This window comes from Thalassophryne amazonica, unplaced genomic scaffold (assembly GCF_902500255.1).
Source record: "Thalassophryne amazonica unplaced genomic scaffold, fThaAma1.1, whole genome shotgun sequence".
Lineage (NCBI taxonomy): Eukaryota > Metazoa > Chordata > Actinopteri > Batrachoidiformes > Batrachoididae > Thalassophryne > Thalassophryne amazonica.
The window spans coordinates 562,425-634,513 of record NW_022986241.1 but is presented as its reverse complement, the minus strand read 5'-3'; the positions used below and the strand labels follow the sequence as shown (position 1 = coordinate 634,513).

Below are 72,089 nucleotides of genomic sequence, written 5' to 3'. Positions count from 1 at the left end.
TGTTGTGAATGTGATATGTTGATAATTGTTAATTTGCTGATCTACTTTATCCACCACAGAACTCTGGTCAGAGAGCAGACATGGACACACAGGAACAGTTCAGAGCCTTTATATGCAGATTTGTTGCCTAACAGATGAACTTGAATGGCTCAGTTTAACATGCAGGGAGCACAGGAGTTGGAATGAAACATCCATAAACCACTGAATGGTCTGAATTAATAGTTTGGATGAATTAATGGTTTCTGCAAGACAGAAACACAAATAAAAAAACAGTGTGATTTTCGTTCCAAATCGTAAACACATGGTGCTTATTAATACCGAGCAGCGCAAGGATGTTGACAGACGGGCGTGACGTCAGAGTCGTAGTCCATCCGACTCAGTTTCCGCCATGACCGCAAACAGGGAAGTTAAAACAGGAAGCACACAAGAAGCATGATGGGAGAAACCGAGGTGCACCATGGGAGAACACTGTTACCTGGTTACTGCTGTCACTGCGGCGGTCGTCCTGTCAGACACCAGTGAAAGGCTGGCGTCAGAATACACTGAGCGAGCCGCATTACGGCTTCCATCAACAAAGTAGTTCGGAAAAATTAATTAATATATTCCGTTTGTGTACTAATTAAAAGGCAGGAAACGCATACAAATGGCGTTAACTGGTTACCGCCTTTGCTGCATTTGTTTTGCGCTGGTCACGCCGGACCGCATTAAGTGAAGCGTAGCTCTCCACTCTGAGCTGAAAGGAAAAAAAACTGCCATCAGAATCTTTCATTATAATCCAGTTACTTCTGTATCGCGTAGATGCAGAAATGTACGGTTTGTGTATGGTAAAGGGTTCGTGTTTCCAAAATGCCGTTTGCTCGGCGAGAGCAGGGGGAGGGAGCTTCACTCATTTTCACAATGAAAAGTTAATAGTTTTCATTGGAACTTTTTCGAAACTACAAACTGTTTACAAGCCTCAGTGTAACAGGAAAGTGGGGAAAAGTTTTGTAATTGCAATTTAATGTTGTCAGTAGTGTTGGGCTGAAAAGATCAATTCCCAGTTTTTTTTTATTTTTTTTATCGATTTTAAATCCCACAGATCGATTCATACATCCAAAGATCCATTACATATATACACACACACACACACACTCAACAAAAATATAAACGCAACACTTTTGGTTTTGCTCCCATTTTGTATGAGATGAACTCAAAGATCTAAAACTTCTTCCACATACACAATATCACCATTTCCCTGAAATATTGTTCACAAACCAGTCTAAATCTGTGATAGTGAGCACTTCTCCTTTGCTGAGATAATCCATCCCACCTCACAGGTGCGCCATATCAAGATGCTGATTAGACACCATGATTAGTGCACAGGTGTGCCTTAGACTACCCACAATAAAAGGCCACTCTGAAAGGTGCAGTTTTGTTTTATTGGGGGGGATACCAGTCAGTATCTGGTGTGACCACCATTTGTCTCATGCAGTGCAACACATCTCCTTCGCATAGAGTTGATCAGGTTGTCAATTGTGGCCTGTGGAATGTTGGTCCACTCCTCTTCAATGGCTGTGCGAAGTTGCTGGATATTGGCAGGAACTGGTACACGCTGTCGTATACGCCGGTCCAGAGCATCCCAAACATGCTCAATGGGTGACATGTCCGGTGAGTATGCCGGGTTAGGGTTAGAGGGTTACATTTTCAGCTTCCAAGAATTGTGTACAGATCCTTGCAACATGGGGCCGTGCATTATCCTGCTGCAACATGAGGTGATGTTCTTGGATGTATGGCACAATAATGGGCCTCAGGATCTTGTCACGGTATCTCTGTGCATTCAAAATGCCATCAACAAAATGCACCTGTGTTCTTCGTCCATAACAGACGCCTGCCCATACCATAACTCCACCGCCACCATGGGCCACTCGATCCACAACACTGACATCAGAAAACCGCTCACCCACACGACGCCACACACGCTGTCTGCCATCTGCCCTGAACAGTGTGAACCAGGATTCATCCGTGAAGAGAACACCTCTCCAACGTGCCAAACGCCAGCGAATGTGAGCATTTGCCCACTCAAGTCGGTTACGACAACGAACTGGAGTCAGGTCGAGACCCCGATGAGGACGACAAGCATGCAGATGAGCTTCCCTGAGACGGTTTCTGACCATTTGTGCAGAAATTCTTTGGTTATGCAAACCAATTGTTTCAGCAGCTGTCCGAGTGGCTGGTCTCAGATGATCTTGGAGGTGAACATGCTGGATGTGGAGGTCCTGGGCTGGTGTGGTTACACGTGGTCTGCGGTTGTGAGGCTGGTTGGATGTACTGGCAGATTCTCTGAAACGCCTTTGGAGACGGCTTATGGTAGAGAAATGAACATTCAATACACGAGCAACAGCTCTGGTTGACATTCCTGCTGTCAGCATGTCAATTGCACGCTCCTTCAAATCTTGCGACATCTGTGGCATTGTGCTGTGTGATAAAACTGCACCTTTCAGAGTGGCCTTTTATTGTGGGCAGTCTAAGGCACACCTGTGCACTAATCATGGTGTCTAATCAGCATCTTGATATGGCACACCTGTGAGGTGGGATGGATTATCTCAGCAAAGGAGAAGTGCTCACTATCACAGATTTAGACTGGTTTGTGAACAATATTTGAGGGAAATGGTGATATTGTGTATGTGGAAAAAGTTTTAGATCTTTGAGTTCATCTCATACAAAATGGGAGCAAAACCAAAAGTGTTGCGTTTATATTTTTGTTGAGTGTATATATGCATTTCATACCAGCGTTGGAACAGCGTCGCTGAAAAATGACGCTGCAGTTGGTCCGTTGCGGTGTTTTCGTGGGTGTGAAAATGATCATTTCTCTACACTGATTGTGGACCAGGTGGTTCTGATTTCGAAGCAGGTCCACAATTTATTCATCAACCTCTGTCAAAGCTATTTAAAGGTGTCAATCATGATGACCTGGACTCTTGTCTGTTGCTGGCAAGAAAAAAGAAAAGTCTGCCATTTAATTCACACAATGGTGTTTTTTTTTTTTGCGTTCATTCCTCATAACCTGCCTTTTCTGTGGGAGAGAGTGCGAAGGTTCTGTGGTGTGGACTGACTTTCAGCCATGCAGCAAGTGCTGGTGGAAACGACTGACTGAACCGCCAGTCAGTCTGCGTGGCCGTGGGAGAAGTTCTCCTGCAGCGTACCGCACAACCAGCACTGTAGTGGAGACCGAGAAAATCTTAAAATTTATAACTCTGAAACACTGTTGCCTGCATTTTGAGGTCCACATTTTGTGAAGTAAAGCCATAGTTTGTTTGTTTTTTTTAATCTTTGTTACAGCCTTACTTTAAACCCAAAAGAAACAAGGCATCAGGCCAAAACATGGAAGCCTGTCGAAATGTACCTGTGTCAGGTACTTCTGGCTGCCATTCAGCCTGTTTGTAAAATAAAAATATTACTCCATCATTCTGGGCAGGGGATTGGTCCGTGCCATCAGTCTTATAGCCATCATTACTAACTACCAATGCTTCATTAATTTGCTGTCAAATGTCAATATACTAGTATTAATGTTGCATAACTAGATAATTAGATAACAGCTCCAAAACAATTTTAAAACACTAACCCAAATCGATATCAGATCAAATTGAAATAATCAATTCTGAGCCTTAAGAATCAAATCGATTTTTGAAATTTGAATTGATACCCAGCTATAGTTGTCAGTGCCGCAGAAGTCAGGAGAATAAATATCTTTTAGTGTGTAAACATCACTTTTTTAATGAAATTATTAACCCCTGAAGAAAATTATTAAAATAATATTGCCCAATTGAATCTTCAATTTTTTGCAATATGTCAAACAAACAACTTCAATATTTTTCCATAGAGAAAAATGCTGCTCGGTCAAAGGATTTGCCTCCATTATATTACAGTAACACCAGAGAAACACTAATAACTGTTGGCTGAACTTATTTAAAATAATATCAAAACAAACCACATAGCGGCTAGTTAGCTTAGCCCTTAGCCAATAATGCCAAATAACTTAAAACATCCCCACTCGGCAGGAATCAATATCAACACCACGCAACATCCATCCCCGATAAAACAGAAAACCCTCTGCAAATAAGTAACTCACCCTGTTCACGAAGGAATTCTACTTTAAAAGCAGCGTTGTTGGAGTCAAAAATAAAAACTGGTCCTAACGCGACCGAAGCTAACAGCGCATTGGGGCTGTCCAAATCGATGCCTGACCTAAATAACAACTAATACAACTAAAGGGAATTTACAACACAATGATCTAAAAAATGATCCAGGCGACTGGCAAAAAAAAAAAAAAAGAAGCTAAAATCCCCCCAAAAGCAGCGATTTTTCATCCCTGCATCTCTGTACATAAAGTTGTAAATAAACGCAGTGCTACTCAACTGAACAAACTTGTTATGCAATTTTTTTCTTCTGTCTTTCAGCTGTTCCCGTTAGGGGGCGCCACAGCAGATCAATCGTTGCCATCTCACCCTGTCCTCTGTATCTTCCTCTGTCACACCAACTACCTGCATGTCCTCCCTCAGCACATCCATAAACCTCCTCTTTGTCCTCCTTCTTCTCCTCCTGCCTGGTGGCTCCATCCTCAGCATCCTTCTCCCTATATACCCTGGGTCTCTCCTCTGCACATGTCCAAACCATCTCAATCTCGCCTCTGACTTTGTCTCCAAACGTCCCACCTGAGCTGTCCCTCTGATATGTTCATTCCTAATCTTGTCCATTCTTGTCACTCATAATTGTTTTAAATACAGTTGTTAGTATTGGTATGTATTTATGACTCAAACATCATCATCTTGCAGAATATCAGTGAAGAAGCATACTGTAGCCTCCGTTACAATTCCACCATGACGGCACCAACTGGACTAAATTTCCAACTATTCCATCACAAACCGACTTAGTAAGAGTTACCGAGAGGAATTCAGATACCAGAAACTAACATTTTATAAGCCATATACAGTGAGGAAAATATGTATTTGAGAACTGTTAAGTTTGCAAGTTTTCCCACTTACTGGGAAAACTTTTCTCCTCTTTTTGGTGGATCCACTGATGCTATGGAGGAGCCACTCTCTTTTGGGGGATTTCAGCTTTTTTTTGCCAAGTCACCTGGGTCATTTTTTAGATCAGTGCAAATCCATTGTGTTGTAAATTCCTTTTAGTTGTATTAGTTGTTATTTAGGTCAGGCATCGATTTGGACAGCCCCAATGCGCTGTTAGCTTCGATTGCGTTAGGACCAGTTATTTTTGGTTCCAACAACGGTGCTTTTAAAGTAGAATTCCTTCGTGAAGAGGGTGAGTTACTTATTTGCAGAGGGTTTTCTGTTTTATCGGGGATGGATGTTCCGTTGTGTTGTTAGTGATTCTTTCCTAGTGGGGATGTTTTAAATTATTTGGTATTATTGGCTAAGTGCTAAGCTAACTACCCACCATGTGGTCTGTTTAGACGATGTTTGGATATTATGTTAAATAAGTTCAGTCAACAGTTAATATAATGGAGGCAAAGCCTTTGTCCGAGCAGCGTTTTTCTCTGTGGTAAAATATTGAAGTTGTTTGTAATAAAGTGAACATTCGATTGGACAATATTATTTTAATAATTTTCTTCAGGGGTTGATGATTTCATTAAAAAAAAGTGATGTTTACACAACAAAAGATAGGCAGGTTATATTTTGCCAGATGGCAAACAGGCACCTAGCATTTGACCGGATCTCCCCGTTGATTGGCTCGTTCAAATGACATCATCGTAGAGTTTATTTCAACATGGCTGCGCCCTCTGCAAAGTTGAACTGGACGATATTGCCCCGTACACGGCACCGGCTGCCGGCCATCTAAATTTATTTGCGACGGAATGGAACAGCTGCGGTTGGACAGGAACTTAAAGGCGATCGGAGTTTAAGATCTCCTTATTTCACATTCATGAGAGTTGCTCGATATTGGTGATTTTCATTATTGAAAATTGGCATATTTTGCCATTCACTATTTTCAGGGGTGGAGTGATTGAAGGTTTTGCAGACATGACACTGACAGGGAAAAAACAGGATAAACACATGTGCCGATGTGGACTTCTGTATTTTCATTTTTATTCTGTCTTGAATTTGCAGGTTTTGTTTATCATCCCTGTCCTACACAGAAAATTACCAAGACTGCAAAAATTATTTCCACCGTGGGGCGAAAAGTGCCGTTGGAAATAATTTCGGGCACGGTGGAATTCGGGCAGGACTATGCCACGTTTTTGAACTGCTTTTAGTATCCGAGAATCCCTCTGGCAGTAGGTGATTTTCTGTTCCAATTCAAACGACTTCATGGAACCCAAAATGGCATAGAATCCCTCTCTATCAAGGCACACTAATTCCAACTCCTATGCTCCCTGCATGTTAAACAGCCATTCAAGTTTGTCTGTTAAGCAGCAAATCTGCATATAAAGGCTCTGAACTGTTCCTGTGTGTCCATGTCTGCTCTCTGACTGGAGTTCTGTGGTGGATAAAGTAGATCAGCAAATTATCAGTTCTATACATATTACATTCCCAACACCGCTGAAAAAAAATGAGGGGAGTATATGAGTTGCTGCAAACTTTACACCAAGGGCCCTCTGATGGCCATTTTTGGTCGATGAAAACATCGCCGAGCTCAATACAAAATATGTTCACTTTTCAAATGGGTTAAACTCGTCAATAAAGTCAATTTAATGTGCAGTGGTTCATTTCAGGTCAGCTTGGTGTATAAATCTCATCGTTTCATGCAGTGAGAGCTGTCAGCTGGCTGTTAGAGACAAAACCAAACCAGCTGATTTCAATAGATAATCAATGCAGCCTGAGCTTGTTTTCATCAAGCGGCCAGTCGCGGAGGTGCAAATTCTCATCTTCGGATTGGCCACTTTGCCGGAAGTGACCGTCTCTGCTGCAACCCATATGTATAATGTGTTGCCAATCTGACAACATCGTCTGGTGTTCATCCACGTTTCAAATATGTAAAGACAAGACCAGAGGAGGTCAAACCATTCGTATCTGTGGATGATAGATAGAAACATTTAGAAGTAGATGGAAGTATATTTATGTAGTACAGCTAAAAGTCAAGTGGTTGTGCATTACTTTACAGGTATGATTAGTTTTTGTTACTTCACGTTGAAAAGATATATTTGTAAGTTCTTGTGAGAAAACTACTAGATGAGTGACTGGGCTCGACAATAGCACTGGTCCGATGGCCCGGCGGCCTTTTTTACATGTTCCAGGCCACCACGGGCCAGTGAAGTTCATATTTCACTGGCCCGTATGGGCCAGTAAGAATTAAAATCGCTTTGGGCAGATTTATTAGTCTAATGCCGCGTTCACACCGGGCGCGATCAGATGCTACAAATTCGCGGGGGTCGCGTGGCAACGGACGCGCCTCCTTCACCCGGTGTGTCGCTCTGCTTTTGCTGCGAAAATTCGCCCCGGTGCGTCATCAAATAGGAGGAGCTTCCATTCAGCTCGCCGGCTCCGGTTGTCCGTCAAGTTAACATGACGGACCTTGAGCACACGGAGCGAGTTGTTGTGGAAAGCTGACAAACGTCATGAGACGTTCCCAATTCAGGCAGTATCATTATTTGCTGCAGGAGCTGCGTCTGGATGATGGCTGCTTTCAGCGGTCCTTCTGTCTCTGCAGGACCCAACTTGAGGACCAACTGTCCCGTTCACGCGCGCACATGTAAACAATTAAAAGAAAAAGAAACTCCGCTCCCGCTGCTGTGGGGCTGCTGCTCCTGCAAAAACTCTTGTCATAGTTGTGAAATAAAGGACAAAAGAGACATATGTCCTGCTCACAGGCTGCTACCAGAGACAGGACATGTTGCACCACTTCGCAATGTTGGGAACATTGCCGATGTGCAGACAAACTTCGTCTGCAGGCGCATCTTCTGATGTGGCGCAAATTTCGCTTCAACATCGACGCGTCATTTTCACTTAAGCAAGATCGAGCGCAGTGAATATTATGAATTTCTTGAAACCTCCTGCCCCTGGGCAGAAACCAGGAAAGCAAAGGAAAGAACAGCTATCACTCTCAAAACAAGCACAGAAGAGGAAGGCTGCTGATGCTGAATATGAGAAGAAAAGGGTGAGGAAAACTTGGCAAACTTCCTGGAAGAAAAGACGGCCATAGCTGGAGCGTGATGAGGAGAGTGAGGTTGTCTTCTGTGGAACTTGTAGGGCCATGCCAGAATATGCTAACAAGTAAGTATAAATATACCATGTCCTGGTAGACAATGTGGTATGATTTCATACGCCAGTTTAAAAGTCTAATCAGTATGCCCTTGTGGAAACCCCACAGTGACAACATTAGCAAGGGAACTTGGTTTATGAAATTTAACATATTAATTTTGTAAATGATCAAGAAATAAATTTATTTTTGTATTAATGTCTGAGTGTTGAAAAAATTCCTATCAGTTACCTACCGACATTTTTTTCAAAGTTTACTCACTTTAAGGTTTTTATCATGTAGTATAAGAATTTTGTGTTTGTTTTCAAGTGTTTTTACATTAAGGAAACCCAATTCTAATGTCTGAGTGTTGATTTAAAAAATTCTTATCAGTTACCCCCCGGTTCGGCACAGGCGTGAAAGTATGGGCCAGTGATATTTTCATCCGGGCCAGTAACTTTCAGATTCTACTGGCCCTGTGGGCCAGTGCATAAATTGCCTTACTGTCAAGCCCTGAGTGATTTTGAATGAGAGTGTCATTTGAGTTTTTTTTTTGTTTGTTTGTTTTTTCTTGCCAAAATGGGAGCTGCACTTACTGTAATTTAATTTATTATCTGGAATAGCACCAGATTGCATAGTCAGAGCTTCCAGAATTGAAACTTTTTCTGGGGGTTTGCCCCCTGGTAATTTTTGTTTTCAGCTTTTTTTTCATTTTTCACCACTTTCATCCCTAGAGATGGTGAATATAAAATCAAACTTTCTACATCTTATGCAACATTTGAATTTGGAAACATTTATAATGTCTCATTGTAAGTGAAACTGTCCCATTACTTTGCCACGAAATGGGGACAATGTCTCATTGTCTTCATTTCTCTTCCTGATGACTAAGTTCAGAACACTTAATTTTATTTTAACACCATCTTAGTTTGATTTAAACAAACATCTTATAGGCATTAATATCATCTCTCTCTGTTGCGAATCAGCTGATTGCAGCAGGTACGTAAGGAAAATCTGGATGTCAGGTGATCTCTGAGATCAGGGTTGGAGTGTCCTGCTTTAGGACTTCAGTGTTGTCTCACACTTGTGATTGTTCAGCCTGGGCACCAGAGCAGCAGCAGATGATTAAATCACCCTGTTTTTAGTATTTCCTCCACTTGGTTGTTGACTCTCTCTTTCTTTTGTGTGTTTTAAAGTCTTTCTACAAATATGCCTGGAGTCCAGCAGCTGAGGTACATGTTGAAACTACAGCGAACACCTGCTGATGAAGGAATGAACACAGACCAGAAAGAAGAAATGTGTCATTTAAAAGAAGAGAACAAAAGAGGTAAAGGGCTGGATGCTGTTTTTAATCCTCTAAATCTCTCCTACAGAACAGGTTTGTTCACTCAGCTTTGTTTGTGTTACTGATACTTTATAACATGTTATAACAGTCAAATATTTTTCTCATCAGGCATTCCTCCTTTTCCTTGGTAACTTGCCGGCTTTGCTGCCTGAATTGTGTAAATGTGGAAGTGTGCAGAATTGTGGGTTTGCCAAAGAAAGAGCGAGAGAGAAAAAGAGGCTGTGCTGGAAGTCTGGTCCAAGAAACAGTCTTTGCTAATAGAACTATCTTTGGTTTTGTGATAGCAGTCAGTTTAGCCTGCTAGCATGAGTGGCGTTAGCAAACATCTTCAGGTCAGGCCAGGAAACATCACCGGTTTAGAACTGATGCACTTAACTATAGTTACAGGCACATCATCAAGGCAGGACGTAGCACAGGTAAGCTAACGTCTGGTTTTTGTTTTTGTCTTGCAAATAACATTTTATAACACGGAACTGTACTTTCATCAAATGTTTAGACACGAGCCTTTTCGTAAAGTTGAGCAAACAACTGTACAAGATCTCTAATCTGGAAATTTCATTTTATTTTCCACTAAAAAAGAAAAAAGTTTGAGGGATTCTGCAACTGAACTAGTGTGAATGAAACGCTGTTTGGTGCATATAAGGTGTCTGTTATACAGGATGAGGGCAGTTGTGCATCTTAAAACGTGACTGATCTGCAGAGGTGATGCAAAAACACTTTACTGTGTAACAGTTTCAGTGGCCTCGTGGAGGTGGGGTGCCACAGATGACGTAGCATTTCCAGGGAGATCTGCTACTTTTTTGACATACGCCATGTGCTGACTTTGAGCCTCTCTCTATCTATCTATCTATATATATAAATAAATAATTTGTCACCAGCGACAATATATGTATGGTATTGATAAGATTTTATTGATGCCATTATCAATTCTGCTTATCAAGCCGATTCCTTATCGATTCCCTTATAAACATTTTGATAGAAGCTCTGAAATGCAATCTGGGACTATTCCAGACAATAAACTGCAGTGAGTGCAGCATCCATTTAGTGAGGAAAAAAACAACTTTCCTTCTTCAAATTCATTCCAGTGATATTCTGCACTTACTAGGATGCAGCAGTTTTCCAGCTTGGCAGATAGTTCTGGAGGAAATCACTGAAGAAATTAACAAATTGAAAATATGGTTTGACCGAAACAAATTGTCATTAAACTTAGATAAAAGAGGGATAAGTTGGAGGTTTACCCACAATCTCAATTCTCTTTTGTTCCCCTTCCTCTTGGCCCTACGCCTACCCCTTTAAAACAAGGGGTAAGGCGAAGGGGTACGCCTCTAGCCCTATGAATTGAGACACCCCTCCGCCTTAGGAGAAAAAAACTGCTCGTCTCAAACTGCCGTTTTCACTGTTTAACATGGCAACCGAAATACAACTTGTTGTAGTAGCCTGTTTGCTCTTTTTATTTTCTCGCCTTTCTGCGTAAATGCAAAGAAATAGAAGAAGTCGCAGATTTCTTCGACGCATCGCAATCATGTCATGTTAATTAATTTGTAATTTCTAATAATAATAATTAATAGTATTAATAATAAATGATTTTGTAATTTATTACTGTTAATAGTACTAGTAATTAATATTGTTTGATTAATCATTAATTGATTGATCAGTAATTAATTCATTAGTAATTAAAATAATTTATAATAATAATATATTAATTTATATAGCTCCAAATCACGACTAATCGCCTCAAGGCACTTCACAAACATTTAAAAGCAGAATAAAATGAAATAAGATTAAAACACAATAAAAAATAAAATAAAAAAACACTCATAAAATACTAATGATAAAACAGGAAAACTATTTAAAATAAACACAAAATATATCAGTCTGTGTGCAATGAATGTATACATTATACAAGTTTCACTTTTTGAATGGAATTACTGAAATAAATCAACTTTTTCATGATATTCTTATTACACTCAACAAAAATATAAACGCAACACTTTTGGTTTTGCTCCCATTTTGTATGAGATGAACTCAAAGATCTAAAACCTTTTCCACATACACAATATCACCATTTCCCTCAAATATTGTTCACAAACCAGTCTAAATCTGTGATAGTGAGCACTTCTCCTTTGGTGAGATAATCCATCCCACCTCACAGGTGTGCCATATCAAGATGCTGATTAGACACCATGATTAGTGCACAGGTGTGCCTTAGACTGCCCACAATAAAAGGCCACTCTGAAAGGTGCAGTTTTGTTTTATTGGGGGGGGATACCAGTCAGTATCTGGTGTGACCACCATTTGCCTCATGCAGTGCAACACATCTCCTTCACATGGAGTTGATCAGGTTGTCAATTGTGGCCTGTGGAATGTTGGTCCACTCCTCTTCAATGGATGTGCAAAGTTGCTGGATATTGGCAGGAACTGGTACACGCTGTCGTATACGCCGGTCCAGAGCATCCCAAACATGCTCAATGGGTGACATGTCCGGTGAGTATGCTGGCCATGCAAGAACTGGGACATTTTCAGCTTCCAACAATTGTGTACAGATCCTTGCAACATGGGGCCGTGCATTATCCTGCTGCAACATGAGGTGATGTTCTTGGATGTATGGCACAACAATGGGCCTCAGGATCTCATCACGGTATCTCTGTGCATTCAAAATGCCATCAATAAAATGCACCTGTGTTCTTCGTCCATAACAGACACCTGCCCATACCATAACCCCACCGCCACCATGGGCCACTCGATCCACAACATTGACATCAGAAAACCGCTCACCCACACGACACCACACACGCTGTCTGCCATCTGCCCTGAACAGTGTGAACCGGGATTCATCCGTGAAGAGAACACCTCTCCAACGTGCCAAATGCCAGCGAATGTGAGCATTTGCCCACTCAAGTTGGTTACGACGACGAACTGGAGTCAGGTCGAGACCCAGATGAGGATGACGAGCATGCAGATGAGCTTCCCTGAGACGGTTTCTGGCAGTTTGTGCAGAAATTCTTTGGTTATGCAAACCGATTGTTTCAGCAGCTGTCCGAGTGGCTGGTCTCAGATGATCTTGGAGGTGAACATGCTGGATGTGGAGGTCCTGGGCTGGTGTGGTTACACCTGGTCTGCGGTTGTGAGGCTGGTTGGATGTACTGCCAAATTCTCTGAAATGCCTTTGGAGACGGCTTATGGTAGAGAAATGAACATTCAATACACGAGCAACAGCTCTGGTTGACATTCCTGCTGTCAGCATGCCAATTGCCCGCTCCCTCAAATCTTGCGACATCTGTGGCATTGTGCTGTGTGATAAAACTGCACCTTTCAGAGTGGCCTTTTATTGTGGGCAGTCTAAGGCACACCTGTGCACTAATCAGCATCTTGATATGGCACACCTGTGAGGTGGGATGGATTATCTCAGCAAAGGAGAAGTGCTCACTATCACAGATTTAGACTGGTTTGTGAACAATATTTGAGGGAAATGGTGATATTGTGTATGTGGAAAAAGTTTTAGATCTTTGAGTTCATCTCATACAAAATGGGAGCAAAACCAAAAGTGTTTATATTTTTGTTGAGTGTATATGACCAGCACCTGTATGTATGTTGGGCTGCATCTCGTTCTGTTCAATCAATCAATTTTATTTATATAGCGCCAAATCACAACAAACAGTTACCCCAAGGCGCCTTATATTGTAAGGCAAGGCCATACAATAATTACGTAAAAACCCCAACGGTCAAAACGACACCCTGTGAGCAAGCACTTGGCGACAGTGGGAAGGAAAAACTCCCTTTTAACAGGACGAAACCTCCAGCAGAACCAGGCTCAGGGAGGGGCAGTCTTCTGCTGGGACTGGTTGGGGCTGAGGGAGAGAACCAGGAAAAAGACATGCTGTGGAGGGGAGCAGAGATCAATCACTAATTATTAAATGCAGAGTGGTGCATACAGAGCAAAAAGAGAAAGAAACACTCAGTGCATCATGGGAACCCCCCAGCAGTCTAAGTCTATAGCAGCATAACTAAGGGATGGTTCAGTGTCACCTGATCCAGCCCTAACTATAAGCTTTAGCAAAAAGGAAAGTTTTAAGCCTAATCTTAAAAGTAGAGAGGGTGTCTGTCTCCCTGATCTGAATTGGGAGCTGGTTCCACAGGAGAGGAGCCTGAAAGCTGAAGGCTCTGCCTCCCATTCTACTCTTACAAACCCTAGGAACTACAAGTAAGCCTGCAGTCTGAGAGCGAAGCGCTCTATTGGGGTGATATGGTACCATGAGGTCCCTAAGATAAGTTGGAACCTGATTATTCAAAACCTTATAAGTAAGAAGAAGAATTTTAAATTATATTCTAGAATTAACAGGAAGCCAGTGAAGAGAGGCCAATATGGGTGAGATATGCTCTCTCCTTCTAGTCCCTGTTAGTACTCTAGCTGCAGCATTTTGAATTAACTGAAGGCTTTTCAGGGAACTTTTAGGACAACCTGATAATAATGAATTACAATAGTCCAGCCTAGAGGAAACAAATGCATGAATTAGTTTTTCAGCATCACTCTGAGACAAGACCTTTCTAATTTTAGAGATATTGCGTAAATGCAAAAAAGCAGTCCTACATATTTGTTTAATATGCACTTTGAATGACATATCCTGATCAAAAATGACTCCAAGATTTCTCACAGTATTACTAGAGGTCAGGGTAATGCCATCCAGAGTAAGGATCTGGTTAGACACCATGTTTCTAAGATTTGTGGGGCCAAGTACAATAACTTCAGTTTTATCTGAGTTTAAAAGCAGGAAATTAGAGGTCATCCATGTCTTTGTGTTTGTAAGACAATCCTGCAGTTTAGCTAATTGGTGTGTGTCCTCTGGCTTCATGGATAGATAAAGCTGGGTATCATCTGCGTAACAATGAAAATTTAAGCAATGCCGTCTAATAATACTGCCTAAGGGAAGCATGTATAAAGTGAATAAAATTGGTCCTAGCACAGAACCTTGTGGAACTCCATAATTAACCTTAGTCTGTGAAGAAGATTCCCCATTTACATGAACAAATTGTAATCTATTAGATAAATATGAATCAAACCACTGCAGCACAGTGCCTTTAATACCTATGGCATGCTCTAATCTCTGTAATAAAATTTTATGGTCAACAGTATCAAAAGCAGCACTGAGGTCTAACAGAACAAGCACAGAGATGAGTCCACTGTCTGAGGCTATAAGAAGATCATTTGTAACCTTCACTAATGCTGTTTCTGTACTATGATGAATTCTAAAACCTGACTGAAACTCTTCAAATAGACCTAGATCTAACTGCGCTGATTAAACAGCTAACAGATACAGCAAAAACACCGCTGTGCTCCTTAACAGGAAGTGATACAATACCGCAGTGAGAGCCAACCACCAGTAGAGGCAAGCTATGAGGTCAGATCTGTTAATATTTCTTTTTCAAATTCTCCCACTTTTTGCATCCAGCCCCATTTCCTTTAGAAATTTCCTTGACAAATAATATCAGTCTATTAGGACGTCAGGTTATGTGTTACACATATACATGTGTGTGTATATATTTTCCAACTTATTCCCATTGATGAAACTTCTCATTTTCTGCCTGAAAGCTTATTAGGAGATGAGTGTGTTCAGGGCTCCGTTTATTTACAAAATACACACGCGTTACAGATCTGAACAGTAGATCTCAGAACAGCAGGGACTGATATTATCCAAAGATTTATGACCATACAAATTAACGTGCTGATCCTTTATCATGATTTTCTCCGTTGTGAGATATAAAAGTGTGTTATCGTAGCGTTCGTGTGTATGTGCATTATAACGCCTCAGCACACGAGCGACGTTACGATATTCCTCAGAACAACAATATATGCAACATGCATCCAGCAGCCTACACGTTGCTGTCATAGACAACTCCCTGTAAAGTTTTTTTTGGCAAGTTATAACTTTCTAAACAGCGTAATTTGTAATGAAAGCCGCTTCATTTGTGCGGCTCGTTCGGCGCCATGTTTATTTTTTCAGAGACAGCAGTAAGCTCCTCCTACCCCTCCAAACGGAGTGTGCATCCAAATTCACTCCAAACGGAGGGGTTTGTAGCCCTTCGCCTTCCCCTCCGCCTCGCTCCAAAAAGAGAATTGAGACACCCCTCCGTCTCTCGTGCCCGGTTAAAACGGAGGGGTAGGGGTAAGGGGAAGGGGTAAGGGGTAGAATTGAGACTTAGCCTTAGAGTCACTAGGTGTTCACAGGAAATGGTTATTTATTTCTATATGTATTTACTTATGTTCATTCTTAGTTGGTTTTATATTTTCTGTTGTGTTTTTAATCAGGTTCTTTTTGTCTCTTTCTCTAAAATTGTATTGTAGCAAGTAAGTTATTATTACTATTACTGTTGTTGCGATTAATAATAATATATAACAAAATAAATGAAAATTACAATTTTTAATCATTTGACTCTTTTACGACAACAAATGCTGAGACATTAATTATTATCCAGAAAACAAATGCACACAAGGGCAATTCTACGGTAATGGAATTACAATCTGAGCTAATCTGTCATGGTTAGATGCCATATGTCCAGATTTTGCTGCTGTTGTGATTCTGTTACCATAGAATTGCCCACAAACATGCTGAGATGCGAACAGCTTAATGCTAACTTTAGACTTCAGATAACTTTATTGATCCCAAAAAAGGGCAATTACGTTTACCCTCCAATTACCTTAGACAAGATACAGCAATTAATCCACAATTATTACTTGTTTACCGTAATAAAGGCACACGTCAAAATTAAAGACAGCACATATACATTTGACATTGTTTATGTGCACTGAACTTGAAGTAGTCCGTCTTCCAAATTGAGGCAAAGTGGGTGAAGGCTGCAGCAGTAAAAACCGTGCTGCCTTCGAGGTGGCAGGAAGAAGTCGGGGGGGTGTAATAGGGATGGAGGGAGGGAGATGTGTCCTGTGCAGATGAGTTAAATTTCTGTTCATTTCTGTCCGTGTGTGTGTAAAGCCTGACCGTTTCTGTTCATGTGTGTGTAAAGTCTGATGTTGCTAGGCAACAGCAGGCTGGGGGGGTTGGGGGGGTAGATGAGAAGAGGGTAGCCGAATTCCTTCACCAAGGCTGTAGATCCTTCTGGGGGAAGAGCAGGGAATTTGGCCTTCAGGAGCCGATAAGGCTGCCATGTTGATGCTTGGCGGAGAGATACAGAATTCTATTTACTGCACCCCCGACCATCGAGAGTCCAAATTTATGAAGAATATTCTCTGGTCTTCAGCAGTACATTCCTTTGCAATGCAGTGATTTGTTCCAAGATTGAATCCATTTTGCGTTTGAGTTCAAGAGTTCACGTAGTCTGAGATTATACAGCATTGCCCAACTCAATTATGACGGACTGATATGGGACAAAATTCTGGAAGCAGCCGTCTTGCTAATATTCCTGTGGGTCAGGGCAGCGCACAAACCAGTCAGCACCAAACCTCCCACCATAAAAGCGAATACGAATGAATCTTTAACGTCTTCCACAGAGAGTGGAGCCACATGTCACGCTCCATTCTCTCAGGTGTCGAGAGCAAAGCCCGCTGGGTAGGTTCCATCAGGGCACGCAGGGTCCCCAAACCCTGATCTCCTTCTCGAAAACAAATGGTGTCAGTGGTGTTGAGAGACTAGCTGATCAATTCCATACTAAATCCAAATCATAATTTGAAGAATTCACAGTCTGTTGAAGCTGGGACTTTGAAGGTCGGAGCAGAGATAGAGAGCAGGAGAGGAAAATACCATGGACATGCTAACGCGTTAGCATTGGTCCCGTTTTTAAGTTAGAAAATACATCTATCAACTGTTTCAGAAGACCATAACAGGTCAGTTTAACATATAAAAAAGGTACATATTACTCAGACATATGCTCTTTGTGGTTTTAGCGGGGAAAAATTATGATAAAGTGAAATAAAACAAAGAACCATGAAGCAGCGGGTCAGGTCAATGCTTCAAGCTTCAAAGAAGAGCCGTGCTGCAGAAACGGTTGATTAGAGACCCTCCAGGGGTTCTGTCATTGACGTAGCGACATGGTCATTTTCCCGAGAAATGCCCCAAAAACAACGGCTGCTCTGAAGGACCGATAAGGGAATCACTAAGCAAAAAGGCTATTGATGTCGGTGGATCGAATCATTTGTTAATGATACCCAAAAAAAACGGTTCTCGATACCCCGCCCTATGTTTTACTCTGTAATCATGATCATGACAGAGTTTTTAAAATGCCAATCGCAAACATTCTTATTTTTTACGAATCCTGCAAAATTTTTATGGACACTGTGGACACTGATCTGTATAACAGATACAGATCTGTTTCCTTGAATCCGTGGAAGCCCGAGGAATGGCTCACTCAAAGCGTGGCTGTTACAACAGTTGTCATAAAGCAGGACTGGTTGGTTGTTACGGTGACACTGTGTGCTTTCTGCTGCAAGACGCTGTTTTTAACATAATTGTAGCATGTGGACATCGCATACTTTGAGAGCTATCAATTTTTTGAAAGAATTTTGTGGTCTGTCTGAGTCACGGAGCGATGTCGGACAGAGAGAAGATGAAAAGAAAGACGGTGTGAAAAAGTTGGATAATGAATCAAAAGTCTGTGGAATTGGTGCTGTGGAGGAATAAGTGTGCCAAAATTAAATGAATAAATATGTCATTAAATAATTACTTAAATGTGCCATTAATTAAAACAGTACATCATTAAATAATTATTTAAATGTGCCATTAATTAAATGTAATTAATTAATTTAAATTGGAGGAGTAAAAGTGAGAAACTTAAATAAATATATCATTAAATAATTACTTACATGTGCCATTAATTAATTTAAATTGAAGTTAAATACATAAATAATTATTTCAGTATTTAATTATTGCATGGTCAAAAACATATAATTATTTCACGATTTAATGAATTATTTTATGGTCCTTGTGTTGCGGTGCAACATGAATTAATTTTATCTGACAAACTCGGCCATCAAAGTCAGTGGGCGGGTTTCTAACACCTGATTGGTTATCCTGTACATCAAGTCGCGGCAAATTGATTCCAAAAAATTGATTTAAAAATTGGTGCAAATTATTGGTTGAGTTAATGGGGTTTTATAAAGTAACACTTTGCATGTGTCATGCTTAGTTCATGTTACAGGGTAACCAGTGGTGGACACAGATACCCAAAAAATTAACTTCAATAATTTAATGTTGTCTGTGGAGCCTGAACAGAGTGTCTGAAATGCATTTGTCCTGTCGTGAACGTCTGAGATTACCCTATGCTACCCATAATGCATTGCTGCCTGGCACACCATGTGCTCGCAAAACCTTAAAAATTAGCACATTACTTTAAAACAAAAACATATATCTGATATTTTCACTTTATAAACTTCAGACATGACAGTAATTTTAAATAACTTGTCCAAAATCAGTAGGTTTAAAATTTGAACCATAAGTTAAACATGTATGTGTTATATGGCTGGGGGGGCCTGGCTGCCGGTTTGTTTGTCTTTTGGTTTCCTCCCAGGTGGCGTGCGTTTGGGACTGAGTGGCTGTGTTGCTGAGGCTGTCAGGACCTCACCCTGATCACCTGCGACTCGTCAGGACTCACAGCTGTGGTGCATCTGGATGGAGTGGAACATGTTGGCATTTAAGACTGGAGTGCACAGTGTGTGTTCGCCAGAGACTCTACCTTGTGACCAGACGGGTGAGATCGTCGTCTCGGGAGCCATCTCATCAGCAGCGGATGCTGAGAACGTCCAGGTTTGATGCACAGACTGTGAAAGAGGAGGGGGTGAGGTTTCACGCTCGTCAGCACACTTCCTGAGGTACGTTAGATTTTGTGACTAACAGTTATACAGTCAGTAAATGTGGTGTCCCTCACACCTTATTGTATTGAGCTGTTTGTTAGTCATGTATCAGCTTCCACTGTGGTGGAGTTTTGTGAACTGGATGTTCCATGCCTGCAGGTTGGGAAGCTGATCAGTAATCAAGCCAGGAAGTGTTTGCTGTTTGTACACCTTTAAGTGTTCTGTGTGTAGAGTGTGGACTCACATAATGGTTCCTTCTTTCACAGACTCGGTTGTTGCGGCCACCTGGGGGGTGTCGGCGGGGTCCTTGGGTCCGAAACAGCTTCTGGCTCTGGACCGTTAGCGCTGCTGGGAGCGCACCACGCCAGGCCGCACCTTTTGTTATTATCACTGTTATGTATTAAATTCAGTTAGCCTTTGAACCGTGCTCTGCTTATTTCATACTGGGTCCTTCAAACGCTGGTCGGTTCTCCGAGCTGCGTCCGACACATAACAGTAGTCTCTGGCCAAACATCACGGACCCAGCGGTAGCAGAGACGGTAACGCGCCGGGAAGGCGGCAGCAGACGTTCAGTGGTTATCCGGATCAGTTGCGGGGCTCTCCGCCCGGAAGGTGCGTGTTTGAGACCCATTACTGGATACTGATTTGTGCTCTCTTGCAGCCGTGTTCCTGTGTTGTGCCTTATCCGTGGGTCGTGGTGGAGTGTGACTGGCGACGGCTTCGCATCACACTCCGACCGGATAAGAGGTTTAAACGGGAGCTGCAAGAGTGCGTTTGTAATGGGTTCACGCGCACGGCGGAGCTCTGTTAGCACGGGTCGCTGGGCTTCCTGTGTTACAGTCGTAGCCCCGTTTCCCCGGACAAAGGTAACTACTGCGTCTGTTGTTTCAGCTCCGGCGTTATTTAGTTGAGCACATTTTGGTTGTGTGTTGCACTCAGCTGCGCACATAAGAGCAGCTCGTTTGTTTTTTCTGTCGCCAAAGGGGTTTTTTCATTTTTAGCACTCTGGTTCCCTCTTGTGGTGACTGAATCACGTTACCGTCAAGCTCTTGAGTAGGAACAGGTGTGTTCCATTTGGTTGAGCTTGACGGTATAACTCACTGATTTGTTTTGTGTTAGTTCATTTTGTGTGGGTGTTTTTTGAGTTGGTTTTTGTGTGGGCTTTTATTTTTTGTTGTCCACTATTTGTCTGGGGGTGTGACCCTGTAGCCTTTGCAAAAAAAAAAACAAAAAAAAAAAACAGGGACCCAAACAACTGTGTGTTGGTCTGTTTGTTTTTTCTTTTGTTTTTTTTTGTTTCACATCCCCAGGGTTGGATGGAACGGTCCCCTGGGGGGGTGATGGGGTTGGTACTTGGGTTGTTTTTTCTTTTTGTTTTTTGTTATGCCCTCTCTTCTCCTCTGACTCCAGCCGGGTGTGCCGTAGTGGCGGCATTGCTGGAGGGGTGCAGTTAGGTTGTGCTGGGCGTTTCCCAGGTGGCCTCTGCACCCGGGAGGGGAGGGGGGGGGGTTTGGGGTGTTTTTTTGTTTTCCCCCCCCCAGTTTCCGCCCTCAGGGTTTGACTGTGGTGTCCTCTGGGGGGGAAAGGGCGTTGGGTCCATCTAGCCGTGGACGGCCGGGGCTGGGTCCATTAGTCATGAGGGGAGGCGTCTCCTGGGGTTGACGAGTGGTCCTCTGGGGGGCGCTGGTAGTCCCCGTGGGTGACGTTGGATCCCAGAGGGACCTCGGCCGTGGTTATTACTCCTGGAGCTGGCGGGTGGCCCTCTGGGGGGTGTTGGTCCCTACGTGTCGTTTGGGGGGGAGGAGGGGGGGTATTTTGGCATTTTTGTTTGTGAGCTCAAATTTGGGTTGTTTTTCTTTCCCCCCTTCCCTAGGGTTTGATGGAACGGTCCTCTGGGGGGGGGGGGGGGGGGGGGTGTTTTAGTATTTTTGTTTGTAGGCTTGGGTTGGGTTGTTTTTCCTTTCTCCCCTTCCCTGGGGTTTGATGGGACGGTCCCCTGGGGAGGGGGGGGTGTTTTGGTTGTTTTGTTTTATGACTAATCACACATGTTTGGTTAAAGGCTGACCGCACAGGTGTAGGAACTCCTGGCCACACCTGTGCTAAGACTGTCAGAAACAAGGGCAAAGATGCAGCCAGTTCAACCAGTCTGTTGGAGGATGAACGCAGACGCAGTTTCCAGCCATGGTCCCTGGAGGGGGGTGTTTCTCCTGGGCCAGGTGTGTGTGGTCGCCGGGAGGCTTCCCGTGAGGGTGGGGTACTGTTATATGGCTGGGGGGGCCTGGCTGCCAGTTTGTTTGTCTTTTGGTTTCCTCCCAGGTGGCGTGCATTTGGGACTGAGTGGCTGTGTTGCTGAGGCTGTCAGGACCTCACCCTGATCACCTGCGACTCGTCAGGACTCACAGCTGTGGTGCATCTGGATGGAGTGGAACATGTTGGCATTTAAGACTGGAGTGCACAGTGTGTATTTGCCAGAGACTCGACCTTGTGACCAGACGGGTGAGATCGTCGTCTCGGGAGCCATCTCATCAGCAGCGGATGCTGAGAACGTCCAGGTTTGATGCACAGTCTGTGAAAGAGGAGGGGGTGAGGTCTCACGCTCGTCAGCACACTTCCTGAGGTACGTTAGATTTTGTGACTAACAGTTATACAGTCAGTAAATGTGGTGTCCCTCACACCTTATTGTATTGAGCTGTTTGTTAGTCATGTATCAGCTTCCACTGCGGTGGAGTTTTGTGAACTGGATGTTCCATGCCTGCAGGTTGGGAAGCTGATCAGTAATCAAGCCAGGAAGTGTTTGCTGTTTGTACACCTTTAAGTGTTCTGTGTGTAGAGTGTGGACTCACATAATGGTTCCTTCTTTCACAGACTCGGTTGTTGCGGCCACCTGGGGGGTGTCGGCGGGGTCCTTGGGTCCGAAACAGCTTCTGGCTCTGGACCGTTAGCGCTGCTGGGAGCGCACCACGCCAGGCCGCACCTTTTGTTATTATCACTGTTATGTATTAAATTCAGTTAGCCTTTGAACCGTGCTCTGCTTATTTCATACTGGGTCCTTCAAACGCTGGTCGGTTCTCCGAGCTGCGTCCGACACATAACAGTATGCCTCTGAATGACTTGGTGATATTGCAATTATATCAGTATGGTGTTAAAGGAAATGATTTTTTTTTTATTTTTTTTTGTCACCAGTTCTTTGCTTACAGAGGATAGTGGTTTCTTTTGAGAATAGCTTTCTTCTGTTTGCAGAGGGTAGAACAGCATACCTATTAGGAAACTTTTAACAGGTAGGTCTCAACTGCTTTAAAAATATTTTTCACTGTTAATCTTGGTTTACTACGTTATCGGTCTAAAAGTTATCGGACGACAATTCATCGGAAGATAATTAGTCCGATGATGGTTTATAAATTTATCTAAAAGTTAATCCGATAATGAAAACATTATCAGAAGTGTGCTCACCGCTGAGGGTAACATGTCACATGTTACAGAATCCAATGGACATTGGACTTGTTTGACCTTTATTTTGGAGACCAAGCATTCAACACTGTCAGAACTATTCCATTTATTAATCCTATTAGCTCAACCAATAATTTGCATCACTTTTAACTAAGGGTGTAATGGTACACGTATTTGTATTGAACCATTTCGGTACAGGACGTTCAGTTCGGTTCAAGGCTGTGCACAGGTGAGTTTACATTCAGTGTTGCCAACTTGGTGACTTTCGTGCTAAATCTGGTGACTTTCGAAACCATCTTAACTAGTGGTGCACCGATCAGGATTTTTTAGGCCGATCACTGAAATTTTGATCTGCCGATACCGATCAAGTACATATTTGGATCATGCCCAAAATAAGAATATAGGTCTAATGTATAAGACTATTTTTGCATGAAAACTTAATGATGAAAACAAAAAACATGCATTCAAATAAAGACACTAGAATAAACTGCCAACTTTTGTTTTATTACACTGACTTTGTTCTACCAGCAAGCGCTTTTTTTTTCATGTTTCATGTTGCTCAGGTTACAGCCTACAGAACGTTGAGAATGTAAAATATAGCCCTCATTCTATGGGGTTAAAATTATCTCAATATTTGTAAATGCACACAGGGTGATCTACAAATAATCATTGATTTGCAAATGTGTTCAGATATCCACAAATGCAAATTTCATATTTGTAACTTGTAAATTGGTCTTTGCAAATAATGTTGTATTTGCAAATATAAAACTTAATTTGTTAAAAAAAAAAAAAAAAAAAAAAGATTACATTTGGAAAACTGGAAATTGTATTTGTGAATTGAGTTTCAGCTCTACTGGTGGTTGGCTCTCACTGCGGTATTGTATCACTTCCTGTTCCGGAGCACAGCGGTGTTTTTCTGTATCTGTTAGCTGTTTAATCTGCGCAGTTAGATTGGTCTAGTTATCTAGATTACGATTTGTTTCCCAGTGTAATCTTTACGTGCCTTAACTAAAGCACTCCTTCTGCTGAATCACCTCTAAATTATTTACACATTATTCACTTTGCGTGTTTTTAGGAATCCGCTAGCTTAGCGTAGCTACTAGCTCTTAGCCGATTTAGCATGGCGGCTTCTTCTGTCTCTCCCGCACTTTTCTGCTCTGGGTGTGAAATGTTTAGTTATTCCTCGGCCTCCTTTAGCAGTAATGGTACTTGTAATAAGTGTAGCTTATTCGTAGCTTTGGAGGCCAGGCTGGGCGAATTGGAGACTCGGCACCGCACCGTGGAAAATTCTACAGCTAGCAAGGCCCCTGTAGTCGGTGCGGACCAAGGTAGCTTAGCCGCCGTTAGTTTCCCCCTGGCAGATCTGAGAAATGTGAAGTTAGCGACACCAGCAACCATAGTCAATTGTCTTCCGGGGGCCAGAGCAGGCGACATTGAAGGAAATTTGAAACTGCTGGCTAAGGCTAAGCGTAAATTTGGTAAGATTGTAATTCACGTCGGCAGTAATGACACCCGGTTACGCCAATCGGAGGTCACTAAAATTAACATTAAATCGGTGTGTAACTTTGCAAAAACAATGTCGGACTCTGTAGTTTTCTCTGGGCCCCTCCCCAATCGGACCGGGAGTGACATGTTTAGCCGCATGTTCTCCTTGAATTGCTGGCTGTCTGAGTGGTGTCCAAAAAATGAGGTGGGCTTCATAGATAATTGGCAAAGCTTCTGGGGAAAACCTGGTCTTGTTAGGAGAGACGGCATCCATCCCACTTTAGAGGGAGCAGCTCTCATTTCTAGAAATCTGGCCAATTTTCTTAAATCCTCCAAACCGTGACTATCCAGGGTTGGGACCAGGAAGCAGAGTTGTAGTCTTACACACCTCTCTGCAGCTTCTCTCCCCCTGCCATCCCCTCATTACCCCATCCCCGTAGAGACGGTGCCTGCTCCCAGACTACCAATAACCAGCAAAAATCTATTTAAGCATAAAAATTCAAAAAGAAAAAATAATATAGCACCTTCAACTGCACCACAGACTAAAACAGTTAAATGTGGTCTATTAAACATTAGGTCTCTCTCTTCTAAGTCCCTGTTCTTAAATGATATAATAATTGATCAACATATTGATTTATTCTGCCTAACAGAAACCTGGTTACAGCAGGATGAATATGTTAGTTTAAATGAGTCAACACCCCCGAGTCACACTAACTGTCAGAATGCTCGTAGCACGGGCCGGGGTGGAGGATTAGCAGCAATCTTCCATTCCAGCTTATTAATTAATCCAAAACCCAGACAGAGCTTTAATTCATTTGAAAGCTTGTCTCTTAGTCTTGTCCATCCAAATTGGAAGTCCCAAAAACCAGTTTTATTTGTTATTATCTATCGTCCACCTGGTCGTTACTGTGAGTTTCTCTGTGAATTTTCAGACCTGTTGTCTGACTTAGTGCTTAGCTCAGATAAGATAATTATAGTGGGCGATTTTAACATCCACACAGATGCTGAGAATGACAGCCTCAACACTGCATTTAATCTATTATTAGACTCTATTGGCTTTGCTCAAAAAGTAAATGAGTCCACCCACCACTTTAATCATATCTTAGATCTTGTTCTGACTTATGGTATGGAAATAGAAGACTTAACAGTATTCCCTGAAAACTCCCTTCTGTCTGATCATTTCTTAATAACATTTACATTTACTCTGATGGACTACCCAGCAGTGGGGAATAAGTTTCATTACACTAGAAGTCTTTCAGAAAGCGCTGTAACTAGGTTTAAGGATATGATTCCTTCTTTATGTTCTCTAATGCCATATACCAACACAGTGCAGAGTAGCTACCTAAACTCTGTAAGGGAGATAGAGTATCTCGTCAATAGTTTTACATCCTCATTGAAGACAACTTTGGATGCTGTAGCTCCTCTGAAAAAGAGAGCTTTAAATCAGAAGTGTCTGACTCCGTGGTATAACTCACAAACTCGTAGCTTAAAGCAGATAACCCGTAAGTTGGAGAGGAAATGGCGTCTCACTAATTTAGAAGATCTTCACTTAGCCTGGAAAAAGTCTGTTGCTCTATAAAAAAGCCCTCCGTAAAGCTAGGACATCTTTCTACTCATCACTAATTGAAGAAAATAAGAACAACCCCAGGTTTCTTTTCAGCACTGTAGCCAGGCTGACAAAGAGTCAGAGCTCTATTGAGCTGAGTATTCCATTAACTTTAACTAGTAATGACTTCATGACTTTCTTTGCTAACAAAATTTTAACTATTAGAGAAAAAATTACTCATAACCATCCCAAAGACGTATCGTTATCTTTGGCTGCTTTCAGTGATGCCGGTATTTGGTTAGACTCTTTCTCTCCGATTGTTCTGTCTGAGTTATTCTCATTAGTTACTTCATCCAAACCATCAACATGTTTATTAGACCCCATTCCTACCAGGCTGCTCAAGGAAGCCCTACCATTATTTAATGCTTCGATCTTAAATATGATCAATCTATCTTTGTTAGTTGGCTATGTACCACAGGCTTTTAAGGTGGCAGTAATTAAACCATTACTTAAAAAGCCATCACTTGACCCAGCTATCTTAGCTAATTATAGGCCAATCTCCAACCTTCCTTTTCTCTCAAAAATTCTTGAAAGGGTAGTTGTAAAACAGCTAACTGATCATCTGCAGAGGAATGGTCTATTTGAAGAGTTTCAGTCAGGTTTTAGAATTCATCATAGTACAGAAACAGCATTAGTGAAGGTTACAAATGATCTTCTTATGGCCTCGGACAGTGGACTCATCTCTGTGCTTGTTCTGTTAGACCTCAGTGCTGCTTTTGATACTGTTGACCATAAAATTTTATTACAGAGATTAGAGCATGCCATAGGTATTAAAGGCACTGCACTGCGGTGGTTTGAATCATATTTGTCTAATAGATTACAATTTGTTCATGTAAATGGGGAATCTTCTTCACAGACTAAAGTTAATTATGGAGTTCCACAAGGTTCTGTGCTAGGACCAATTTTATTCACTTTATACATGCTTCCCTTAGGCAGTATTATTAGACGGTATTGCTTAAATTTTCATTGTTACGCAGATGATACCCAGCTTTATCTATCCATGAAGCCAGAGGACACACACCAATTAGCTAAACTGCAGGATTGTCTTACAGACATAAAGACATGGATGACCTCTAATTTCCTGCTTTTAAACTCAGATAAAACTGAAGTTATTGTACTTGGCCCCACAAATCTTAGAAACATGGTGTCTAACCAGATCCTTACTCTGGATGGCATTACCCTGACCTCTAGTAATACTGTGAGAAATCTTGGAGTCATTTTTGAGCAGGATATGTCATTCAAAGCGCATATTAAACAAATATGTAGGACTGCTTTTTTGCATTTACGCAATATCTCTAAAATCAGAAAGGTCTTGTCTCAGAGTGATGCTGAAAAACTAATTCATGCATTTATTTCCTCTAGGCTGGACTATTGTAATTCATTATTATCAGGTTGTCCTAAAAGTTCCCTAAAAAGCCTTCAGTTAATTCAAAATGCTGCAGCTAGAGTACTGACGGGGACTAGAAGGAGAGAGCATATCTCACCCATATTGGCCTCTCTTCATTGGCTTCCTGTTAATTCTAGAATAGAATTTAAAATTCTTCTTCTTACTTATAAGGTTTTGAATAATCAGGTCCCATCTTATCTTAGGGACCTCGTAGTACCATATCACCCCAATAGAGCGCTTCGCTCTCAGACTGCAGGCTTACTTGTAGTTCCTAGGGTTTGTAAGAGTAGAATGGGAGGCAGAGCCTTCAGCTTTCAGGCTCCTCTCCTGTGGAACCAGCTCCCAATTCAGATCAGGGAGACAGATACCCTCTCTACTTTTAAGATTAGGCTTAAAACTTTCCTTTTTGCTAAAGCTTATAGTTAGGGCTGGATCAGGTGACCCTGAACCATCCCTTAGTTATGCTGCTATAGACGTAGACTGCTGGGGGGTTCCCATGATGCACTGTTTCTTTCTCTTTTTGCTCTGTATGCACCACTCTGCATTTAATCATTAGTGATCGATCTCTGCTCCCCTCCACAGCATGTCTTTTTCCTGGTTCTCTCCCTCAGCCCCAACCAGTCCCAGCAGAAGACTGCCCCTCCCTGAGCCTGGTTCTGCTGGAGGTTTCTTCCTGTTAAAAGGGAGTATTTCCTTCCCACTGTAGCCAAGTGCTTGCTCACAGGGGGTCGTTTTGACCGTTGGGGTTTTACATAATTATTGTATGGCCTTGCCTTACAATATAAAGCGCCTTGGGGCAACTGTTTGTTGTGATTTGGCGCTATATAAAAAAATAGATTGATTGATTGATTGATTTGTGGATCACCAATTACATGCATTCATCGCTTTCCTTTGTGATGTAACGCACACTGGATATCCACTAGATGACAGTGTGGTTCCATTCATTACACAGCAGTCTATTTAGATCTCTCAGAGCCATTTGACTCCTTTTGACTTCTGATATGAGCTGGACGGACACGGACTACATTAGATGATGACGACTGCTCTCCTTGTCCGTTCAGCTCATATCAGAAGTCAAAATGAGTTTACGTCAGAGGAAAGCGTGTCATGACAGGACCAAGCGCTCCCTGCGCTACTGCCTGCACTGTTGTGATCGGTCCTTTTGATCGGCACATTTTGCTGATCACCGATCAAACCAATCAAGGCGTGATCGGCCGATCAGCCTACTGACCTCATTTGCTGCGCTGGCCATGAGAAGTTATTTTATTTTAATAAATGATGGCCAGTTTTAATGGCAAAATAAATAAACAAACCAAGAATCAAGTTTATTTGTGGTTCTAAATATTTTTAAGGTGGTTTTACTCACTTTTTTTTGCCTCTCCCATAATGTTTTTGTTTTCAAAACTTAATTTAAAAAGATAAATTAACAAATATTAAACAAACAGTTAATAGAAAAAGACAGAAGTAAAATGTACAAAAGTAAAGGGATTCTTTAACATTAATTCTCTTTAAAAAATTCCTTATAGAGTGTGACAGTTGCATTGGAACCGTTGTGCTGCATTTTATTTGTGGAAAGGTTTTGTTAAAAGCTGTTTACTAGGAATTTATTTTTATAATATTTTATACACTTGTTTATTTGAGAACATTTTATTTAACTTATTTCCAGGAAGCACTTTGCAATTATTTTATTTTCCTGTTTGAAAAATGTTATAAATTGTTGGTTTAAACAAGCAAATTTCACATACTGTACCAAAAATAAACTGAACCGAGATACATACTGAACCGTGAATTTTGTGTATCGTTGCAGCCCTACTTCTCACCAAAATTGGAGCCACTTTAACTTTTGACAACTGTACAAACATGAAATTCATCGCCATTCTTGCTGTTTTTACCCCATAACTCCATAACATTCAGTCATAGATAGTCCAAACTATATCTTTTTGGAATCTCTATGATCAGACAAGTAATGTGTAGCTTTCAGTTTAATTGGCGTATTTATAAATTTTGACCCTGTGTAATTCTTCACTTGACCCCTACCTGGCCGCCTATTGAAAATTAAAGTGGCCAGTCTGTTTATTTTTAAAGTGTAGTGTCTAAGCTGTATTTGTGCTGAATTTGATGTTTGTATCACCATTTGAAGGAATGTTTATCTGCTGCACTAATAAGCCAACAGAGCATCTACCAGCTGCTGTCTGTTAGCTTAAACGTGTATATAAGACAATCTGAATTGAAGGACAAATGCTGCTTTTAACAACCTGCACCTCATTTCTGGCATAAAATATGGTTGTTTACTCACCCATATAACTTTGGTGTGATTAGAAGTCCATCCATGGTTCAAACGACGTGTTCAGTTCAAATCTGAGGCAAACATTTTTCTTTTTCTTCTAAGGTGGATTAGCACTTTTTGTGGTACACAGCACCAAGACAGGAGGAACCTAGCAGTTGATGTGACTCCCAGATTTCAAAATGCTGCTCTTTTCAGCCAGGTGTGTGGTGCTGTAACATGTCAATCATCTGTGTCCAATCAGGTTTCAGGGGAGTCCAGTGCAACCCTGGCCTCAGTTCTAGCTCCACCCATGCCAGGAAGTGTTCAGCATTTGACATTTCCTGTTTCAGTGTGAATTTGCCACTAAGTTTCCACAACATTCCATGGGATCTCATCTGTCGATCCAGGAAGTGTTTGACATTTCCTGTTTCACGGTGGATTATGAATTTGGCACTTCTGTTTAGGCCACAGTGTACCATGAGCGAGCATCTCCGCCGCTTGCGCAGTGCTTTGCTTAGTCTCAGGTGCAAATGAAAACAGTTTCTGATGGGCCTGGCTGCCTGTCTGTTGAGTCTGGTGTTTTCTGCCTACCAGCCTGTGTGCATGCATGAAAAGTTGGAAGTAAACAACAGTGTTCTGTATATTGAACCAAATGTCATCTATTTTCTTCTCAGTGTAATGTAAAAAATCTTGGCCTGTAAAAGGACAGTAACTTACAGGTGGTTGTCCATGAATAGGTATTGCCGCTGTGTTGAACAGGAACTTTGAATTGTTTTTTGATCACATCAAAATAATAGCCACACTTTGTAGCCAGTTGTACATGCTTATAGTCTAGAATAGCACTGCATCACATGAGGTGGAATACTTCTAGTTTTGAACTACTCCATTTTTGTTCTACACCTCTGGCCTTATGCTTCCTTATGCTTGAGGCCACATAGGTAATCATTGAACCAAGGCATTTGTGCTTTGGGTGGGGGATGGTTTTAATACAGATGGAGCAGTCATGACAAGTATGGTTGTGAGCGCTGTGTTTAAGCTGTCTACACTACTGACTGGTCATTTTCCAAAAGTGATGCTAATATATCAGGTTCGTAGTTGAAGAGGTGATGTGTCGCCACACTCTTAAATAAGGTTTTTGTTCCAGTAAACATAGCAGTGAGATTGTAAACTTAATTGTTCTTCTGATCTTGGATATACGTAGTATCTTGAGCAGAGTGCACAGTTAGATGTTCAAACAGTTTATATTTTAGACCCCAAAAGCTAATAAGCTAAACTCAGGTTTATCAATTAGAGCAACACCCCACCTTGATTCATATCACAAGGCACGTGTACGCTGGTGGGCAGGCTTCATTTAAGGAGATGATAGCAGTAGGTTTAAGCCAGGTTACATGTAAACCAATCATATTAAAGTGGTGTTCCATAATTGGATTGTTTATCAACAGTAATTTTGAGGATATTGACCTTATGTTAATGAGACCCAAACTAAAGACCTCAGTTGGGTTGGAAATTGGACTATTGGGATTTGAGGGTGGTTTGAGAGTAGTATATATGAGATGCTTAAAATTGCATTCGGGTTTAAGAAATTCCACGTAGGATGTTGGTATCAGATACAAAATATTTGATGTTGCAGGAACAGCCAGTGGGGCATCCTCAATTTTAATGTCGTCCAATGAAGTAATGAGTATTAAGTTTGCAAAAGGATCCCTCTGTGCTCTTTATGGGCACGTCTGCAGAAACAGGCCACAGTCTCAACTAGACAAATTTCCCGCCCCGCCACATAAACTGCACTATCACCATGGTGGATTTTCTGTGCTAATCCCCCCACTAATGGAGTACATGTCCACATTAGTCGTAAGGCCTGCAGGTTCGCTAATCTCCTGCTCCGTGTCCTGCTGTAAAGTCCTAATGTTGCCTTCCTTGTAGAGCTCTATTTATTGTTTAATATATTTATTGAACTTTTCATGATATAAAAATACAGTACAAAAATACACATGCAAAAAACCCACCTTAAAACAAAGAACATGTGGATTTACCGCCACTTTAAAGGCACACAATTATATGTAAACAAGAATACGAAAAAACATAATAAATACACATAACCAACCAAAATCATTCCAAAAAAAATTATTAAACAAAAACTACTCCCAAACCTGTGTCGATGGTTGGTCAAAAATATCAAAAAAGGCTTCCAAACTTTATAAAATTTATTTTCGATACCCTTTATCACACACCTGATTTTTTTTTTTTTTTTTTTTTTTTTGGGGGTCCCAAAGTTTTAAATTAGACAGCACATCTTTTATCCAGTGTAATATGATGGGTGGGGCAGCTTCCTTCCATTTTAAGAGGAGACGATGGGCCAAGAGATTTGAAAAGGCAATAACTCTACAACCTCCACTTGGTAAACCCAGTCCTTCAGGGGTGACCCAGAAAAGCAAAAGTAACCAGTGTGGGGTTATCTTTGTTGCAAGGACAGTAGAAAGTGCTTCACAAATGTCCTTTCAAAATATTTGGATTTTAGGACAAGTCCAAAACATATGTATCGGAGTCGCTTCCCCTGATTTACATCTATTGCACGTTGGATCAATTTGAGGATAAAGTTTGGCGAGTTTTGATTTGTGTAGGTGTGTCTGGTGAACCACTTTAAATTGAATAAGAGAATGTCTTGACCAGATTGAAGATGAATGAATGTTCCTCAAAACATCAACCCATACTGCCTCATTAAATGTAATTTGAAGATCTGGCTCCCAAGATTGTTTAATTACAAGAGAGGAGGGTGAATTTATATGAGATTAGATTCAACATGACAGAAATGGCTTTGTTTCTGGTTGGGTCAAAGGACATGAGCTCATCAATAACATTACAAGGAGGCTTAACTGGAAACCCAGGGGAGGATGATTGAATAAACTATCTTACCTGTAAATATCTAAAGACATGAGAAGCTGGCAGGCTGTACTTTTCTGACAGTATCGCAAAAGAAACAAATGTGCCCTCAAAAAATCCTTTTTAATATTCTAAACCCTTACATTGTCACACACTAAACGTAGCATCCTGCAATGATGGAGAGAACAGGATGTTGGACAAGATTGGACTGGAGAGGCTCATCTGCTACTGTGGGATTAATACTTGTGGAATTAAAGCACAGGGGTAGTGATGCACCAATCAAGGAGGATGGAGACCCAGGACTACAAAAGTGTTTTTCCATCTTTAGCCAGGTGGGGCCAGTTTCACTAAAGTTGTAATACTCCCAGTAAGACAGACATAAGAAGGAGTTCTTGAACCTGGTGGTTCTGCATCTCACAGTTGTGAACCTGCAGCCTGAGGGGAGGAGTGTGAATAGTCCATGTTGGGGGTGAGTGGGGTCTTTGATGATGGAGATGGCTCTCCTGTGGACTCTGCGGTGGTAGATGCTCTGCTGAGAGGGTTGTGGGGTCCTGGTGATCTTAGATGCAGTCATTACCACTCTTGGCAGGCGTTTGCGGTCCCACACAGTAGAGCTGCCATACCACACAGTGATGCAGGTGGTCAGGACTGACTCAATGATGCAGCTATAGAAGTTGCTGAGGATCTTGGGTGCCATCCCAAATTTCTTCAGTCTCCTCAGGAAATACAGCTGCTGCTGAGCCTTCTTCACCACCTGTGTGGTGTTGAATGTCCAGGTGAGGTCATCACTGATGTGGACCCCCAGGTACTTGAAGTTCCTCACCCTCTCCACCTCAAGACCTCGGTTGAACAGCGGCTGATGATACCTCCTCTCCTTCCTCATGTCCACTATCATCTCCTTGGTGTTGTCTGTGTTGAGGGTGTGGTTGTTATCTCCACACCACGCCACCAGACTGTCCACCTCCCTCCTGTAGGCCACCTTGTCTCTGCCAGTGATGAGTCCTATCACGGCGGTGTTGTTGGCAAACTTGATGATGGTGTTGTTGGGGTGGGAAGTGACGCAGTCATGGGTGAACAGGGTGTAGATGATGGGGCTGAGGACATAGCCTTGTGGGGTCCCCATGTTGGTCGTGATAGTGGCTGACGTCCTTCTCCCGATCCTGACAGACTGTGGTGTGCTAGTCAGGAAGCTGAGAAGCCAGTAACAGTGAGAGGGGTGAAGTTCGAGGGCTAACAGTTTGTGGGGGGTGACCATGATGAAGGCGAAGCTGTAGTCGATCAAGAGCATCCTAATGTAGGAGTTTTTATTTTCCAGATGGGAGAGGGAGATGTGAAGGGCGGCGGCGATGGCGTCGGATGTAGACCAGTTGTGCCTGTAGGCGTACTGCAGGAGGTCGGTGGTGTCCGGGATACTGTTATGAATGTGAGACAGTATCACTCCATCATTCCTCTCTCATTAATGAGAGAGGAAGAGTTGACCACTAAGTGAAGTCACGCTGAACCTCAACCAGTAGTTTGTTAAAATTGTTTTTGTCGAGGTCTTTATAAGTCTTTGTTACGGTGATGCTAAAATAAACTAAACTATGTGTAGTAATCTTAATAGGAATATTAACAGTGGTAAGCTTTAAAGCAGGGGTTTTCAAAGTGTGGGAGGGTGAGCCGTGAGCACCCCCCCAACCAGAGAACAAATAAATAGCTGCCCCCCCCCCATGATAAACATACACACAATTTTAATATCTTTGTGTTTTTTTATTCTTTTACACATCTTGAACACATTTTAAAAGTATTTGTGTGTTTTTAAGGGACTGTTTTTGCATTTACACATTTTACAGCCTTTGTCAACATTTTAAACTTTCTATTCTTTAACACATTTTACACCGTTTTCAAACATTTTAAATGTGCTTTTAAAGAACTTTCTATTCTATTTTTGTCTTTTGTCATATTTTAAACATAGTTTTTTGTTTTTAACATTTAAACATCTTTGACTTTTACTAAAACATTATAACATAAATAACAAAGGATGGGTATTGATGAAATTTTATCAATACCATTATCGATTCCGCTTATCAATCAATCAATTTTTTTATATAGCGCCAAATCACAACAAACAGTTGCCCCAAGGCGCTTTATATTGTAAGGCAAGGCCATACAATAATTATGTAAAACCCCAACGGTCAAAACGACCCCCTGTGAGCAAGCACTTGGCTACAAGCACTTATCAATCTGATTCCTTATCAATTCCCTTATGGATACCTCTTGTGAATTTTCTGTGTGCTACAAGTAGGTTTTACAGGTTTTCTATGTCAGTAACATTTTATTGAGTCTTAAAGTAAATAAATATGAAATTGGTTACTGGATCCTTGATCTCTGGACATAAATAAAAATAAACAAAATCTGTAGTTTTTTTTTCTTCAAAAGCATTTCCTTTCAGACATTAATGGCACAAATCTAACTCCATACCTCTGAGCTGGCAGCCGGTCTGCTCTGTGTAAAGCCTGATCCCGTCAGAAGCTAAGCAGTACAGCGTCTGGTTAGTACTTGGATGGGAGAACTCTTCCGCACACGAGTGGCTGTGTGTGTTTCTCCAGGTATAACAGGAGTTGCATCATGAAGGACATCCAGTGTACAACTTGTGCCAAATAACTATGCAGATCTGACTGTATGCGCTGTGGGGACCCCGGACAATAACAGGAGCTCCTGAACTGACAACAACCACCTCTGAGCTGAACTCTTGCAAATGGCTGTGCTGCACGTCAGGACATCTCATTTTTGGGAGGAAAAAAAAAACATTTTAGTCTGTTGTCTGGGGAGGTGATGGTCTAGTGGTTAAGGTGTTGGGCTTGACTCCAGAAGATCATGGGTTCAAATCCCCACCTGACTGGAAAATCACTAAGGGCCCTTGGGCAAGGCCTTTAATCCTATCCCTATTGGTCCCAGTGTGTAGCGAGCGCCTTGTATGGCAGCACCCTGACATTGGGGTGAATGTGAGGCATGATTGTAAAGCGCTTTGTATCTCTGATACAGATGGAAAAGAGCTATATAAATGCAGTCCATTTACCATTTGTCTCTGTTAAAACATTTGGAAAGAGGTGTCATTTGATTTAAACAGCGATTCGCTTTGAAGTTATTAATTCCGACTGGACTCTGTCTCAGCAGAGAGTGGCGCAGTGTTTGGATGGGTACAAATGGAACGGAGGACGATTCTTCTTTTTTTTTTCTCGCAACAAGAGGAGTCCCAGTTAGTGACTTTAATCTGCACAAAAGTTACTCACGATTGATATTTTTAAATGGCTTTGAGAGGGGTTAAGAAGTGGACTTGCCGCTTTTCAAAAGCTGCAAAGCAATGAACCAATGAAGCAGTGGGTTGGATCACTGTTTCGTTGTTTCAAGATTCAAAGCGGAGCCATTGCAGAAGTGGTCAGCGACTGTATTTAAATCTACACTGTACACCAAGTCTCCACAAGTCAACACACCAAGGCCAAAAATCCTTTTATCAGTACATTCCTGGATTGATACATTTTATTCATCCCGCTGGACTTTGCTGACATTGAAGCGTCAAAACCACAGAAGAAGAGGTGAGCCAAGCTTCCACGTTCAGAGGACATGTCCATTGCTCATGGACAGATTTCAATCATGTTGACCTTAAGACAATGTTCCATAAACTCCATCGTGATGTAAAATGTGCAACCAGAGGAGATAAAACACAAGACCAGGTCTATACAAGCATTGCTAATGTCTATACAGACAGACAGAGACTGTCCCACCTGCTATTTTAATTCTGGACAATTTACTGAGCACCGCTCATAGAATTTCAGTTAGTCTCGTCAAGAAACAGGTGGAATATACCGGAAAGCTGTGCATGTTGGCAAAACCACAAACGGAGGATAAAGAGACAATATTTCCTTCCATAATTAAGTGGTTTTGGTTCTTCTTGTCATTTTGTGACATTTGGTTGATAAACAGGTGTATGTTTCCTGCCTGTGTCGTCTGTGGACACAGACCATTAACTCTTAGCTTATGTCTACTTGATATTTTCTCCTGCTCGACCGATGTCTACTTAAAATACTTGTCATTAGTGATTAAAATTGGTTGACAAGACCGAGGATTTTTTTTTTATTTGCACATTAAAATAAACAGCTGCTTGGAGATTATAATGACTGTGCTACTTACAGTCACTCACACACACAGAAATGTGCACACACACACACAGACCACTGACTTCATGAATGAAACTGGGTCAATAAAAAGATATTTGTGCAAATATATATATATATATATATATATATATATAGTAATGGTTTTAGGAGCCGCGCGTTGCCTGACACAGCAGCAGCTTGGAACAGATCAGATCCATGTAACTTTCAACACTAATATTTGTGAATGTGTGTGTGTCAGAGTAAGTTTAATACTTACCTGACATGATTGTTGTATGGCTGGGGGGCCTGGCTGCCTTTTTGTTTCTGTCTTTTGTTTTTCCTTCCAGGTGGCTTGCATTTGGGACTGAGTGGCTGTGTTGCTGAGGTTATCAGGACCTCACCCTGATCACCTGCGGCTCGTCAGGACTCACAGCTGAGGTGCATCTATATGGATTGGAACATGGTGGCATTTAAGACTGGAGTATACAGTGTGTATTTGCCAGAGACACGACCTTGTGACCAGACGGGTGAGATCGTCGTCTCGGGAGCCATCTCATCATCAGTGGATGCAGAGAACGTCCAGGGTTTGATGCACGGTCTGTGAAAGAGGAGGGGGTGAGGTCTCACGCTCGTCAGCACACTTCCTGAGGTACGTTAGATTTTGTGACTAACATTTATACAGTCAGTAAATGTGGTGTCCCTCACACCTTTATTATATTGAGCTGTATGTTAGTCATGTATCGGCTTCCACTGCAGTGGAGTTTTGTGAACTGGATGTTCCATGCCTGCAGGTTGGGAAGCTGATTAGTAATCAAGCCAGGAAGTGTTTGCTGTTTGTACACCTTTAAGTGTTCTCTCTGTGTGTAGAGTGTGGACTCACATAATGGTTCCTTCTTTCACAGACTCGGTTTGTTGCGGCCACCTGGGGGGTGTCGGCGGGGTCCTTGGGTCCGAACAGCTTCTGGCTCCGGACCGTTAGCGCTGCTGGGAGCGCACCACGCCAGACCGCACTTTGTTATTTTTGTATCACTGTTATGTATTAAATTCAGTTACCCTTTGTACCGTGCTCTGCTTATTTCATACTGGGTCCTTCAAACGCTGGTCGGTTCTCCGAGCTGCGTCCGACACATAACAATGATTTAATGTTAATTAATTTTACTGGCTCGATATCCAGGTCAGAATGACATTTTAACACGTATTTTGCGAGTGTTTTTCTGAGTGTGTTCAGTCGTGAATCCCCATTGAAAATGGATTAACATCTCGGAACTTCTCGTCAATATTTTGTCTGGTTAGGAGACGTCATGTCGCTGTCCATGAAGGGACGTTCACGTTTAGTGGACAGTGTTGGGAGTGTGAACTCTAGTTCTCATATATAACCTCTTTGATTAGAGCATAACTAGCAAGGCTACTTTGTGTTGCTGGTTTTAACAAAAAAGTTATGATCATTAATTGAGCCTTAAAAAAGGAGCATTTTAACACTAAGTTCTTAATAAAATGGTTATAATAAAAATGTTGGAAAAAAGGCTTGAAATTGAAAGTTTATTAAACGTCTGGACGTTGAATAAACGGCCAAAAGCTCTTTGAACTTGTGTATCAGATGGTAAAAAGTGTTGCAGAAATTCAGTCCATTAATGTTTTTGTTTTTGCAAACAGCAACATTACAAAGTATGAATTAAATTATTTGGCTTATATATTTTTAATGAGTTGTAATGTCACTATAGATGTGTTCATATCATATTTGTTGACTTCTGACATCTTATTCGAGTGCCATGTATTTAGTAATAATCATCCATCTTCTGTACCCGCTTACAACAATTAAGGGTCATCAGGGGTCGGAGCCCATTGCAGCTGTCATGGAGGGTGAGGCGGGTACACCCTGTACAGGACGACGATCTGTCACAGGGCCACATATAGACACACACACACACACCAAGGGTCAATTTAAAGTTTTCAGTTCACCTAACATGCAGGTCTTTGGATGTGTGAGGAAGCTGCAGCACCCGGAGAGAACCCACATAAACATGGGGAGAACATTCAAACTCCACACAGAAAGGCCACAGGTGGGAATCGATCCCATGACCTTCTTGCTGTGAGGCAACAGTGCGAACCACTAATCCACTGTGCTGCCCTAAATAATAATAATACATTTGTAAAGTATTTTAAATGAAGGAAAAAAAACCTCAAAGTGTTGAACAAAGCTGCAGACCAACATAAAACAAACATCCCCATATCCCAAAATCAATCAATCAATCAATTTTTTTATATAGCGCCAAATCACAACAAACAGTTGCCCCAAGGCGCTTTATATTGTAAGGCAAGGCCATACAATAATTATGTAAAACCCCAACGGTCAAAACGACCCCCTGTGAGCAAGCACTTGGCTACAGTGGGAAGGAAAAACTCCCTTTTAACAGGAAGAAACCTCCAGCAGAACCAGGCTCAGGGAGGGGCAGTCTTCTGCTGGGACTGGTTGGGGCTGAGGGAGAGAACCAGGAAAAAGACATGCTGTGGAGGGGAGCAGAGATCGATCACTAATGATTAAATGCAGAGTGGTGCATACAGAGCAAAAAGAGAAAGAAACAGTGCATCATGGGAACCCCCCAGCAGTCTACGTCTATAGCAGCATAACTAAGGGATGGTTTAGGGTCACCTGATCCAGCCCTAACTATAAGCTTTAGCAAAAAGGAAAGTTTTAAGCCTAATCTTAAAAGTAGAGAGGGTGTCTGTCTCCCTGATCTGAATTGGGAGCTGGTTCCACAGGAGAGGAGCCTGAAAGCTGAAGGCTCTGCCTCCCATTCTACTCTTACAAACCCTAGGAACTACAAGTAAGCCTGCAGTCTGAGAGCGAAGCGCTCTATTGGGGTGATATGGTACTACGAGGTCCCTAAGATAAGATGGGACCTGATTATTCAAAACCTTATAAGTAAGAAGAAGAATTTTAAATTATATTCTAGAATAAACAGGAAGCCAATGAAGAGAGGCCAATATGGGTGAGATATGCTCTCTCCTTCTAGTCCCCGTCAGTACTCTAGCTGCAGCATTTTGAATTAACTGAAGGCTTTTTAGGGAACTTTTAGGACAACCTGATAATAATGAATTACAATAGTCCAGCCTAGAGGAAATAAATGCATGAATTAGTTTTTCAGCATCACTCTGAGACAAGACCTTTCTGATTTTAGAGATATTGCGTAAATGCAAAAAAGCAGTCCTACATATTTGTTTAATATGCGCTTTGAATGACATATCCTGATCAAAAATGACTCCAAGATTTCTCACAGTATTACTAGAGGTCAGGGTAATGCCATCCAGAGTAAGGATCTGGTTAGACACCATGTTTCTAAGATTTGTGGGGCCAAGTACAATAACTTCAGATTTATCTGAGTTTAAAAGCAGGAAATTAGAGGTCATCCATGTCTTTATGTCTGTAAGACAATCCTGCAGTTTAGCTAATTGGTGTGTGTCCTCTGGCTTCATGGATAGATAAAGCTGGGTATCATCTGTGTAACAATGAAAATTTAAGCAATACCATCTAATAATACTGCCTAAGGGAAGCATGTATAAAGTGAATAAAATTGGTCCTAGCACAGAACCTTGTGGAACTCCATAATTAACTTTAGTCTGTGAAGAAGATTCCCCATTTACATGAACAAATTGTAATCTATTAGACAAATATGATTCAAACCACCGCAGTGCAGTGCCTTTAATACCTATGGCATGCTCTAATCTCTGTAATAAAATTTTATGGTCAACAGTATCAAAAGCAGCACTGAGGTCTAACAGAACAAGCACAGAGATGAGTCCACTGTCCGAGGCCATAAGAAGATCATTTGTAACCTTCACTAATGCTGTTTCTGTACTATGATGAATTCTAAAACCTGACTGAAACTCTTCAAATAGACCATTCCTCTGCAGATGATCAGTTAGCTGTTTTACAACTACCCTTTCAAGAATTTTTGAGAGAAAAGGAAGGTTGGAGATTGGCCTATAATTAGCTAAGATAGCTGGGTCAAGTGATGGCTTTTTAAGTAATGGTTTAATTACTGCCACCTTAAAAGCCTGTGGTACATAGCCAACTAACAAAGATAGATTGATCATATTTAAGATCGAAGCATTAAATAATGGTAGGGCTTCCTTGAGCAGCCTGGTAGGAATGGGGTCTAATAAACATGTTGATGGTTTGGATGAAGTAACTAATGAGAATAACTCAGACAGAACAATCGGAGAGAAAGAGTCTAACCAAATACCGGCATCACTGAAAGCAGCCAAAGATAACGATACGTCTTTGGGATGGTTATGAGTAATTTTTTCTCTAATAGTTAAAATTTTGTTAGCAAAGAAAGTCATGAAGTCATTACTAGTTAAAGTTAATGGAATACTCAGCTCAATAGAGCTCTGACTCTTTGTCAGCCTGGCTACAGTGCTGAAAAGAAACCTGGGGTTGTTCTTATTTTCTTCAATTAGTGATGAGTAGAAAGATGTCCTAGCTTTACGGAGGGCTTTTTTATAGAGCAACAGACTCTTTTTCCAGGCTAAGTGAAGATCTTCTAAATTAGTGAGACGCCATTTCCTCTCCAACTTACGGGTTATCTGCTTTAAGCTACGAGTTTGTGAGTTATACCACGGAGTCAGACACTTCTGATTTAAAGCTCTCTTTTTCAGAGGAGCTACAGCATCCAAAGTTGTCTTCAATGAGGATGTAAAACTATTGACGAGATACTCTATCTCCCTTACAGAGTTTAGGTAGCTACTCTGCACTGTGTTGGTATATGGCATTAGAGAACATAAAGAAGGAATCATATCCTTAAACCTAGTTACAGCGCTTTCTGAAAGACTTCTAGTGTAATGAAACTTATTCCCCACTGCTGGGTAGTCCATCAGAGTAAATGTAAATGTTATTAAGAAATGATCAGACAGAAGGGAGTTTTCAGGGAATACTGTTAAGTCTTCTATTTCCATACCATAAGTCAGAACAAGATCTAAGATATGATTAAAGTGGTGGGTGGACTCATTTACTTTTTGAGCAAAGCCAATAGAGTCTAATAATAGATTAAATGCAGTGTTGAGGCTGTCATTCTCAGCATCTGTGTGGATGTTAAAATCGCCCACTATAATTATCTTATCTGAGCTAAGCACTAAGTCAGACAAAAGGTCTGAAAATTCACAGAGAAACTCACAGTAACGACCAGGTGGACGATAGATAATAACAAATAAAACTGGTTTTTGGGACTTCCAATTTGGATGGACAAGACTAAGAGACAAGCTTTCAAATGAATTAAAGCTCTGTCTGGGTTTTGGATTAATTAATAAGCTGGAATGGAAGATTGCTGCTAATCCTCCACCCCGGCCCGTGCTACGAGCATTCTGACAGTTAGTGTGACTCGGGGGTGTTGACTCATTTAAACTAACATATTCATCCTGCTGTAACCAGGTTTCTGTTAGGCAGAATAAATCAATATGTTGATCAATTATTATATCATTTACCAACAGGGACTTAGAAGAGAGAGACCTAATGTTTAATAGACCACATTTAACTGTTTTAGTCTGTGGTGCAGTTGAAGGTGCTATATTATTTTTTCTTTTTGAATTTTTATGCTTAAATAAATTTTTGCTGGTTATTGGTGGTCTGGGAGCAGGCACCGTCTCTACGGGGATGGGGTAATGAGGGGATGGCAGGGGGAGAGAAGCTGCAGAGAGGTGTGTAAGACTACAACTCTGCTTCCTGGTCCCAACCCTGGATAGTCACAGTTTGGAGGATTTAAGAAAATTGGCCAGATTTCTAGAAATGAGAGCTGCTCCATCCAAAGTGGGATGGATGCCGTCTCTCCTAACAAGACCAGGTTTTCCCCAGAAGCTTTGCCAATTATCTATGAAGCCCACCTCATTTTTTGGACACCACTCAGACAGCCAGCAATTCAAGGAGAACATGCGGCTAAACATGTCACTCCCGGTCCGATTGGAGAGGGGCCCAGAGAAAACTACAGAGTCCGACATTGTTTTTGCAAAGTTACACACCGATTCAATGTTAATTTTAGTGACCTCCGATTGGCGTAACCAGGTGTCATTACTGCCGACGTGAATTACAATCTTACCAAATTTACGCTTAGCCTTAGCCAGCAGTTTCAAATTTCCTTCAGTGTCGCCTGCTCTGGCCCCCGGAAGACAATTGACTATGGTTGCTGGTGTCGCTAACTTCACATTTCTCAAAACAGAGTCGCCAATAACCAGAGTTTGATCCTCGGCGGGTTAGAGAAAAACGGTTAGAGATGTGAACGGGTTGGCGGTGTACACGGGGCTTCTGTTTAGGGCTACGCTTCCTCCTCACAGTCACCCAGTCGGCCTGCTTTCCCGACTGCTCGGGATCTGCCAGGGGGGAACTAACGGCGGCTAAGCTACCTTGGTCCGCACCAACTACAGGGGCCTGGCTAGCTGTAGAATTTTCCACGGTGCGGAGCCGAGTCTCCAATTCGCCCAGCCTGGCCTCCAAAGCTACGAATAAGCTACACTTATTACAAGTACCGTTACTGCTAAAGGAGGCCGAGGAATAACTAAACATTTCACACCCAGAGCAGAAAAGTGCGGGAGAGACAGAAGAAGCCGCCATGCTAAATCGGCTAAGAGCTAGTAGCTACGCTAACCTAGCGGATTCCTAAAAACACGCAAAGTGAATAATGTGTAAATAATTTAGAGGTGATTCAGCAGAAGGAGTGCTTTAGTTAAGGCACGTAAAGATTACACTGGGAAACAAATCGTAATCTAGATAACTAGATCAATCTAACTGCGCAGATTAAACAGCTAACAGATACAGAAAAACACCGCTGTGCTCCGGAACAGGAAGTGATACAATACCGCAGTGAGAGCCAACCACCAGTAGAGGCAAGCAAGAGGATCCAACACGTAATGTGATTGGAATCAGTCAGCGGCTGGAATGAAGGAAAAACACTGCAGCAGGAGGCGGGACAGAAAACTGGTCCAGCCTCCGGATTTAGCCTGACACCTCGGACCGAGGGACACAGCAGGACCTCATAAAAATATTGCTTCAAACCGGATCTGTGACGCTGGCCCGGTTTGTTCAAAAGAGGTGCGACCTTTTGCGCTAAACACCCCAAATACACACACACACAGGCACACACTTTTAAGAGCAAATATCCCCAGACCCGTGCGTGTAGTGGTCCCATACTATGAACAAAAGTGGATGGATAGCAAAGTCATGACGGATAATACAGAAATAGTGGACCTTTTAATAGTTGTAATAGTAGTAAAAATAAAAACAGTAACAGAAAAGAATTAAAAACAAGAAAAAATAATGAAAAGAAGATGAAAAACTTCAAACCTTCAAACTAATTACAAAAAATGTTTTAAAAATAGTAATGGAGTCACATTTTAAATCAATCAATCAATCAATCAACTTTTTTCTTATATAGCTCCAAATCACAACAAACAGTTGCCCCAAGGCGCTCCATTTTGTAAGGCAAGGCCATACAATAATTATGAAAAACCCCAACGGTCAAAACGACCCCCTATGAGCAAGCACTTGGCCACAGTGGGAAGGAAAAACTCCCTTTTAACAGGAAGAAACCTCCAGCAGAACCAGGCTCAGGGAGGGGCAGTCTTCTGCTGAGACTGGTTGGGGCTGAGGGAAAGAACCAGGAAAAAGACATGCTGTGGAGGGGAGCAGAGATCAATCACTAATGATTAAATGCAGAGTGATGCATACGGAGCAAAAAGAGAAAGAAACAGTGCATCATGGGAACCCCCCACAGTCTACGTCTAAAGCAACATAACCAAGGGATGGTCCAGGGTCACCCGATCCAGCCCTAACTATAAGCCTTAGCGAAAAGGAAAGTTTTAAGCCTAATCTTAAAAGTAGAGAGGGTGTCTGTCTCCCTGATCTGAATTGGGAGCTGGTTCCACAGGAGAGGAGCCTGAAAGCTGAAGGCTCTGCCTCCCATTCTACTCTTACAAACCCTAGGAACTACAAGTAAGCCCGCAGTCTGAGAGCGAAGCGCTCTAATGGGGTAATATGGTACTACGAGGTCCCTAAGATAAGATGGGACCTGATTATTCAAAACCTTATAAGTAAGAAGAAGATGCCAACAGGCAGCCTGTTCCACAAGATACTACCACAGCAAAAAAGGGCTCTGAAGCCTGCTGACTTCTTTTTAACCCTTGAGACACAGAGCAAGTCTGCATCCAAGGACCACAGGGCACGAGGAGGCACATAAGGCTGAACAAGTTCAGCAAGATAGTTGAGTTCATGACTGTTTAGAGCCTGAAATGTCGAACAAAATCTTGAAATCTCGTCCTCGAATCAGTGAAGGGAAGCCAGAATGTCTGTGATCAAACCTCCTGGTTTTCATCAAAACTCATGCAACAGTAATTCTGTACCATCTGTAGACATCCTACACTATTTTATATCAATCCAGGAAATAAAACACAGCAATAGTCAGTTGTGGAAGACAAGGACGTGAATTACAATTTGTGAAGTTTAAAACAAATGCTGATGTACATTTCCACTTTATCAGTTCCATCAGTGCAATAACTTACTGTCATCAGGTCAAACTCACCACTGATACTTTATTTTAGTGAGTGTTGTTTGAACATTTATTGTTAAATTAATTGTATTGTTTCTTTACAGACATGCAGCCGTTGTTGGTGATTAAAGAAGAAACTCTCCCTGAACACCAGGAATGGAATCTGAGTGTTGACCAGGAGGACATTAAAGAAGAAGAGAAGCTGTGGATAAGTCAGCAGGGAGAGCAGCTTCAGCAGCTGGAGGAGGCAGATCTCACCAAGTTTGGTTTCACTGCCGTCCCTGTGAAGAGTGAAAATGATGATGAAAAACCAGAGACATCACAGCTTCATCAAAGCCGAAGTGATGAGAGCACAGAGGCTGAGCCTGTAGCCAGCAGCTCATCTGTACACAGAACACTGACAGCAGAAGCTGATGGAGAGGACGATGGAGGACCACAACCAGCCAGCAACTCAGGTCCAAACAGTCATTTACAACCAGATACCAGTGGCAGGAGTTCAGACAGTTCTGGAACTGAGACTGATGACAGTGATGACTGGAAACAGACCAGAGAACTTCAGTCAAGTTTTAACTGTCGAAAAAATGCCAACATTATTCGTTCAGGCAACACTGATGAGAAACAATTTAAAGGCTCTAAATATGAAAAAGCATCTGGTCACATGAACAACTCAGAGCAACAAAAGGAGAGGCAAGCAAGCGGAAAACCATTTAGCTGTTCTGATCAGAGTAAAAGACAGAAACAGAAGAGCACTGTAAACAAAGACATTAGAATTCAGACAGGACAAAAACCATTTGTCTGTTCTGAGTGTGGTAAAAGATTTGGACGAAAGGACACCCTGAAAGCACACATGATAATTCATACAGGGCAAAAAGCATTTGTCTGTTCTGAGTGTGGTAAAAGTTTTGGAGAAAAGGGCAACCTGAAAAAACACATGATAATTCATACAGGGCAAAAAGCATTTGTCTGTTCTGAGTGCAGTAAAAGGTTCGGACAAAAGGGCGACCTGAAAAAACACATGATAATTCATACAGGGCAAAAAGCATTTGTCTGTTCTGAGTGCGGTAAAAGGTTTGGACAAAAGGGCGACCTGAAAAAACACATGATAATTCATACAGGGCAAAAAGCATTTGTCTGTTCTGAGTGTGGTAAAACTTTTGGACGAAAGGACACCCTGAAAACACACATGATAATTCATACAGGACAAAAAGCATTTGTCTGTTCTGAGTGTGGACAAAGATTTGGATATAAGAGCACCCTGAAAACACACATGATAATTCATACAGGATGCAGTAAATGGTTGTCTTTTGGTTTTTCATTTATCAAAGATAAAAAACGAACCATTCACTGCCTCCCGAAAAAACGAACAACTCACTGCCTCCCGAAAAACCGAACCATTTACTGCCTCCCGAAAAAACGAACAACTCACTGCCCCCCGAAAAAATGAACAACTCACTGCCCCTTGAAAACACGAGCAACTCACCAGCTCATCTACAAAATAATTCACAGGTGTACACAGACCCAGAACAGCAGGAACTAGAAGCGGAATTGGCAAATAAGATTGAAGAAACAAGAAAAATGGACATGAAAGAGCGCCCAAAGCTGACTAAACTAAAAGAGAATAAAAAATTCAAAAATATCCTTCAAAAAGTTAACATAGGACTGATCAAACTGGTCCCAAGAGGAGCCACATTGACAGAGTTAAACTCTGTAAATTATGGAGCGGCATGGTACATACAAAGTAAATTAGCCCCACAAGATTTGGAGAGAAACAGTACCACAAATAAGAAAAAGAATACCATGCCACGATGGAAAAAGAAATTACAACAAAAAAATCAGCTGCCTAAGAGCAGAGATCTCCCAAATGGCCACATTTTTGGGAAACAAGAACCACAAAAAGAATCTTCTAAAAAAAAATAAATCGCATTAAAAGAAAATACAATGTTGAAGACAAACTGCTAGGTGGAAGGCTGGCTGAACATCAAGCCTTAGTAAAAGCTTTCGCAGCACAAATTAGGAATAAAGACAAGAAAATACAAGCAAAACAGATAAACTATTTGCAACAAACCCCAGACTAGTGTACAGAAAGCTGGCAAATGACACAATAGAAGTACAACAACCACCTGAGAGAAAGTAAATTGAAAAATGTTGGAGACCACTCTTTGAAGACCCAAAACAACACCAAGAGGCTGAGTGGATTGAAAAAATACAACAGAAAAACAAAGACAAACAACAAATGCCAGCAATTGTAATCAATGAAGAAGAGATCAGAAAGAAAATGAGTGAATACAGTAACTTCAAGGCACCTGGCATCGACAAAATCCCAAATTTTTGGCTGAAAAGACTGAGACCAAGACCTGAAAAATGACCTAAGAACAACATGGTCATTGAAAGACATCGATATCATCCCAGTTGTGCTGGGAGCAACAGGCCTGATGAAGAAGAACCTGAAGAATCAGTGCATGGACAGAATATACCTACCTCGCAGAGAAGGAGGTATGGGCCTTACTGAAATCAACCAGGCCTACAGAGCATCGATAATAAGTATTGGACAGTACTTAAAGAGCTCTGAAGAAGAAATCATAAAAACGGTCACACAACATCACGAGGCCATAACTGAACGGACCTCAATCACTAAACTGGCAAAAAACTTTGGCGGAGAACTTCTACAAGAGAGAAAAAGCAACAGTCTCATGCCTGCAACAAAACTTGCAAGACAGACCAGAGAACAATACTGCAAAAGAGAAGGAAAACATCGAGTGGAAAGATGGAAACAACACAAAAGAGCCGGACGTTTCCAAGCAGAACTCGAAAAGGAATACATCGACAAAGTTGGATCAATGCAGTGGCTAAAAAATGGAAAACTTGGTTTTGATGGAGAAAGAATTCTGATTGGAGCACAAGATCAGGGACTTCTAACTAATGGCTTCAAAAAAATGGCAGGGATCTCACAAATTGATAAATGCCGATTCTGTCATACAGCTGTTGAGAGTGTAAACCATCTAACATCAGCATGCCAGATCCTCATGGCAGATGGGCATTATACATCCAGACATAACAAGATCTGTCAATATCTCCACTGGAAGATCTGCAAGGAACTGGAGATGGAAGTCAAAGAACATGTCTGGGAGCAGGAGCCAACACCAGTCTCATCCAATGGAAAAATAACGATCTTCTACGACAAAGAGATCCCAGCAGGAAGACACATTGAAGGAGGTGCAATCAAACCTGATATTGTCATCTGGAACAAGCAAGAGAAAACAGCCAAAATCATCGATGTGACAGTTCCCAATGACTACCGTCTGAATCGAGCTGAAAGGGGAAAGATCTCGAAATACCAAGACCTGAAAAATGACCTACGAACAACATGGTCATTGAAAGACATCGATATCATCCCAGTTGTGGTGGGAGCAACAGGCCTAATGAAGACAAACCTGAAGAAATACCTTGAGGCAATCCCCTGCCACCCAAGTGCACATGAGGTGCAGTTGTCTGCAATTAAGGGAACGATCACCATCTTGAAGAGAGCCCTCGGATACAATGCCAGATCTGGTTAGGATAACTATAGAACCTAGGATGCAACTTTAGACCCCAGGTTTGGGGCCCATTGCATTCTACTAAAAAGACATCAAAGATAAATGAAAAGACAAAAAGCATTTGTCTGTTCTAAGTGTGGTAAAAAGTTTGGAAGAAAGAGCGACCTGAACAGACACATGATGATTCATACCAGATACGCCATTTAGCTGTTCTGATCAGAGTAAAAGACAGAAACAGAAGGGCACTCAACAAACACATGGTAATTCATAGTCATTCACTGCCCCTGCCAAAAAATGAGCCATTCACCAGCTCATCTACAAACAATATGCAGGTGCACCCAGAAGCAGAACAGCAGGAACGAGAAGAGGAATTGGAAAGTGAGGTTGAAGAATCAAGAAAAATGGACATGAAAGAGCATCTAAAACTGACTCAAAGGAAAATTAAAAAATTCAAACTATCCTGCAAAAGGTTAACCTGGGACTGACAAAACTGGTCCCAGAAGGAACCACATTTAAACTGTGTAAATTATAGAGCAGCATGGTACATACAGAAGTGTTCAGAATAACAGTAGTGCTATGTGACTAAAAAGATTAATCCAGGTTTTGAGTATATTTCTTCACAATAATAGTATTGTGGAATTCAGTTAGTGAGTTCGTCAATTTTGTGGAACAAACAGGTGTGAATCAGGTGTCCCCTATTTAAGGATGAAGCCAGCACCTGTTGAACATGCTTTTCTCTTTGAAAGCCTGAGGAAAATGGGACATTCAAGACATTGTTCAGAAGAACAGCATAGTTTGAATAAAAAGTTGATTGGAGAGTTGAAAACGTATACGCAGGTGCAAAAAATTATAGGCTGTTCATCTACAATGATCTCCAATGCTTTAAAATGGACAAAAAAAAAAACCCAGAGACGCATGAAAGAAAAAGGAAGACAACCATCAAAATCGATAGAAGAATAACCAGAATGTCAAAGGCTCACCCACTGATCAGCTCCAGGATGATCAAAGACAGTCTGGAGTTACCTGTAAGTGCTGTGACAGTTAGACGCCTGAGTGAAGCTAATTTATTTGCAAGAATCCCCCGCAAAGTCCCTCTGTTAAATAAAAGACGTGCAGAAGAGGTTACAATTTGCCAAAGAACACATCAACTGGCCTAAAGAGAAATGGAGGAATATTTTGTGGACTGATGCGAGTAAAATTGTTCTTTTTGGGTCCAAGGGCCACAGACAGTTTGTGAGACGACCCCCAAACTCTGAATTCAAGCCACAGTTCACAGTGAAGACAGTGAAGCATGGTGGTGCAAGCATCATGATATGGGCGTGTTTCTCCTACTATGGTGTTGGGCCTATATATCACATACCAGGTATCATGGATCAGTTTGGATATGTCAAAATACTTGAAGAGGTCATGTTTCCTTATGTTGAAGAGGACATGCCCTTGAAATGGGTGTTTCAACAAGACAATGACCCCAAGCACACTAGTAAACATGCAAAATCTTGGTTCCAAACCAACAAAATTAATGCCTCTCAGATGTGAAGAAATCATGAGCAACTGTGGTTATACAACTAAATACTAGTTTAGTGATTCACAGGATTGATAAAAAATCAGTTTGAACATAACAGTTTTGAGTTTGTAGCATCAACAGCACATGCTACTATTATTGTGAACACCCCCTTTTATACTTTTTTTACTAATAGACCAATTTCATAGCCTTAAGAGTGTGCATATCATGAATGCTTGGTCTTGTTGGATTTGTGAGAATCTACTGAATCTACTGGTACCTTGTTTCCCATGTAACAATAAGAAATATACTCAAAACCTGGATTAATCTTTTTGGTCACATAGCACTACTATTCTGAAAACTACTGTACAAAGTAAATTAGCCCCACAAGATTTGGAGAGAAAAGGAACCACAATTAAGCAAAAGAATACCGTGCCACAATGGAAAAACAAAAAATACAACCAAAAAAAAAAAATCAGCCGCCTAAGAGCAGAGATCTCCCAAATGGCCATATTTTTGGGAAGCCAAAACCACAAAAGGAATCTTAAAGTAAATTGCATTAAAAGAAAATACAATGTTGAAGATAAACAGCTGGGTGGGAGGTTAGATGAACATCAAGCCTTGGTGAAAGATTTTGCAGTACAGATTAAGAACAAAGACAAGAAAATACTTGAACAAGCAAAACAGATAAACAAGCAATTTGCAAAAAAAAAAAAAAAAAAAACCCAGGCTCATGTTCAGGAAGTTGGCAAACGACACAGTAGAAGTACAACAACCACCTGAGAGAGAGAAAATTGAAAAATTCTCAAAAAAAGTAAAAAAAAAAAAAAAATAAAAATAAAAAGACAAAAACAGAAAACATACAGTTGGATGAAGGGAGCTACATTGAAGACACATTTTGGCAGGTAATATCTACGCGTGTGTAATAATATGCCTGAATGCATTTTCTTTTTTCTTACGAGAGTGGTTTTGGCACTGATCTGATGCCATATCAGTTTCTCTGAGTGTAATAATGTCTTAATGTTGGAATTGTAAGTTTTTAGGAAAATATGGACTTTTTAGGGTGAAAACTGAAATTCACCCAAATTTTTTCCTTCAGTTCTTGATGGATTTTGATGATTGTTTTGTTTGTTTTATCTAAACACTGATTTACAATCCTTCCTCACACAATATTGAACTTTTGAGTTGTTTTGGAAATTGTAGAAATTTTTTTATGGTGAAAATAGTGAAATTCACCAAAACACTTTTTCAGTTTCTGATAGATTTTAATTCTGGTGGTTTTGTTTGTTTCTTCTAAACACTGTTCATAATTCATCCTTGTGGATATATGAAATAATAAATGTTAGTAAAAATGGATTTCATTAAGGTGAAATTCATGCAAAAGTTTTCATTTTGATTCATAGTAGGTTGATTTATTTAAACACTGTTCTCAGTTCTTCTTCACAAAATTCTGATTTTTGTTGAAAACAAATATTGTGTGTTTGGAAAACAGTAAAATTCACCAAACTGGTGAATTTGGTTTTGTTTGAAGTTCTGTTCTTCCCTGTTGAATTTTGAATGACAACTTTTGGTCATGAAAAACCATGAAATTCACCCACAGTTGTACAAATTCCCAAATTGTATGAGAGAGAAAAATCACCACAAGATGGTATTCAAGGAATTTTAAAGTCATTGAATTTTTGGAAGAGAATCTCAACTTCCAGCAAAAATATTTCCAGTAAATTTCTGTCCTCTGATCCAGTCGACACACTGCTGTCAACATTTCAGCTGCTACTTCAGGTTTCATTCAAAAGTCTATTTACACAATAGTGTAAACACTAAAATGACTCTTACAGAATTTACAGCTGTTGGTAAAGAATTTTATTTGGGGTGTGTCATCATTTTCCTCACCTGCATAGTGCAGGGAAATAATTAGGAGAATAAACCCGGGTGAGCTCTGGTTATTAACTAGAACCGGTTCATGATGTCTGCTGCTGTACCTGTAAGGTCAGAGGTCAAACCACCAGCAGGTGATGGACTGAAGGTCGTGTCCAAAGTGATTGTTTCAAGAAGATTTTGTAGATTTTCCTGAAGAGAAACTGAATTAAAGGAAACAGTGAAAAACAGAGCGACCGCTGTGTCGTAGGTAAAACAACTGAGTCATCATGAGGTCAAGTTGTTTGTCGTCTTTGTGAGACAGTCGGCAGCAAAATCAGGGATGAGATCAAAGTGTGCGCTTAAAGAGTCCAGAGACGCCACTCGAGTGACCTTCAGTCCTCATCTCAGTCTCAGTTCAGACTGGTGAAAACCGGTTTGAATCAGAGCCAAACTCAGCCACGTGTGAATGTTACTGAACTCCAAAATCAAACACTTTGTGTTCACTCAAAGTCACACAGTCTGAGTTTGACTAATTCAGTCTGACAGCAGCTGGAAAGAAACTTCTGGACTCCAGAAAAACATCTGGATTCAGCAGATAAATTCCACTGATCCTAAAACCTGCCTGGATCAGAGATGAAAATTTTCCACGGATCTGTGGATTTCAGAGTTTTTCTGGGTCATTTCTGAGATCAGTGTAAATCTGTAAAGAAAATGTTTGGGTGTTGGTGCAGCGCGGGTCATCAGTGCCAGTTAAATCTTTCCTCATATACATGTGGACCAGAATGGTGCTGCTGAAACTCCAAACTAAAACGCTCAATGTCATTGGTTACTTTTTCTACAACAGCGAACTTTCATCCAATCAGAATCTCTGTAATATCTAAAGTCACTGAAAGAACCCGGATGTGGACATTTTGAGTTTCTGCAAGTTTGTTTTGTTGAGCTGCATCATAACATGATCAAAATTACAGAGAGAGGACGAAGACCACGTTAAAGACATCGATGGTGTAAAAAAAAAAAAGAGTTTATGTGGACATGAACAGGACAAAAGTAAGACTCATATGGAGTTAAATTTGTCTCAATACTTGAGGTTGAGGTTGATTTACAAATATCTCTTGATTTGTACACGTGCTTTGTGATCCACAAACACAAAAGCATTTGCAAAACTGAAAATTCTGTTTGTGAAGTGTGATTCAGCATTTGTAGATCACCAATTACACACATTCATCATGTTAGTCACTTACACAGTATTGAGATATTCTCAGCGCAAAACTTCAGTTGAGATCCACAAATATGTAAGTTGCTATTTACATTTCCATCCAGTAGATGGTCGTGTTGTTCTATACATTTTGACTGGCAGGGGGCGGTGCAGCTAAACACCAACAGGAGAACACAATTTTCAGTTTTGCAAATGCTTTTGTGTTTGTGGATCATAAAGCACGTGTACAAATCGAGGAATATTTATAAATCACCCTCTCGTCCATGAGCCAAGCAGGTTTTCGGTACCACTTAAGGTGAATAAACAAGACTTTGAATCCAGCCTCAGTGTATCATGGCCTACACAACAATCTATGATAGCCATCCCATGGTAGTAGCTGTAGCCAGGTTGGGGTCAGTGAAGAATTACACAGAGGTCAAACTTTAAAAATACTCCAGTCATGTTGAAAACTATATCACATTACTTGTCTGATCATATCGATTCCAAAAGGTACAGTTTGGACTATCTGTGATGGAATGTTTTGGAGTTATGGGGTAAAAACAGCAAAAATTGTGACAAAGGTCAGTTTCAGTTTGTACAGGGGTCAAAAGTTAAAGTTGCTCCAATTTCAGTACAAAATGATGCAAATTACTGCTTTCAATAAAAGGATTAATAAATGGAATAGTTTTGACTGTGTTGAATGTTTGGTCTCGAAGGTAAAGGATTCTATGACATGTGACATACGAGGTCTGTCAATAAAGTAACGGTCCTTTTTATTTTTTTCAAAAACTATATGGATTTCATTCATATGTTTTTACGTCAGACATACTTCAACCCTCGTGCGCATGCTTGAGTTTTTCCACGCCTGTCGGTGACGTCATTCGCCTGTGAGCACGCCTTGGGAAGGAGTGGTCCCACCCCCTCGTCGGATTTTCATTGTCTGGAAATGGCGGAATGAAAAGGACTTTTTTCCATCAGAATTTTTTCAGAAGCTGTTAGAGACAGGCACCTGGAAACCATTCGAAAAATTTATCTGGCTTTCGGTGAAAATTTTACAGGCTTCACAGAGAATAAGGTCTGATAGTAAAGCTTTAAGGACTCCTTTAAGGACGCTCGGCGCACCGCGCTCCGAGCTGTGACGATGCGGCACAAGACCATTTCTAAACGGATGGCTCTGTGGATATGAGACCGTCGTCTGCACTTTCTCTGGTTATCACAAGAGCTGGACATCAGCCATTTTCCGGCAGATTTCACTTTTAACGAGATTTTGTCATGGAAAGCCGCGCAGAGGCTTCGTGCATAACGACCGATTCGCTTTGGAAGCGAGACAAAGGAACACCTCCATTTCGGCGTGTCAGAGGACAAGTTTGGACATGTCTATCTCGGCTTTCAGTGCTTACCAGTCCAGTAAGTATCAGTGAAATTGTGGAGAGCTGGACATGTCCAAACTTGTCCTCTGACACGCCGAAACGGAGGTGTTCCTTTGTCTCGCTTCCAAAGCGAATCTGTCTTTTTGACAAAATCTCTTGTTAAAAGTGAAATCTGCCGGAAAATGGCTGATGTCCAGCTCTTGTGATAACCAGAGAAAGAGCACACGACGGTCTCGTATCCACAGAGCCATCCGTTTAGAAATGGTCCGGTGGCTTGTGCCGCGTCATCGCAGCTCGGAGCGCGACGTGCCGAGCGTCCTTAAAGGGGTCCTTAAAGCTGTACTAACAGACCTTATTCTCTGTGAAGGCCGTAAAATTTTCACCGAAAGCCAGATAAATTTTTCGAATGGTTTCCAGGTGCCTGTCTCTAACAGCTTCTGAAAAAATTCTGATGGAAAAAAAGTCCTTTTCATTCCACCATTTCCAGACAATGAAAATCCGACGAGGGGGTGGGATCACTCCTTCCCAAGGTGTGCTCACAGGCGAATGACGTCAGCGACAGGCGTGGAAAAACTCACACATGCGCACGAGGGTTGAAGCATGTCTGACGTAAAAACATATGAATGAAATCCATATAGTTTTTGAAAAAAATAAAAAGGACCGTTACTTTATTGACAGACCTCGTATATTGCCCTGTAACATGACAACTACACATGACAGATGGTGCAAACTATTCCTTATTAGAACCCTATTGACCAAAACAATAATTTGCATATTTTCTTTACTGAATTTTAGCAACTTTAAGTTTTGACCCCTATACAAACTGAAATTGACCTTTGTCACCATTTTTGCTGTTTTTACCCATAATTCCAGACCATTCCATCTCAGATAGTCCAAACTATACCTTTTTGGAATTGTTATGATCAGACAAGTAATGTGATATATTTTTCAGCATGATTGAAGCATTTTTAAAGTTTTGACTTCTGTGTAATTCTTCATTGACCCCTACTAATGCTGTTTCTGTACTATGATGAATTCTAAAACCTGACTGAAACTTTTCAAATAGACCATTCCTCTGCAGATGATTAGTTAGCTGTTTTACAACTACCCTTTCAAGAATTTTTGAGAGAAAAGGAAGGTTGGAGATTGGCCTATAATTAGCTAAGATAGCTGGGTCAAGTGATGGCTTTTTAAGTAATGGTTTAATTACTGCCACCTTAAAAGCCTGTGGTACATAGCCAACTAATAAAGATAGATTGATCATATTTAAGATCGAAGCATTAATTAATGGTAGGGCTTCCTTGAGCAGCCTGGTAGGAATGGGGTCTAATAGACATGTTGATGGTTTGGAGGAAGTAACTAATGAAAATAACTCAGAACAATCGGAGAGAAAGAGTCTAACCAAATACCAGCATCACTGAAAGCAGCCAAAGATAACGATATGTCTTTGGGATGGTTATGAGTAATTTTTTCTCTAATAGTTAGAATTTTATTAGCAAAGAAAGTCATGAAGTCATTACTAGTTAAAGGAATACTCAGCTCAATAGAGCTCTGACTCTTTGTCAGCCTGGCTACAGTGCTGAAAAGAAACCTGGGGTTTTTCTTATTTTCTTCAATTAGTGATGAGTAGTAAGATGTCCTAGCTTTACGGAGGGCTTTTTTATAGAGCAACAGACTCTTTTTCCAGGCTAAGTGAAGATCTTCTAAATTAGTGAGATGCCATTTCCTCTCCAACTTACGGGTTATCTGCTTTAAGCTGCGAGTTTGTGAGTTATACCACGGAGTCAGGCACTTCTGATTTAAGGCTCTCTTTTTCAGAGGAGCTACAGCATCCAAAGTTGTCTTCAGTGAGGATGTAAAACTATTGACGAGATACTGTATCTCACTCACAGAGTTTAGGTAGCTACTCTGCACTGTGTTGGTATATGGCATTAGAGAACATAAAGAAGGAATCATATCCTTAAACCTAGTTACAGCGCTTTCTGAAAGACTTCTAGTGTAATGAAACTTATTCCCCACTGCTGGGTAGTCCATCAGAGTAAATGTTATTAAGAAATGATCAGACAGAAGGGAGTTTTCAGGGAATACTGTTAAGTCTTCCGTTTCCATACCATAAGTCAGAACAAGATCTAAGGCAGTGATTTTCAACCTTTTTTGAGCCGCGGCACCCTTTTTATATTTACAAAATCCTGCGGCACACCACCCACCAAAATAATATTATAATGCTATTACCTCTGGTTTTGCGCAAAACCCAATTATCGCAATAGAAAATCGATACAGAAAACACCGCATTTCGAAAATCCTCAAGCATTTTGCGCTCTGATCTCAAGTAGGGCTGTCACGATTAGGAATTTCTGGAGATGATTAATTGTCAGACAAATAATTGCGATTGACGAATATATTGTCTATTTTTTTTTCTTTTTTTCCCCCTTCTTTATATTCTACTATTGTAGTATAATTACACAACTCTGGAAGAACGTTTGGCTTCTGTGAGTGGAGAAACTGGGAATCGTGCAACATTTTATTTTTATCTTCATTTTACATACAGTCCCAACTTTTTCTGATTTGTGGTTGTTTCTGTTGCATTTCTGAAATTGTTTCTCCTCATCAGTCACGTTTTGTGCTTAAACACTGCATTAAGCTCAAGATTGAACAAATAAATACCTTTGGAAAATAACAGCTGTTAAAGTTCAGAGTTCTCACCTGCTTTTTGTGATCTGTGCGTCTGAACATTGTTTTTTTTTTTTGTGGCTCAGTTCATTCATATATTCTCATTTTTAAAATATGTTTTTAAAGATATTTGACCATTTATTTCATCTCATGATCTCATTAATTCAGCATACGACGCGCACATGGTGTGAACAGGACGGTAACGGCAGAATCATACCTTTAGAGAAAGTTCAGAGAGAAGTAAAGGCAGCTTCATGTTTCCGTTTTGTTAACGTTCACTCGGGTTAAAATCCTCTCTCTGCTCCGCGCTCGCTGCGCACTGAATGTGTCGCGCCTGCATTCAGGAATCTCCCTCACCCACCCCCTCCCTCGCAGTCTGCAGCCTGTTAACTCCGCGCGCACACACACAGGCACTGACACACACACCGACAGCTCCGCATTTTAGAAGGCTTTTGAAGAAGATGGTACTGTTTTAATCAGCCGTCAGCCTCCTTGTTATTGTCCCGCCTTAAGACAAGAGCGAGGCTGCACCACAATGACGTCAGATTCTGAGTCGTTTTATGCTTTATGGATAAAATAAATAATTCACGGTAATCGCGAATATGAAAAATACCCACGGCACCCCTGACGATCGATCACGGCACCCTAGGGTGCCGCGGCACCCCGGTTGAGAATCACTGATCTAAGGTATGATTAAAGTGGTGGGTGGACTCATTTTGAGCAAAGCCAATTGAGTCTAATAATAGATTAAATGCAGTGTTGAGGCTGTCATTCTCAGCATCTGTGTGGATGTTAAAATCGCCCACTATAATTATCTGAGCTAAGCACTAAGTCAGACAAAAGGACTGAAAATTCACAGAGAAACTCACAGTAACTACCAGGTGGACGATAGATAATAAATAAAACTGGTTTTTGGGACTTCCCATTTGGATGGACAAGACTAAGAGTCAAGCTTTCAAATGAATTAAAGCTCAGTCTGGGTTTTTGATTAATTAATAAGCTGGAGTGGAAGATTGCTGCTAATCCTCCGCCTCGGCCCGTGCTACGAGCATTCTGGCAGTTAGTGTGACTCGGGGGTGTTGACTCATTTAAACTAACATATTCATCCTGCTGTAACCAGGTTTCTATAAGGCAGAATAAATCAATATGTTGATCAATTATTATATCATTTACTAACAGGGACTTAGAAGAGAGAGACCTAATGTTTAATAGACCACATTTAACTGTTTTAGTCTGTGGTGCAGGTGAAGGTGCTATATTATTTTTTCTTTTTGAATTTTTATGCTTAAATAGATTTTTGCTGGTTATTGGTGGTCTGGGAGCAGGCACCGTCTCTACGGGGATGGGGTAATGAGGGGATGGCAGGGGGAGAGAAGCTGCAGAGAGGTGTGTAAGACTACAACTCTGCTTCCTGGTCCCAACCCTGGATAGTCACGGTTTGGAGGATTTAAAAAAACTGCCCAGATTTCTAGAAATGAGAGCTGCTCCATCCAAAGTGGGATGGATGCCGTCTCTCCTAACAAGACCAGGTTTTCCCCAGAAGCTTTGCCAATTATCTATGAAAGAGATAATTGGCAAAACCAAAGAGAACAGCAAAATGGTTTCATTCCTGTTTTGAAAGCCAGACAGAAACTGTTACAAACAGTACCACACTGACGATGGATGTAGTTTAGATCTAATTTTGATTCTTGGTTATATATTTGTATATAGTTTGACACTTTGTTTTATTCATATTGTATAATTTTGTACAAATTGAGTGATCAAATGAGTGATTTATTGCAAATTTTAATAATACGGATAATTGATATACGAGGTCTATTAGAAAAGTATCTGACATTATTTTTTTCAAAAACCATATGGATTTGAATCACATGTGATTACATCAGACATGCTTGAACCCTCGTGGGCATGCAAGAGTTTTTTCACGCCTGTCGGTTACGTCATTCGCCTGTGGGCAGTCTTTGAGTGAGGAGTGGCCCACCCTCTCGTCGTTTTTTCATTGTTTAGGAATGGCTCAGAGACTGCTGCTTTGTTTGATCAAAATTTTTTCAAAACTGTAAGGCACAACTGAGTGGACACCATTCGATAAATTCAGCTGGTTTTCGGTAAAAATGTTCGCCGTTTCAAGTTGAAAACTTCCACATTTAGGCTCTGTTGATCCAGGAAGTCGTCAGAGAGCAGAGAACTTTCAGAAGAAGTCGGCATGAGGAGTTTATTCAGACATTCCATTGTTAACGGACATTTTGTAATGAAAGAACATGCGGGCAGAGTCGCATGTCGGGCCGGACCCGACCGCGGGGGGTCGCGACAGGAAAAACACCTCCGTTGGAAACCTTAACGGGCAAGTTGGAACATGCCTAAGCTGTTAAACAATTTCTCAGTTACTCACTTGTTGAAAGCCATCAAAAGCCGCCTGAATTTTACAAATGGTTTTCAACACGGAGGTGTTTTTTCCTGTCGCGGCGCACACAGATTCGCACAGTCGTCACGGAAACAACTCGGCGAATTTGTGCGCACGTCTTTCATTAAAAAATGTCCTTAAACAGTGGAATGTCTGCATAAAGTCCTCATGCCGGCCTCTTCTGAATCTTCTCTGTTCTCTCACGACGTCCTGGGTGAATTAAGCCTTAAATTAGGATGTTTTCAGGTTGAAACAGGCCGACGACGGCGCCTGGAAGCGCTGCAGGACGTCCCGCTCTGTGGGAAGTCCTTACACCGACAGAAACACCCCATAATGTCTCAGCCGTTAAACTTTTCACCGAAAACCAGCTTAATTTCTCCAATACAACCCCTGGCAAAAATTATGGAATCACCGGCCTCGGAGGATGTTCATTCAGTTGTTTAATTTTGTGGAAAAAAAGCAGATCACAGACATGACACAAAACTAAACTCATTTCAAATGGAAACTTTCTGGCTTTAAGAAACACTATAAGAAATCAAGAAAAAAGATTGTGGCAGTCAGTAACGGTTACTTTTTTAGACCAAGCAGAGGAAAAAAATATGGAATCACCCTGTAAAGTTCCATCCCCCAAACTAAAACCTGCATCACATCAGATCTGCTCGTTGACATTGACCCTATGTGTCTGTGTCGTTTTCACAATTTTTGCTCTATGGCAAGATGCATTATCATCTTGAAAAATGATTTCATCATCCCCAAACATCCTTTCAATTGTCCAAAATATCAACGTAAACTGGTGCATTTATTGATGATGTAATGACAGCCATCTCCCCAGTGCCTTTACCTGACATGCAGCCCCATATCATCAATGACTGTGGAAATTTACATGTTCTCTTCAGGCAGTCATCTTTATAAATCTCATTGGAACGGCACCAAACAAAAGTTCCAGCATCATCACCTTGCCCAATGCAGATTTGAGATTCATCACTGAATATCACTTTCATCCAGTCATCCACAGTCCACGATTGCTTTTCCTTAGCCCATTGTAACCTTGTTTATTCTGTTTAGGTGTTAATGATGGCTTTTGTTTAGCTTTTCTGTATGTAAATCCCATTTCCTTTAGGCGGTTTCTTACAGTTCGGTCACAGACGTTGACTCCAGTTTCCTCCCATTCGTTCCTCATTTGTTTTGTTGTGCATTTTGGGATTTTTGAGACATATTGCTTTAAGTTTTCTGTCTTGACGCTTTGATGTCTTCCTTGGTCTACCAGTATGTTTGCCTTTAACAACCTTCCCATGTTGTTTGTATTTGGTCCAGAGTTTAGACACAGCTGATTGTGAACAACCAACATCTTTTGCAACATTGCATGATGATTTACTCTCTTTTAAGAGTTTGATAATCCTCTCCTTTGTTTCAACTGACATCTCTCGTGTTGGATCCATGATTCCACTTGGTGCAACAGCTCTCCAAGGTGTGATCACTCCTTTTTAGATGCAGACTAATGAGCAGATCTGATATGATGCAGGTGTTAGTTTTGGGAATGAAAATTTACAGGGTGATTCCATAATTTTTTCCTCAGAATTGAGTGATTCCATATTTTTTTCCTCTGCTTGGTCTAAAAAAGTAACCGTTACTGACTGCCACAATCTTTTTTTCTTGATTTCTTATAGTGTTTCTTAAAGCCAGAAAGTTGCCATTTGAAATGACTTTAGTTTTGTGTCATGTGTGTGATCTGCTTTTTTTCTACAAAATTAAACAACTGAATGAACATCCTCCGAGGCCGGTGATTCCATAATTTTTGCAAGGGGTTGTAATGTCCACTCGGATATTCCTCACAGGTCCAGAAAAATTTTTGATAAAGCAACGCGCGTCGTCTCGAGCAGCGTGTGAAACAAAGGAATTCAGCCGAGCGGGTGGGACCACATCTCACTCAAGGCCTGCCCACAGGGAAATGACGTCACCGACACGCGTGAAAAAACTCACGCATGCGCACAAGGGTTCAAGCATGATTGGTGTAATCGCATGTCATTGAAATCCATATAGTTAAAAAATAAATAAAAGGGTCAGTTTATTATCTAATAGACCACGTATTTATATATAGTCTTGAACTTTGTTGTTATTCATATTGTTTGGTTCTACACTTTAAAATTGGTTACTTTTTGCATATTTTCGCCTTGTAAAATGTTTACTTTTGCACTGTTTGAGTTCTAGACATACAAAATTAATTATTTTGATTGTAAACACGTACAGCTTCCTGTTAAAAATGTGAAATCCAGGTGTAATATAATTGAAATTCAGGTACTCTTGGAAAGCAAACAGACTATTTATAGACAGCAATTTGTGCCATCAAAACAGAAATGAAACCATTTTGCTGTTCTCTTTGGAAATTATTTCTCTAATTTATCTAATTTTATTTATATAGCGCCAAATCACAACAAACAGTTGCCCCAAGGCGCTTTATATTGTAAGGCAAAAGCCATACTGTTGTGTGGGCTGCCAGAAGAGGAGGTACTGCTGGCCCACCACCAGAGGGCGCCCTGCCTGAAGTGCGGGCTTCAGGCACGAGAGGGCGCTGCCGCCACAGACACAGCCGGGAGTGACAGCTGTTACTCATTATGTCCTGACAGCTGTCACTCATTCTTCATCATCCCACTCCATAAAACCCAGACGTCATCTCCACCTCATCGCCGAGATATCATACTTCATTGGAGGTAATATCCTCAGCCATTTGTGTTTCCTTATAAGCTGTATATTGTGAGTGTTTGCAGGAGTACCGGTCCCTCTTCCTGTGGAGGCTGAGTGAGTGCGGGACGGCACTCTTTTCCTCTGAGGGATTACTGTAAATACATCAGCATTCTGAGTGAGAGGTGGAGGTGGCATTCCCACCGTTGTTGTTACTGGGTGTACACACACCCACACTTGACTGTCTTTGTTCTCGCCAGCAGTACCAGATCCGACAGTCGGGAACGGTGATCACCTGGGAATTCGGGACTTGGCGGCTCCAGTATTCACCAGGTTCTGTGGTGGCGGAAATCGTGTGGTTCCGGCTCTTCTCAGGACAGACATCTTCTATCCTCGAGCCTGCCCACACGTCACCTTTGTGGATTGACTAATTATATTCTGAGATTGTCTGTATTTTGTTGTGCACATTTCACAACATTAAATTGTTACTTTTTGGCTCATCTATTGGCCGTTCATTTGCGCCTCCTGTTGTGGGTCCGTGTCACTACACTTTCACAACACATACAATAATTACAGAAAAACCCCAACGGTCAAAACGACCCCCTATGAGCAAGCACTTGGCGACAGTGGGAAGGAAAAACTCCCTTTTAACAGGAAGAAACCTCCAGCAGAACCAGGCTCAGGGAGGGGCAGTCTTCTGCTGGGACTGGTTGGGGCTGAGGGGAGAGAATCAGGAAAAAGACATGCTGTGGAAGACAGCAGAGATCAATCACTAATGATTAAATGCAGAGTGGTGCATACAGAGCAAAAAGAGAAACACTCAGTGCATCATGGGAACCCCCCAGCAGTCTAAGTCTATAGCAGCATAACTAAGGGATGGTTCAGGGTCACCTGATCCAGCCCTAACTATAAGCTTTAGCAAAAAGGAAAGTTTTAAGCCTAATCTTAAAAGTAGAGAGAGGTGTCTGTCTCCCTGATCCGAATTGGGAGCTGGTTCCACAGGAGAGGAGCCTGAAAGCTGAAGGCTCTGCCTCCCATTCTACTCTTACAAACCCTAGGAACTACAAGTAAGCCTGCAGTCTGAGAGCGAAGCGCTCTATTGGGGTGATATGGTACTATGAGGTCCCTAAGATAAGATGGGACCTGATTATTCAAAACCTTATAAGTAAGAAGAAGAATTTTAAATTCTATTCTAGAATTAACAGGAAGCCAATGAAGAGAGGCCAATATGGGTGAGATATGCTCTCTCCTTCTAGTCCCCGTCAGTACTCTAGCTGCAGCATTTTGAATTAACTGAAGGCTTTTCAGGGAACTTTTAGGACAACCTGATAATAATGAATTACAATAGTCCAGCCTAGAGGAAATAAATGCATGAATTAGTTTTTCAGCATCACTCTGAGACAAGACCTTTCTAATTTTAGAGATATTGTGCAAATGCAAAAAAGCAGTCCTACATATTTGTTTAATATGCGCATTGAAGGACATATCCTGATCAAAAATGACTCCAAGATTTCTCACAGTATTACTAGAGGTCAGGGTAATGCCATCCAGAGTAAGGATCTGGTTAGACACCATGTTTCTAAGATTTGTGGGGCCAAGTACAATAACTTCAGTTTTATCTGAATTTAAAAGCAGGATTTGGATTCTCTCTCTCTGTATGTAGAGAAACCATTTCATTGGTTGCTTCATGAAAAGTTGGATCAAAGGATGCAGTGTTATAAAAACAGGAATAAAACCATTTGTTGTTCTCTTTGGAAATGATTAAGATAAAACAGCAATTTTAGAATTCACACACATTGGTTGCTTAATAACACAGTTGGATGAAAGCACTTTGTGCCATCAAAACAGAAATGAAACCCTTTTGCTGTTCTCTTTGATAATGATTTGGATTTTCTCTCTCTAGTTGATTTAGTTGAGTTTTAAAAATGAATAGTTTGGACCATGTATCATGCTTAGTTATCACATTAATGGGTAACATGTCACAGAATCCAATGGACATTGACCTTGTTTGACCTTTACTTTGGAGACCAAACATTCGACACTGTCAAAACTACTCCATTTATTAATGCTATTAGCTCAACCAATAATCTGCATCACTTTTTACCAACATTGGAGCAACTTTAACTTTTGATCCCTGTACAAACTGAAACTGACCTTTGTCATCATTTTTGCTGTTTTTATCCCATAACTCCATAGATTTCAGTCACAGTCCAAACTATACCTTTTAGGAATCTTTATGATCAAGCAAATACTGTGGTATAGTTTCAATATGATTAGAGCATCTTTTAATTTTGACCACTGTGTAATTCTTCAATTGACCCCTACCTGACCACAGATTGAACAATCAAGTGGCCAATTGATTTTTTTTGAAAGAGGAATGTCTAAGGAGTATTTCTGCAGAATTTGATGCTTTTATCACCATTTGCAGGATTGTTTCAGTTATCTGCTGCACAACCAGAACAAAACAGACACCAGCCTTTTTACAAGATTTTGAGACAGAAAAAGGGAATGGAAGAGGAAATGCATTCACTACAGGAGAATAAGACATTTCAGCTGACCAAACTACCACCAGGTCAACAGGTTGTGGGAGGGAGACAGGTCTGTGCACTCAAAACAGACACAGATGGATCAAATAAATACAAGATTTGTTGCCAAAGGATACAACCAAAAGGCAGGAACTGACTATGAGGAGACATTCTCACCCTCCGCTGACATGACAAGTGTCAGAACTGTCATGCAGAAAACAGCACAGGAGGATGTGATCTTGCATCAGATGGATGTTAAGACAGCGTATCTTCACGCACCCATTGACTGTGAGATTTACACAGACCAGCCACAAGGTTAACGAGAAAAGATCAAAGAAAAACTGGTGTGTAAATTGAATAAGTCTTTGTATGGACTCAAGCAATCAGGCAGAAACTGGAATGTTACACTCATATCTATGTGGAAATGACTTTGTGCAGAATACTGCTGACCACTGTGTTTACACAAAAGAAAAGCATGGTGAGAAGTTCATTCTGATAGTACGGGTAGATGACCTCATTCTAGCTGCCGGTAGTGAAAAAGCAATGCTTGAAGTGAAAAGGATGCTAACACAGAGGTTCAAAATGAAAGACCTAGGAATGATAAAACATTCCAGACATTCCAGTGGACTGTCCCAGGACCAGGTTTAAGACAAAATAAGAGCACAGTTGATCTCACGCTGGTGGTTAGTCTGGTTCTCAGCTCATCTGGTTTTCAAGAGACCGAACATCAGCTAGTAACAGCAGCTGTGGTCTGGTAGGTCTAGTGTAACCTCGGACCCACTTTCAGTAGTTTAGGATAAGCCAGAAACATGGACCAGTTGCTTGGTTCAGCAGGATTACAACAGGGAATTAAGGTGAGTGTGGAATGAAATGGCTGGAGGCAAGGAAAAGAGCAAGAACAAAGCTGATTATTTTATAGAAAAGTATTAAAAACAGCATACAATAAATTGAATTAATAACACTAACAGCAATAACGATAATAAAAATCCAAAAATCCTCAGTCCAATTGAGCTGAAGATTCATTTAGTCAGTCTAGTCAGTAGTCAAGTCAAAAAATGTCTTCGTTCACGTGGATGCTGAGGAGAAAAAAAAAAGACATCAATGTGATTCATCTATAATATTCAAGACAGCAAAAGTTACCCTGAACTTGGAAAACTAGGGGGGGATTTTGAGACTCTTAAGTGGCCTGTGGTGCATTCTGGTGCATTCTTTGGACTAAACGTGGACCTGAAACAGCTGTTAAATTTCTCTTGTGATCTCCTGCAGTTTGACACAACATGTGGCTTTTGAATGCATGTTGTGCATCCTGGAGGAGCATGTACACACTATAACAACACAATAGTTTACAAATGTAGCTAAAATCTTGATGAAAACTTATTTTATTTAGTTGGTTAGTTTGATTTAGTTATTATTTATTATGTAGTTTGTTTTTGATTGGGCTCAAAAACTAGGCAATTAAAAATCCTAACTCTCAACTAACACGTGATAAATAACTTCATAACTGCTTTCAGACGAGGTAAAGATATATCATATAACACTGAAGCCACTTGATTACTATTATTCATTCAATAATGTACACCAATAAAATGTTAAATTTGTTTAAATTATCCATCTCAGTCTGAGCCCAAACACCTTTAAGAATCTGAACCTGAATTTTTTTTTTCGATTTTATACAATTTTCTTTTTCAACAGGGGTTTACCCCACCACCCACTGTCTGTAATTTGTTTGTTTTTCAATACAAGATGTATTTCTCATGTAAAGAGTCTACACAGGAACTATTTCAGCTTGTATCAAAGATTCCATCAGTTTGGCAGGCGATTTAACAGTTTAACAACAACAAAAAAGGCATGGCCACATACTAAAATACACGGTGGTGGATGGAGCCGTTGGTGGTAACAAACTTCAGTGATCGCTGTGTTTTACTCCCTAAGCATTATATTTATCATACAACAATACCAAAATATCACAGAATTTACTTGTTTAAATGATATCAGCGTTAAATTATTGCCATACCTGTTTTTATCTTCTGTAATATTGGAAATAAACAATGAGAAACTGACGAGGTAGAAAATTTGTTGAACCATGCTGTGAGATTTGGAGCGAGAAGCAGGCAGGAAATTGTCTGGAACACGGAGACATTGCTGCGCATTTACTACCTTCACAAGCACATACTGCGAAAAGCGATTCCGAGTGGAGAGTCGTCGTCACCCCTTGCTCACACTGCCTCCGGTGTTACATTGCGAGGTACGGATGCAGGACCCACAGAGAATCCAAGTGATTAAAAAGATACAAACCTCTCTGTGGCCACGGAGCTCTGCAGCTGCGGTTAACGAGACCCTGCGGCGCTGCGGATTTTTCCGCAAGAAGTCTATCCTTGCGGGCTGCCGGAGCGCTCCACATCAAAACAGAAGTGTTTTGTTCGAGCAGTCTCTGGACCTGTTGCCAGAGTTGGCCGCAGCTCCTCCCAGCAGGCAGGGGGGTGGTGTGAGTGGTCTGCTGCGGCGCTTACCAAGCCGGCAGACTCTGTAAGTGCATTGGAGGCAGCGAGAGCGAGGCCTCATTTTTCGACCAATGAGAATGCGCGTTGAACTGTTGTCCGTATCCCAAAATGGCGACCTCCTTCTCTGGTAAACAAACCACTTTATGATGATCGATTTCAAAGGAATTTCTGTGTTTTACAGCAAAGTATTAGTTTGTTGATTTGAAGAAATTAAAAATAATGTTCCACCATTTCTTTCAGACGGCAAGAATTTAAAAAAGACGGAAAACCGTCCACAGATGGCGACTAAGCAACCATGTGTTCAGTTCCTTTTCCTTTTGTGGCAAGTTTGAGTGGTGACCACAGTGGTGTTTGTCACTGAAGAGGATGAGGTTGTTCTGAGGCAGGTTCAGTTCAGCTCTGGCCACAGGCTCGTAATGGGTTTAAGCCCATTTCAAGCCATTTTAAGCCTCTACTGGTGGTTGGCTCTCACTGCGGTATCGTATCACTTCCTGTTCCGGAGCACAGCGGTGTTTTGCTGTATCTGTTAGCTGTGTAATCTGTGTAGTTAGATTGATCTAGATAACGATTTGTTTCACAGTGTAATCTTCACGTGCCTTAACTAAAGCACTCCCTCTGCTGAATCACCTCTAAATTATTTACACATTATTCACTTTTTGTGTTTTTTTTAGGAATCCGCTAGCTTAGCACAGCTACTAGCTCTTAGCCGGTTTAGCAGCAGCGGCTTCTTCTGTCTCTCCCGCACTTTTCTGCTCTGGGTGTGAAATGTTTAGTTATTCCTCGGCCTCCTTTAGCAGTAATGGTACTTGTAATAAGTGTAGCTTATTCGTAGCTTTGTAGGCCAGGCTGGGTGATTTGGAGACTCGGCTCCACACTGTGGAAAATTCTACAGCTAGCCAGGCCCCTGTAGTCTGTGCGGATCAAGATAGCTTAGCTGCCGTTAGCTGTCCCCTAGCAGATCCCGAGCAGCCGGGAAAGCAGGCCGGCTGGCTGACGGTGAGGAAGAAGCGTAGTTCTAAACAGAAGCCCCGTGTACACCACCAACCCGTTCACATTTCTAACCGTTTTTCCCAACTCGACGACACACCCGCCGAGGATCAAACTCTGGTTATTGGCGACTCTGTTTTGAGAAATGTGAAGTTAGCGACACCAGCAGCCATAGTCAAATGTCTTCCGGGGGCCAGAGCAGGCGACATTGAAGGAAATTTGAAACTGCTGGCTTAGGCTAAGCGTAAATTTGGTAAGATTGTAATTCACGTCGGCAGTAATGACACCCGGTTACGCCATTCGGAAGTCACTAAAATTAACATTGAATCGGTGTGTAACTTTACAAAAACAATGTCGGACTCTGTAGTTTTCTCTGGGCCCCTCCCCAATCGGACCGGGAGTGACATGTTTAGCCGCATGTTCTCTTTGAATTGCTGGCTGTCTGAGTGGTGTCCAAAAAATGAGGTGGGCTTCATAGATAATTGGCAAAGCTTCTGGGGAAAACCTGGTCTTGTTAGGAGAGATGGCATCCATCCCACTTTGGATGGAGCAGCTCTCATTTCTAGAAATCTGGCCAATTTTATTAAACCCTCCAAACTGTGACTATCCAGGGTTGGGACCAGGAAGCAGAGTTGTAGTCTTACACACCTCTCTGCAGCTTCTCTCCCCCTGCCATCCCCCCAATACTCCATCCCCGTAGAGACGGTGCCTGCTCCCAGACCACCAATAACCAGCAAAAATCTATTTAAGCATAAAAATTCAAAAAGAAAAAATAATATAGCACCTTCAACTGCACCACAGACTAAAACAGTTAAATGTGGTCTATTAAACATTAGGTCTCTCTCTTCTAAGTCCCTGTTAGTAATTGATATAATAATTGATCAACATATTGATTTATTCTGCCTTACAGAAACCTGGTTACAGCAGGATGAATATGTTAGTTTAAATGAGTCAACACCCCCGAGTCACACTAACTGCCAGAATGCTTGTAGCACGGGCCGAGGCGGAGGATTAGCAGCAATCTTCCACTCCAGCTTATTAATTAATCAAAAACCCAGACAGAGCTTTAATTTATTTGAAAGCTTGACTCTTAGTCTTGTCCATCCAAATTGGAAGTCCCAAAAAACAGTTTTATTTGTTATTATCTATCGTCCACCTGGTCGTTATTGTAAGTTTCTCTGAATTTTCAGACCTTTTGTCTGACTTAGTGCTTATATGTGAAACAGTTGAAACCCAGCCATAACCGGGGAGGGGGTCTGAGACGCGCTTTGTCCTCTGTTTACAATGGGGTACTCAGGTCAAAGCAGTTTCAGTCTTTTGTTCATGGTAATGTCATTCATGTCATCAGGAGAGTCATCAAGGGAGCCATCAGGAGAGGCTTCCGTCCCATCATTAGGAGGGACAGCTGCCCTGTCATTAGGAGGGTGCTTACTAGAGCACAATAGGTGCTAATTAGAGCTATTGTTTAGTCACCAGCCTACGGCAGTCGGCCTCTAGGTAGGAGGGGTCTGTTTAGGTTTAAAACTCCAGCTTTTGTGGCTTCTGTTTATTCTTCTCTACAAGAGTCAAGACAGAAGTCAGACTACCATAGCAAGAATTTTAGCTGAGGAAGCTTCTACGATTTGAAGCAAAACATCCTCGCATCAAGCAACCCAGTCCAGTCGAAGATTCAAGCTTCTCTACTGTAGCTACATTGAGTACCAACTTCCTGTTTTCAAAATAAAAAGGTGGGCTATTCAAACCAGAGATGGTCCTCACTTATCAAACGAACGTACGGCAGAAAACGTGTGTTCGACCATATTTACACAAACTTAGGTATTTATCAATTTGGATGTGAGCGGAGGCTAAGACGAATCTCACGACAGAGCTCACGTCTGGTCTGAGCTCGTGGACGCAAATCTGATTGTGGATTTGCGGCAGCTACAAAATCTGTCTGAGTCTGAAAATAATTATGAAACAAACCTCAGCTGTCATCCAAGCATAAGCAGCCACATATTCAGGACAGATCAAAATGGAGACTTAAAATGGATTAAACAAAATTTATTTTAAAAGCACACGTTTTTTAATGATACTGCTTCCTTTGTAAAATATAAATACTGTGGTCCCTCGTTTATCGCAGGAGTTACGTTCTAAAAATAGCTCGCAAAAGGCGAAATCCGCGAAAGTAGTCAGCGTTATTTTTTACAATTATTATAGGCGTTTTAAGGCTGTAAAACCCCTCACTGCACACTTTATACACTTTTCTCAAACAGGAATGAACATTTTCTCACTTTTCTGTCTGTAAACACTCTCAAAGTTCAAACCTTAGTAGAAAAATAAGACCAACCTGTTTTCAGGCCCAAATTTTTTTTGAGAAATAAAAATAGAACATTTTCCTATAAATAATTATGCTTCTGGGTGAGAAGATTCTTATAAACAGACACACATAACACAATGCGCGTACTGTCCCTGACCGGCCGCTTGATGAAGACGCAGAACACAACTGTGCTGTAAAAAGAAAAGAAAAACACAAATAGAAAAACCTTTTCTTGACGCAAATGCAAAGAATTCTTAATTAATTAGTAGGCATAAGCTTTTAACTGTGGGTGTATAAAAGATTGATTAAAATCATTAGGCATAGGTTAAGTCAAAGAATTCTTCAAACCTCAGCCAGAGTCCGTTCCTCTGCGGCAGCGCTGTTGACCGGCTCCGTTAAACTCTTCCTCACGGCATTTTTATGGGAGCCTTTGACTCCACTTGTCAGACTGTCAAAAAGTACAAGTTTGTTTTTCTCCACCTATGTTAGGATGCTGATTTCCATCTCCGAAAAGTTTCTTTTCTTCCCAGCGCATCTTCCGTCCATGTTGAGCTCAGTGGGTGGGGCTTCCGAACCATGAATTATTTAAGGGCGTAACATGCTAATGACGATTAAATTCAGCCGCCACATTTATCAAGAGCTGATCATTCGTACGCTGGGATCGGCCAGATACGAATGTTTCATAAATTACACGTGTTTCTTGTCATACAACCAACTATGCACTCAGATCTGCGCCTGTTTTTACGCAGTGTTGATAAATGATGCCCCAAAGTGTTTAAAGCTATTGAGAAGCGTACGCCTGACATGACCTTGATAAATGCGGCGGGTGAAAACAATCGTAATTATAATAAACACGCCCATAAATATTCAGACTCCGCTTCAGACACACCCTCATTTTACGACATGGAAGCCAGGAAGGCGGCAAAGAAAAAGAACTCCACCAATCACGATGCGTGTCAATAGAGTGTCAAAAGCGGCCGTCGTATCAATTGTTTTGTAGTATAATCAAAAAAGTGTTACAGTGGTCTCTCGTTTATCGCGGGAGTTACGTTCTAAAAATAGCCCGTAATACGCGAAATCCGTGACGTGGTCAGCGTTATTTTTTATAATTATTATAGACGTTTTAAAGCTGTAAAACTACTTTATACACTTTCTTAATCAGGCATGAACATTTGCTCACTCTTCTCTCATGTGTAAACACTCTCAAAGTTCAAACCTTAAGGCTGATTTACACACAGACGGTTTTGTCGGCGAGTAGTACGTAGACCGAAGTTCACAGTAGTTCCGGCTGTTTTCGCGGAGGAAAGGGGCGGAGCTTGCCGGCTCCGGTTGTCAGTCAAAATTAACATGACGGACCTTGATCACGTGGAGCGGGTTGCTGTGCAAAACTCCCAATACAGAGAGTATCATTATTATTATTTGCTCCAGGAGCTGTCTGGATGACGGCTGCTTTCAGCGGTCCTTCAAAAAGGATCAACTGTCCCGTTCAGGCGCGCACATGTAAACAATGCAGCTCGCTCTTT

General features: G+C 41.3%; 1 long non-coding RNA gene across 1 annotated transcript; it reads left to right on the top strand.

Moving 5' to 3' along the window:
• The first annotated feature begins 42,964 nt into the window (after positions 1-42,964).
• On the top strand, positions 42,965-65,579 carry LOC117505740. Its single transcript, XR_004559237.1, has 3 exons — positions 42,965-42,975; positions 52,288-52,293; positions 65,406-65,579. It is a non-coding gene; the product is annotated as an uncharacterized LOC117505740 (long non-coding RNA).
• Positions 65,580-72,089: the final 6,510 nt, after the last annotated feature.